The sequence below is a fragment of the Apium graveolens genome, chromosome 1 (genome assembly GCF_009905375.1).
Source record: "Apium graveolens cultivar Ventura chromosome 1, ASM990537v1, whole genome shotgun sequence".
Lineage (NCBI taxonomy): Eukaryota > Viridiplantae > Streptophyta > Magnoliopsida > Apiales > Apiaceae > Apium > Apium graveolens.
This window is the reverse complement of record NC_133647.1, coordinates 180,338,458-180,410,546: the sequence shown is the minus strand read 5'-3', so window position 1 is coordinate 180,410,546 and position 72,089 is coordinate 180,338,458. Positions and strand designations below refer to the sequence as shown.

Here is a 72,089-nt window from a genome sequence, read left to right as displayed (position 1 = left end):
AGCCGGTAGTAGAAATAAATAATAATAAAACTATTTTATCATTATTTATATAAATTCTCTAATTTATTAAATATGATTAATTAATTAATCACATTTATTCTACATCGTGAGGGATACTTCTCAGCATATCGCGACTATCCGGATAATATGAATTCACTGCTTAGAATACCAAGAACCTATTCAGTGTATAGTTACCGTACAATAAACTCCTTCTACCCTACAATGTCCCGATTAAATACAAGGCATGGATCTCGTGTCAAGCCTATCTAATTCAATCACTTGCTTACCATTTACTATGCGTAGTTCTATGCAAATTAGAAACTCCTTTCTAATTTCATTCACTCTGGCCAGAGATTCCTGAACTAGCATAAGTGGATCAGCCTTGAACATTCGCTTCCTTCACTGGAAGGGGTAGATCCTTTATTGATCATACACTATCTTCGTGTACAAATTCCTATACCCAGTAGAGCCCTAATAATTGTCCCTGGAGACTAAGAACTAAACCAAAGCATAGTTCAGTGTACACGTGAGTGAACTCCATCAGTTGTTCAGCTGTGCGAGTCATGTTCAGTGAACTTATTCCATAATAAGCACCTACATACTAGCTATAGTGTCACCACACAAATGTCTATGAGAACAAACATCCTTCATAATGAAGCAAGCATAGTATGTACCGATCTTTGCGGATTATTAATTACCAGTTAGTAATCCTATGACCAGGAACTATTTAAGTTTAGAGTTATCATCTTTTTAGGTCTCACTATTATGATCTCATCATAATCCATAAAAAGCTTTACTCTAAACTATGGTATATCTTATTTAAACACTTAAATAGATAGAGACCGTAATAAAAACAAAACAAGTCTTTTATTAAAATCAATGAAATCAAAACAAATTACATAAAGAGTTATTCCTAAATCCTAATACATGATTGGACTTAGGACATATTCCTTTCATAGACTGGTTGGGAATGTAATCTTCCATCTTATCATCATTGAAGTCCAATCTTCTTTTGGGAAGGATTTTGTATTTTAACTTCCTTTTATGTTGAGGTTCTTTGTACATTTTCTGATCCTGAGTTTCAGCTATCACATGTTGCTTCTCATAAATCTCAGTTGCAATTTTCACAGCTTGGAGCTTGGCTACTATAACAGCTTGTTTTTTCTTATGTTTGAGCTTCTTAGCATTTAAAGCAGCTTGCTTCTTTTCTTGTTTAATCATCTCCTTTTCTTCCTTCTCAGCTTCTGCAAACTGAGGGTGTCCAGCCACCACACAAGTTTCTTTCCCATTCCTGTAGATTTTAGAAATTCTTCTCTTTAGCACTGAGTTAATTGGATCTTTGAAGAATTCAATGGACCTTGCCAACAACTTCTTTTCATCTGGCCTTGGAGTCTCAAACATAAGACCCAATGGATTTTTTCAGATGACTTTGGATAATTTCTTTTGGGCTTCAAAACCAAGTTGGCTTTTGGAGACTTTATACATGATGGTTGGCCCTTTTCAAAATTACCCAGACTCATTTCATTCACATAAATTTGCTTGACTTGAGAGAAGTGATAAAATATATTGTCTGGTTTCTCAATTGGATCAAACTTCTTCTGGATTTCTTCATCAATATTGTAACGACTGGGAAATTTACGTCTGTATTATATTATATTTATAATAAATAAGGTGTATTAATGTGTTAGTTATGTGTGATTATCTGTTAAACCCTAATTGCTACGTGTTACGTGTATTCCGTGTCATTTCTGTATTTTTAAGGTATTTTCCACATGTTTTATTTCACATTCATAAGTTTCATTTCAAATGTTTTACGACCCAAACAATAATTTTAAAGCCAGTATTTCAAATAAAATAATGGGCCTTATTTTTCATCAAACAGCTTTTACCATCGCATTATTCTGAACATCTAGATATTTTATAAATTTTCTCGTTTTGCGAAAAATGACTTTTCCGGGTCCCATTGGGTGTTAAAACCCCCACAAAAATCACTTTTTTATTTTTATAAAATTATAGGACTTTTAATTATACCATTTCTTTGTATTTTTGCAATATTCACAATTTTTGGGAAATTTTGGCATATATATTGTATATATAAAATATTTATAAATTAAATTTTAATACCCAAAAATTATGAAAATTAGGGCTAAATATTTTTATTAAATGTATAATTATCCCCTTAATTTTATTTAGGAGTATTAATTTTGCAGCTATAAATACCCTAATTATTATTAATTTAATTAATTAAAAATCAGAAATTCTGCAATTTCCCCAATTTTCCAGAAATTAGGGTTTGGTGTTCTTGATTTCAACCAGAGATTTGATCGTGATTCCGACCTCCAAATCAGACATGTGAGTAGTCAATCGAAAGCTCTTGATCTCTACTTTCTATTTCTATCATTAATTTTGTGTTTTGTTGCTTTGATTTTCAATTCATATTTTAGGGTTTATAGTCGAATTGGGCGTTTTTAATTCTTGAATTGTTTGATGATTTTGATGGTTCGTATAGTTTCCCCTGAGTCTTAAGAATGATTTTGAGTATTTAATTGATTGGTATAACCCCAGGAGGGTATGGTTCGAGTTCGTAGTTTTACCCAAATTTTTGATTCGATTTTTTCTGTGATTTTGATTGATCTGTGATTGTTGTGATGGTTGGGGATCGATTATAAATGGTTTAAGCTTTGATTTGACACCCGAATCATCGAATTTGGTTTCCGTTTTAGCAAGACCCGTTTTTCCGATTTAACCCGCCGGAAAAGCTTCGTTTTTGGCCGGAGGAGACGACGGGGCTATCGTCGGTGGTTGTAGAGCGGGTGGTTGTGACAACGGAGTCGAGTGGAACGTGTGGGTAGCAAGAACGGTGTCGAACCATTAAGTATTGACTTCGATTGAGCCTCGCCGGAAACAGACCCCGGTGTCGGATTCTGGGCAACCGGGCGGCTGTTCTTGGCGACCCGTGGTCGACCCGGTTTCGACCCGGTGTACGACCCGGGTTTAAAATTAATTAAAAATTTGTTTAAATTCTGAAAAAATATTATTAATAGTTTCTGAATTATTTTCTTAATTTATAAATTCGAATTTAGTGATTTAATTAAGTATGTAATTATTTATTTAATCATTTATCTATTTATTTATTATTTAATAAGTTAAGTAAATGATTAATAAGTAAAGATTAAAATTATTATCGAATATTACGAGAAACGATTCGATAATTAGGGGAATAAAACAATTGACTCGTAATTACACGGATAATTGAACGATAAGTTCGATTATTATTATTATTATTATTATTATTATTATTATTATTAGTATTCGGACGATAGTTAATTATTCGTATAATATCATAATAATTATTCTTAATGGATAATTAAATACAGATAGCTAATTTAAATCGTATAAATTATAATAAAAACCGTAATGTTTAGATAATTATGCGAGAAATGCGAATAACTCGTAGAAATACGAGTAGTGGATCGTTGAATTGAATTCTGATTCGAATAATAGTGTATTTATTCGATAGTTATTGTACCAGCTGATTGTATCGATTATTTATTTATAAATAATCGATCTAATCAAATAAATTATAATAAATTGTAAATAATTGTAATAAAATTGTGAATAATCCTAATAATTAGGGATTAATTATTTTAAATTATTAAATAATTACTTATTAATTATTTATTAGTTATTTATTATTTATTAATCATTAAAAATGATTAATTATTTCGATAATTAATCAAGTAACTTTCAATAAATCATAACTTATTCATTTTAACTCCAAAAAATTATAGAAAAATTATTTTTGACTTTGATTTTTCTTAAATAATTATTTTAGGATTTAAAATTTTGTAATAATTATTTATATTGAATAAAAAATTGAATTATCAGTGTTTAATTGATAATAATTCAACCATTAGTCCGAATTGAGCGAAACGAAAGCCATTTTACTCAGAAAAATGAATTATTTTCATTAAAAATAATATGAAGACCTAATTTCTTCTAGATATTAGTTGACTTTATTAATTGCTTGATTATCAATCGAAATGCGTGCCGAGACGAGTCCGAAAAATTTCGGAAAAATGGGAAATGAGGCAGAAGGTGACCAGAGGAGCAATCAACGAGTCGATTTTGATTCCAAAAATTGCTTTAACTATAAAAATGATTATGTGCTTATGTGATTATGTGTATTATGTGGTTAATCGAGTCTTACTTGCTTATATATAATATATGAGTCAGTCATAAGCGTATGGGTAGGTAACAGGAACAAAATGAAGTCGATTCAAGATGCAATTGAAGTACAAAATGACTTAACCAGTCTATTTTGCTAATAGAAGCTAAGCCAGCAAGGCATGTTGAGTAGGTGATAGACGAACGTGATTTAATTGCAGTGAGTCGCGCAGAAGGCAAGTTTCTCCCCTATTCCACTTTCAGAATAGTAATATTCATTTCAAATTCATTACGCTTGTACTCTTTTAATTATTTTATTCATATTCCATTTCGATTCTTGATCTATTCTTTTCATTTAAATGCATTGTTCATATTCCAATTGTCATTCATAATTATTGTTATATTCTGGTGATTAGAATATATCAAAGCATACCGATTGTTCCGGTTGCTATTCTAGGGACTGGATAATACTACTTTGGGGATTAAGTTTACTTAATCCTAATGACCGAAACATAACCGGATCCTTGAGATGGGCCGTAGTGCCTGGGTGCCCGACGGGATCTATATAGTGATATATAGATCTGTACTGTATCCTGGCTGATCAGCAGGGTATAGCTGCGAACTTGAGTCCAGTTTAGTTCATTTGTATTCGCCAGTAGTGGCCTTCTTTCTATTCTCGTAAGGTTATATCTTTGCAGATATTCCTGGGTTACAGATTCATTTAAATTACTTTAACACTATTTATATTTTGTGGACTTGTTGAGCAATTTTTGGCTCACCCTTTTGTTGTTATTCACCTTATTGTTTTCAGTTAAGAAGGAATATGAAACCCATCAGGACTCGAGTGGTAAAGAAGCGGATCAAGCCTCGGGATCCTCTCATACCCAAGGTGTTTATTCCAATCCAGGAAGAAAGCTTTGAGTTGCCCGAGCAGGTGGAGTGTTGATATATAATGTGTGTGTTTGAATAAAAGATGAACTTAGTTTAAAATGAATTAGACAATGGTTTGTAATAAAAAGAGTTTGTGAGATTTTGAATGTTGGTTTGTAATAAAAGTAGTTAGTGGTTCTTGTTTTCATACTTCAACCTAAAAAGATCCTGGTTAGAATTAAAGGGGTTTAGTTTCATTTCTTTATTATTTGTTAATCAGATTATACAGGTTTGGTAATTAGCTAGTAACCCCCAGACTTATACCCCGGGTCTGGAGGGCGTTACAAATATGCTTCCATTTATCATCTAGTTTTTTTCTCAACTTCTGTTATATTTGATGCTGCTAGATTGATTAGATCAATGCTATCCATGGCTAGTGGCTTAGTGAAAGCAATTGCTGGCACAATCACTTTACTGACTTGAATGTTGAGCACTTTCTCCCCCTCACTTGTGGATTCCCCTTGACTAATTGAGATGATTGAGTCTTTCTTCCCCTTTTTGTTAGCATCAAAATGAGTAGATGTGGAGAGTTGTGCAGCCATCAACTGTTGAAGCAGACTGGTTTGGGCTTCCTAATTTGTAAGTATCTTGGCCACTGACTTTTCTACATTTGTCAGTCTAGAGTCCATGGCCTCAACCTTTCTGTTCAAATTAGCTTCCTTCCTTAGCTTTTGAGCTATTTTAGTCATAGTGGTTCCTGGAAGCCTAGCATCCAACCTTGCTACAAAATCCTGTTTGACTTCAGAATTTTCTTGCTTGATTGCATCCACATTTTGACTTTGTTGGAGAGCCTAAATATTGTGCAACGGTAGAGATTCCAGGTGTGCTTTGAGTAACCTTTTTGTGTTGGCACTTGTGGATGCTTGAATTGCTATTTGGGTGTCATGAATAAGCTTGAATAAATTGGATTGAAGATGTGAATATGAGCAGTCTTTACTTAGAATCCATGAAGGAATGTCTGCATCACCCCCTATGCTCATGCTATCATCCTCATCATCCTCACCATCACCCCCAAATGAATTTCAGCTAATTCAAAGTCACTACAAGTTGTGGAAGGCATAGCAGTGATGGCATCCTTTGCCCTTTGTATTGAAGCAGTAGTATGCACCAGGTTCAACATCCTCTCAGCATCCTCATTGCCCTGTCCAGCTAGAGTTTGATAAGGTGGAACATGATGAGTAAATGTCTCAGCATCCAAGGAGATAAAATCTATGATAGCTTGATATTCTTGCTAAAATAGTCTCTCCTTTTCTGCATCACTAACATCCATTGACTCACAAGCAATGATTTCCATCCTTATATCTACTGTACCTGCATTTCTCTCATTTTCTCTATATTTTTGCATCAAGGGCTCCCCTTGGCTCACCACCTTCACACCCTCACCTTCACCTACTAAGGTGGAACTCCCATCACTCACTTTTGACAGGCTGGAAGAAATAGCCTGCATATTTTCTCTTTTTACCTCTCCTTTTGCCTGAGAGCAACTCAACCTCTCACTATGTTCACTCTCTTCCCTCAATCCTAGGAGTGATTTTACAACTACTAACTCATTGACACTTGTAACAATTGTTGGAAATTCAGCTTGTATAGTGAGTACCGACGGATGAGGAGCATCCATCGGGGTAGTAGTTAGGATAGTCGACGGATGACTGTTGTTAGGCACATCCGTCGGGATACAATCACTAGTCGACGGATGAACAATATCCACCAGAATAGAGGAAATGATAGAATTTAGAGTAGAAACTATTATGGACTCTATGAAGATTGATGATAATTTAGGCACAGACGTCTCAATAGTTTCTGAAAGAATTGGAAAGTGAGCCAACAGATCATCTAGAAGATGATGCTCACTTGTACTGAATTTTGGCTTCTCCGATGTAACACCCCCAAATCCGGGGCCGGGGATCCGGGTTGTCACGAGTTCCATTTCCCTTAATAACACTTAACCTTAATAAACAACCAACTACTGCGTACTGTGACCCCACAATATACACACACACACACCACAAGTTATAGTCTCAGAGATGAATACCGAAAATAACACAAGTCATTTTATTCCACAATTATAAACCGTTACACCTTAAAAGGTTTTCTGAATAAATTTACATTTCTTTGCCATTATTTCAATTCATATAGATACATAAGTCTGGTACATCAGAAGTTGAAAGCCTAGCCTATTGGTAATTTCTACCTCAGCTACATCGGCATCAACGCCTACAGGAAACTGCGGAACGTTTCCTATCCGCTCATAAATTGGGAGCTTGGTCCTGTTCATCTTGTCTATCCGTTGTTGTGTGATGAAAGAAGAAAGCAAGGGTGAGCAACAAGCCCACCGAAATAATATGTATAATAATTAACAATATATGAGCATTCTCATAGTACTCATGAAAGTCTTGGTCAAGAAGAAATGAACCAAGTTTGTTATCTTAACGCGACCAAGTCGCAAAATATTCAGTATATATATATATATACTTTTCACAATCTTTGAAATCCTCTGACATGTATAATATACACAGAGTTCCAGTTTATAACTGTATAAAAATATCGTTGCAAGGTGATCTCATATATCTAACCTTGTCTCAACGTTTTTCTGAAAATCTTTGACATGCATAAGATAATCATTTACTATATATAAGTTTAAAAGATGAAGTTACAAGATACTCCAATATACTTATATCTTTTCCAAATACTACTTGAACTACCACCGTTCAAGTTATAATCAATTTCAAAAGTTCATCACACTGATGAGACTACAAGATAAGACTTGAATAGATTCAATCTTTGAAATATCATTTGAAAGAAATGAAGTTACGAGATACTTCATTAAGTCCCGATATATATATATACACCTATATATATATACATTTCATACACTCCTTGAAAACCTCTGTTATGAAAAATATAAACAGAGTTGCAATATCCAATGAATTTGGAAAAACAGAATTTTGGCAGAAACCTGATATCTTGTTGATCAGGCAAAGATACCAATTAAGTCACCTTTTCTACTAGTAGATGGATGAATCCCCCACTGGTCATCACCCTGGACACATTAGGGCCTTATGCTGGACTACCACTCAGCCACTTTCGCATTGATGGACTCCCACTGAGCCACTTACACTTTCATGGACGCCCACTGAGCCCATGTTGCTTATGCCGACTCAATAGATGGACTTACTTCCCGAACGTTGGGTAAGTAATCAATTCATTTATCAAAGCAGCAACCTCGTTGCGAATATAAAATACACCACAGAGCCGGATCCCTCAGGTTTTGAGCGAGTATTTAAATCCCCTTTTAAAGGAAGATCTTAAATATAAAAATGAGTTTTGGGATCCGCTCTAACCTTTAAAATAATTTTGAAGACTCGAAAATATTTTTAAGAATGTTTGGAGTAATGCTGATTTAATGAAATAAATCAGTCCCGATATATTAGAAAATATCTGAATATTATCATTTAAATAATATTCCCATAAAGGATATTCTCTATAAAAATAATTGAAGTAGAAGTTTTAAGACTCATACTTGAAATGAATAATAAATAACCAAAGATATACTTATATGAAAATACGATCTTTATTTGAATAATCGAAAATAAGTTTGATTAACGAAACATTATTCTTTAATAAAATAAATAATAATATTTAATAAAAGGAGCGGAGTCATAAGCCCTCGAATGAATATTCAAAATAATATTCATTAAATAAAGTAAGCGGAGTCATAAGTCCTCGAATGAATATTCAAAATAATATTCATTAAATAAAGTAAGCGGGGTCATAAGTCCTCGGATGAATATTCAAAATAATATTCATTAAATAAAATAAAGTTATCGAATAAACCTTATTCGATTAATAGTTTTGAAAACTATATAAATATATATATATATATTAATAAATAAATATATATATATATAAATATTATACTCGGGAACATCAACTCCCGGTTTAGAAAATGTTCACCTTTGGGTCCCCTATACTAAGAGTATACGCAAATACTGCTTATCTCTAGCATAGGTATTATGCAACTTATAAGCATTTGAATCAACAATTAGATACCAATATTACGAAACAGACATGCATATAAATATCATATCACATGCTCCAATATATCGCAAGACTTTGCTAATAATAATCATGCACTTATCACAAGATAATGCATATACATATATTTACATCACAACAACAGTATAACGGGTAGAAAACTTGCCTGAGTGTCCCCGGATAGACTTAAGCTTAGAGTGGGTCCGATAACCTATGAACAACAACATAAGTCGGAATTAAACCCCGGTCGCTTAAGAAACTAGACTTTAACCAATTGAACCCTAACGTTCGCTTATGGTCACTTCTACGCTTAACGAATCACATAAGTCGTTCGAGTACCCTCGGCTCCACCATTTTTAATAAATTAACCATTAAGAATTTTAAGGCGATTCTTTGGCGAGTACCCTACCAACTGCCTAATCCACTTTACATAATTGTTTCATATTCCAATTAGTCATTTAAGGGCCTTAACCAAGGTTTCAAAGTAAGGCGAGGGGTAATGGTTCGTTCGCGAAACGCCGTTACTCAAAACGGTCGTTTCTCCTAAACCGTACATCGGATTCAAGCGAACCACATATCAAAATGAAGCTTACGACATAATCTAACTAAACATGGCAAAGTCACAGATTCAATAGTTAGCTCTCTATCCCGAACACTAAGAACAAGAAGTTGTATAAAATTGGGCATTACGACGACTATGTTTACGCGATTACCAAGTTTTAAACCACTCCAAACAACCACCATTCAACTGACAACCAACAAAACCAACCCTCATCCAAACCTTACTACATCAGTCCCCAAACCTCAAGATTTTCCATTTTATACAACCCCACACATGAACTACTAGCTATACTTAAGTTTCATTAACTATAAGCAAGATTTCAACATCTAAATCACTACAAATCCAATCCAAACTCTAAACACACAAGCATCATAATTCTCATTTACTATAACCATCAAAACCATCGTAATACTCAAAGAAAAGTTAGGTTTTGGAGGTGTTATACCTTCCTTGGAGTGATTAGAGTAGCTAGGAAGTCTTAGGGAGCCTCCTACAAGCTTGATCTTTCCAAAGAAATCAAGAACACAAAGTTAGGTTTTGAAGTTTCTAAAAGTCAGATTGAAAGAACTGTCAAAACGAGGGTCTTACCATGCTTATTTGGACGAGACTTTTGAACAAGAGTTGTAGGCCATCTCAATACCTTTCCAAAGAGCTATATAACATACTATTTGAGTGAGTATTGAAGGAGATATGGTAGTTTGAAGTTGCTGCTCTGGTTTTGGCCGAGAGCTTTTGTTCTTCGAAAGCAAAAGTCAACTTCTAATTTGTGTTTTGTGATTTGTTTTGCCTTGGCTTGGTTGCTACCTTTTGTTTGTTAATTAAATTATTACCATGGTAAAAATTGTGTGGCTCACAATCAACCAACCAATCCTTCCCACTTTGTCATGCTCATGTCATCTGCTTATGTCATCTTGTTACACTTGTCTTCCTCTTGTTGGTGTGATGACATCATCGTCCATTAACCTCTTTGATTAACCCCTAATTACTTGGCTAATGACCGTTGATCTGTTATACGATTCGCTTAACTTTCGTTCTCGTTTATCGTTTGAGGGATCATACCCGGGATCTTATTACTTGGGTTCCCCTAAACCTTTCTCAATATTTTATATTTCTTTTATGATCCTCTCTTATAATCCTTGAATTAAATCCTTTTAATCATGTTACCTTATACTCAATTCTTTCGGTATCTGGTGGATTTTCGGGAAAAATCAAAGTGTTCGAATTTGGATTCTGACGATCTTTACATATACTTATTTACTTTATGGAATACTAATACGATCTTAGAATTTCCATAACAGTACTCCTATATAGCGTGGTCTGATAATTTTCCTTAATCAGCATCATCAGCATCATCAGCAAAAGTTACTATTCATCCGTGTTTCAAAAATTCCAAAAATTGGGGTTATTACAGTCTCCCCTCCTTAAAAGGATTCCGTCCCGGAATCAGATATAAAATGAATAGGGATCCTCTCTTAGCATTGCACTTTCTAACTCTCGAGTAAATCTTCCCACATTGTGGTTCTACCATCAAACTCTGACTAGTTTGATAACCCTTCTCCTAAGCACTTGTTCCTTTTCAATCTATAACCCTTCTTGGTTGCTCTATATAGGTAGCGTCTGGTTGCATGTCTATGCGCTCACACGCCCCTAATTGCCTGGCATCTGAATTACACTTCCTTAACATTGATACGTGGAACACGTTATGAGCTTGTTGTAGGTTCGGGGTAAGGGCTAGATCATATGCTAACTTCCCAATACGTCTTAATATATTCAAGGGTCCAACAATTCGTGGGCTTAGCTTTCCTTTCTTTCCGAACCTCATCCATCCTTTCCAAGGGAATACCTATAACAACACTAGGTCCCCTACTTCCTATTCTTTGTCCTTTCATGTCAAATCAACATACTTCTTATGTCCATCTTGGGCTACTACCAGCCGTCCTCTGATTAGATCTATTATACCCTTGGTCCTTTGGACTACTGCGGGTCCGAGCATCTTGCGCTCTACAACTTCGTCCTAACATAAGAGAGATCGACATTGTGTTCTCTCAAGGATCTCATAAGGCGATATCTCGATACTGACATACGATCTATTTTCGTAAGAAAATTCAATCCGTGCTAAGTGACCATTCCAAATTCTTTCAAGTCTATTACACAGACTCTCATCATAGCTTCTAGCATTATAGCTTTTGCTTTTCAATACCCATTCTTTTCCAGTTCGTAGTCTTTACTATCTTCCGTACATAATACTATACTGGTTACACTTTTGCTCGTTAGCGTTCTATAACCTTTTAATAACCACGTCAACCTTAGTATCACGAACGTGTTTCCATTCCGAATACCACCATAACTTTACTACTCCTTTTTCAGATGTTTCTATTTTCCAAAGTTTGATCAATCATAAAGAAGTAAAGGAATTTGTTGAGAGATCACTATGATCAAGAACACTTGTTCCATTGCATAGTTAGTACAGAAGGTGGCCAGCCTTTAGTACTTGACAAGCAATTAAACAACATGTGGTATCCTACTAGGCTTCTATCACACAGATAGATAGTCATTCGGCAATACCTCCCCTTCTGGAAGGGTTGTTCTTCTCAGCTTACATGAAATGAAAAGGAGAGAAAAGAACAAATTGAAGAGAATTGTATATATAAAAATATACTGCCACAAAATATCTGGCTTGGAATCTACCTCTGAACTATAGAGGTTTATCATAGGAGAACAAAACATATACGTATCTATATCAATATCCAGTATTATCGCATCGCAGTTCACATGCTTAAATATTTTTGCTATTCCGTCCATCATTCTATGGACCCATGCTCTTCCTCGAGCTTATACACAATCACCATTGAAACTCCCTCGACATCGAAAATCGAATTTGGGATCTCATTCTAGGCATCATCGTTACTAGAATTCTATGCTTGCACCGCAACCTTCCTCGTGTAGTAATACGACTTTCTATTGATAAGAAGGAATAAGTATTCAATAGGTAGATAATCTACTTAATTAGTCTATCAATGATAACTTATACACCACCACGACCCGATTAGTGGTACTCAATCTCAACATCCATTCCAATATAATTCTCACGGTTGTAAGTAATCGGTTCATTACTCGTAGAATCATTCCTGCATTACTATAGTCCACCGTTGACCTACTGTAGTCATTCGTTTTCCTTGGAATCTTAATAGCTAACCATACGGAGTCCATACCTGTCGTATCAAATTCTTCTAAGGAGTTAACATAATCACCATTCATAATTCATAAAGAACACTCCTGCACCTGACGTACTTTCATGACATGAAGCAGATAAAATTGCAGAAGAGTTTCAATCAAAGCAATGATAGCAGCTTAATACCATTCTTAATCATATGCCTTCAATAGAAGACTTAACTCAAAGGTTCGTTTAGTCCTTTTTGAAACATGGTCCTGGATTATTCTCAAGATAGGACCTTCTAAAATAGATAGCCCAATCACAGTGCTAACATGAATTAAATCTTTACCAAACTACTATTACGGTTGAGTATCGTACAATCATCATAAGAAATGTCAATCTTTCAAACCATAATACAACCTTCACGGCTTTAACCATCATCACTGTATTCCTTTGGAACGTCTGCTTATAATTGTCCTCTTACACTTAAAGTGTCGGCCACCTCTTTGACCTTTCCTGATAGTAAAATTTCCTTATAATCAATGTCATTTTTTAACCACCTCCAAATAAATTTTCTACCTCATTTCAATCACTGCTTATGTGAAAATGTTTTTCTTAAGTCCTGGTGAGAAGAAAAAAATCACCATTTTTTCCATAAGTCATTGCCTTAGTCTTTAGATGTGAACATTGCCACGACTGACTCTCGATCATACTTAGGATGTCTCTTATCTTGGGTCCTTCTTGTTTTCACCAATCTCGACCCCTCATTGGGTCGATCTATACTTTCTTATGGTTCAACACGTGCCCCACCTGGCATTATTATAATTACGTCATATTTCCTTTATCAAAATTTCTATTCTTGAGAATTTTGAATATTACCTTTTCTCCTTGTAAGACCTCTAAGGTTATCCTTGAATTGTTCCTCCTGTATTCTCTAGATACAGGGCATATCAAAATACCATTTACTAATACTAGAACCATTGTCTATATACTTTTGAAAAATTTCTCCACTGATCCTTAAAGATTGTTGTTACCTTAATCCTTTCCAATTCATACTGTCAAAACTCATACTATCCCTATTAAGGGTAAAATGTCAACCTTTATGCATTCCCCTAGGATTCATTTTAAGTTACCGAGGTTCTATCCTTAATTCCACCTTTAAAAATGTACATGCATCCATCCATGGATAAATCAAGTCATATATCCTTGATAGATTATCTTATTTAATCATTCCCATCTCGATAGTCTATACCAAATTTCACAATAATATGCTTATTCAAAATGAGGTCAACCAATATAGCCTCCAAAAGATAACAACGGTTGTCCGCTTTTCTTGCCTGATTTAGTAATGATAACAAGGATGTTCTAGAAGATATTGGTCGTGTTCAATGTGAACTTCTTCTTAATAAATCCTTATTTTCTTTTGTTGTTTATCTCAACAGTCATCTCAATATTGGGATATCTTTCATACCTGGCGTCTCCCTTTCTGGGTATCATGCCCCCGGTCTTACACTTCACTTTCTTGAAGGTCACTTCCTTCATCCAATTTTCCTAATTTCTTGCTTTCTTGTCTCCTCAGTCTATCCGCGTCTCCTTGTTTATCCTTCGGACTATCTCAAGGTTTCCTCGAATCCTCCCAACTTAAAGGGGATAAAATATATATATCTTTCATGCCTTCATCCATCAGCTTTAACTCATGGTGAATCACTCTCATCCTGACGATTACATACTTTTCTATTTCTATTGCTACGAGTCTTTAGGGTTTCCTCATATCTAACTCCCTTATCATTCCTCCAACTCTATTGCCTTTATATTCCTTTCCACTTCAGTTTCTTTTTATCTACCTCTCTCTTGCAATCATTTCACGAACCCACTAATCATTGACTTCAAACATCACGTCATTCTGGGATTCTAGTCCTCAGAACAAATCTTGACAACTTTTACAATCTTAGATTCATAATTTATCATACTCGTCTACCTTTGTTTTGGCTCTAAAGCTTCTACACTATTTCCATAACCTTGGGAATTACTTTCCCGAAACAATTGACTGAACTTTAATCAGTTTATTATAACCTCTGGCTCCGTGCCTTTCTTGGTCTTTCACCAGCGGGTGACCTCTCTCTTAGGAGGGTAAGTGACAAAAACAGTCTTTTGTGATTCGTCCATCATTTAGAATCTCAAATGATTCCTATATTTCCTTTAGCCAGGCTCTCGCCTCTACTGGGTTTGCTTGTTCCTTGGAACTCTGAGAGCTTAGCGACTTAAAGGTCCTGAAAGAATTTCCCACCGCACTGTCTCCTCAGGGTGGTGGTTGGGGATAATAGTCTAACTTCTTTTTAGACAGGTCCATGAATTGCCGTATAGGAGTAACGTCTCGGGTCTCCTTTCCTTACTCGACTTTCTGTTTCCTTAGTATGAAATGTTTCATCCTTCTCCCATACTTGGGGTTAACTTATACGTTAACATCCTTGTTTTCCACTTTATTATGTTATGTGCTCCTTCTTTCTTAATGGCAACCTCCCTGACTATCACATTCGGGGTTTGCCCTAAATCTTATTCCTCGAGCTATGGATTTCATCTAAGATCCAGTCCTTACGCTCTTAAACGTTTAGAACTCAAATTTTGTATGAATACCTCGTTATTCTCTTATCATCTTTCTTGGTATTAATCTTTTCTCCAGTCATTGACTCCCTGCCTTCATTCATCACTTTTCTTGGCACAATATGATCTTTTTCGATAATTCGGGCTATATTGCAATCTCAAACAGTGTTTCGGTACCGGCTCCGGTTACCTTCACTTCTATTTATATTTTCTCAAAATCTCTTATCAACTCTCCCAAAGATATTTTCATATTGAGTCTCTCCTTTATACTAAGGGCATTAGCCACCATTTTGGCTTTCCCTGGATGATAAAGAATCTCATAATCGTAATCCTTGATTAGCTCTAACCACCTCCTCTGGCTCATGTTGAGCTCTTTCTGCGTGAAAATGCACTAGAGCACTTATGGCTTGTGTAAATCTCGCACTTCTCTCCATACAAGTAGTGCCTCCAATCTTTAGGGCAAAACTATTGCCACGAGCCCAAGCTCATGGGTAGGGATATCGAATTTTATATTCCCTTAATTGTCTTGACGCGTACGCGATTACCTTGTTGTGCTGTATAAGAAGCACCCTAATTCCTTATGCGGAGCGTCACTACAAATCACAAAATCTCCTTTTCCATCCGGCAACGCCAACATAGGAGCCGTCACCAACCTTTGCTTCAGTTCTTGAAAGCTGTTCTCGCATTTCTCTGTCCATTCAAACTTCTCAGTCTTACGAGTAAGCCGCGTTAAAGGGGCTACTATCTTTACGAACTTGAACGAACCTCCAGTAGTGACCGACCAATCCTACTGCTGGTAGTTTCCCTAACCATGGTTATCAATTCCTCAGTGGTCCTTTATTCATTCTTTTCAGGATCCCCCACGGGATCCTCCTCAGCAACAATCCCTTCTAGGACAACATCCTCAATATGAACATCATCCGGTCCTGCGTTAGGACGCTCTATCGGATCCACAATCTGATCTCCAATAAGTAATAAAACATCATCGCGCTGTTGCTCTTCAACCTCAGGGTTTAGAGTCCCACTACCATAAACGATAACGAACTACGCTTCTATCACGATATTTATAAGGGTTCCCATAAGGGTTTTAACTGTCAGTACTACATTAGGTAGTCCGACTATGAACTTGGCAAGAGTCCTTATTATCATAGTGAACTTATTATTTTAACGTCACATCATCTCTGAGGTTTATAACGCTTAGCTCTGATACCATTTTTATAACACCCCCAAATCCGGGGTCGGGGATCCGGGTTGTCACGAGTTCCATTTCCCTTAATAACACTTAACCTTAATAAACAACCAACTAATGTGTACTGTGACCCACAATACACACACACACACACACCACAAGTTATAGTCTCAGAGATGAATACCAAAAATAACACAAGTCATTTTATTCCACAATTATAAACCGTTACACCTTAAAAGGGTTTCTGAATAAATTTACATTTCTTTTCCAGTATTACAATTCATATAGATACATAAATCTGGTACATCAGAAGTTGAAAGCCTAGCCTATTGGTAATTTCTACCTCAGCTACATCGGTATCAACGCCTACAGGAAACTGCGGAACGTTTCCTATCCGCTCGTAAATTGGGAGCTTGGTCATGTTCATCTTGTCTATCTGTTGTTGTGTGATGAAAGAAGAAAGCAAGGGTGAGCAACAAGCCCACCGAAATAATATGTATAATAATTAACAATATATGAGCATTCTCATAGTACTAATGAAGGTCTTGGTCAAGAAGAAATGAACCAAGTTTGTTATCTTAACGCGACCAAGTCGCAAAATATTCAGTATATATACATATATATATATATATATACTTTTCACAATCTTTGAAATCCTCTGACATGTATAATATACACAGAGTTCCAGTTTATAATTGTATAAAAATATCATTGCAAGGTGATCTCATATATCTAACCTTATCTCAATGAAACTTATTGAACTTCGATAGCGCTGATGTTATTTGAGAGAGTTGGGAAAGAAAAGAAATAGCCCGCGCGCTTTTTCTGAAAATCTTTGACATGCATAAAATAATCATTTACTATATATAAGTTTAAAAGATGAAGTTACAAGATATTCCAATATACTTATATCTTTTCCAAATACTACTTGAACTACCACCGTTCAAGTTATAATCAGTTTCAAAAGTTCATCACACTGATGAGACTACAAGATAAGACTTGAATAGATTCAATCTTTGAAATATCATTTGAAAGAAATGAAGTTACGAGGTACTTCATTAAGTCCCGATATATATATACACACCTATATATATATACATTTCATACACTCCTTGAAAACCTCTATTATGAAAAATATAAACAGAGTTACAATATCCAATGAATTTGGAAAAACAGAATTTTGGCATAAACCTGATATCTTGCTGATCAGGCAAAGATATCAATTAAGTCACCTTTTCTACTAGTAGATGGATGAATCCCCCACTGGTCATCACCCTGGCCACATTAGGGCCTTATGTTGGACTGCCACTCAGCCACTTTCGCATTGATGGACTCCCACTGAGCCACTTACACTTTCATGGACACCCACTGAGCCTATGTTGCTTATGCCGACTCAATAGATGGACTTACTTCCCGAACGTTGGGTAAGTAATCAATTCATTTATAAAGCAGCAACCTCGTTGCGAATAAAAAATACACCACAGAGCCGGATCCCTCAGGTTTTGAGCGAGTATTTAAATCCCCTTTAAAGGAAGATCTTAAATATAAAAATGAGTTTTGGGATCCGCTCTAAACTTTAAAATCATTTTGAAGACTCGAAAACATTTTTAAGAATGTTTGGAGTAATGCTGATTTAATAAAATAAATCAATCCCGATATATTAGAAAATATCTGAATATTATCATTTAAATAATATTCCCATAAAGGATATTGTCTATAAAAATAATTGAAGTAGAAGTTTTAAGACTCATACTTGAAATGAATAATAAATAACCAAAGATATACTTATATGAAAGTACGATCTTTATTTAAATAATCGAAAATAAGTTTGATTATCGAAACATTATTCTTTAATAAAATAAAGAATAATATTTAATAAAAGGAGCGAAGTCATAAGCCCTCGAATGAATATTCAAAATAATATTCATTAAATAAAGTAAGCGGAGTCATAAGTCCTCGAATGAATATTCAAAATAATATTCATTAAATAAAGTAAGCGGAGTCATAAGTCCTCGAATGAATATTCAAAATAATATTCATTAAATAAAATAAAGTTATCGAATAAACCTTATTCGATTAATAGTTTTGAAAACTATATCAATATATATATATTAATATATATATATATTATACTAGGGAACATCAACTCCCGGTTTAGAAAATGTTCACCTTTGGGTCCCCTATACTAAGGGTATACGCAACTACTACTTATCTCTAGCATATGTATTATGCAACTTATAAGCATTTGAATCAACAATTAGATATCAAGATTAAGAAACAGGCATGCATATGAATATCATATCACATGCTCCAATATATCGCAAGACCTTGCTAATAATAATCATGCACTTATCACAAGATAATGCATATACATATATTTACATCACAACAACAGTATAACGGGTAGAAAACTTGTCTGAGTGTTCCCGGATAGACTTAAGCTTAGAGTGGGTCCGATAACCTATGAACAACAACATAAGTCGGAATTAAACCCCGGTCGCTTAAGAAACTAGACTTTAACCAATTGAACCCTACGTTCGCTTATGGTCACTTCTACGCTTAACGAATCACATAAGTCATTCGAGTACCCTCGGCTCCACCATTTTTAATAAATTAACCATTAAGAATTTTAAGGTGATTCTTTCGCGAGTACCCTACTAACTGACTAATCCACTTTACATAATTATTTCATACTCCAATTAGTCATTTAAGGGCCTTAACCAAGGTTTCAAAGTAAGGCGAGGGGTAATGGTTCGTTCGCGAAACGCCGTTACTTAAAACGGTCGTTTCTCCTAAACCGTACATCGGATTCAAGCGAACCACATATCAAAACGAAGCTTACGACATAATCTACCTAAACATGGCAAAGTCACAGATTCAATAGTTAGATCTCTGTCCTGAACACTAAGAACAAGCAGTTGTATAAAATTGGGCATTACGACAACTATGTTTACGCGATTACCAAGTTTTAAACCACTCCAAACAACCACCATTCAACTCACAACCAACAATACAACCAACCCTCATCCAGACCTTACTACATCAGTCCCCAAACCTCAAGATTTTCCAATTTATATAACCCCACACATGAACTACTAGCTATACTTAAGTTTCATTAACTATAAAAAAGATTTCAACATTCAAATCACTACAAATCCAATCCAAACTCTAAACACACAAGCATCATGATTCTCATTTACTATAACCATCAAAACCATCGTAATACTCAAATTAAAGTTAGGTTTTGAAGGTGTTATACCTTCCTTGGAGTGATTAGAGTAGCTAGGAAGTCTTAGGCAGCCTCCTACAAGCTTGATCTTTCCAAAGAAATCAAGAACACAAAGTTAGGTTTTGAAGTTTCTAAAAGTCGGATTTAAAGAACTGTCAAAACGAGGGTCTTACCATGCTTATTTGGACGAGACTTGTTAACAAGAGTTTTAGGCCATCTCAATACCTTTCCAAAGAGCTATAGAACATACTATTTGAGTGAGTATTGAAGGAGATATGGTAGTTTGAAGTTGCTGCTCTGGTTTTGGCCGAGAGCTTTTGTTCTTGGAAAGCAAAAGTCAACTTCTAATTTGTGTTTTATGATTTGTTTTGCCTTGGATTGGTTGCCACCTTTTGTTTGTTAATTAAATTGTTACCATGGTAAAAATTATGTGGCTCACAATCAACCAACCAATCCTTCCCACTTTGTCATGCTCATGTCATCTGCTTATGTCATCTTGTTACACTTGTCTTCCTCTTGTTGGTGTGATGACATCATCGTCCATTAACCTCTTTGATTAACCCCTAATTACTTGGCTAATGACCGTTGATCTGTTATACGGTTCACTTAACTTTCGTTCTCGTTTATCATTTGAGGGATCATACCCGAGATCTTATTACTTGGGTTCCCCTAAACCTTTCTCAATATTTTATATTTCTTTTATGATCCTCTCTTATAATCCTTGAATTAAATCCTTTTAATCATGTTACCTTATACTCAATTCTTTCGGTATCTGGTGGATTTTCGGGAAAAATCAAAGTGTTCGAATTTGGATTCTGACGATCTTTACATACACTTATTTACTTTATGGAATACTAATACGATCTTAGAATTTCCATAACAGTATTCCTATATAGCGTGGTCTGATAATTTTCCTTAATCAGCATCATCAGCAAAAGTTACTATTCATCCGTGTTTCAAAAATTCCAAAAATTGGGGTTATTACATCCAACAGAGTTAAAGAAGGAGAATCAGGGATTGATGTGTGAATCATATCCACATCCAGAGAATTGGTGGGAGATTTTGTGTATCTAGTGTGTGTGAGATATTTATAGTAAGAAATTTTGGTTATGACTCCATATTTATTGGAGCCACATCAAGCTGAATTTGAGAAGGTGCAGTGACTGAGTCTTTACCTTCAGTTTGCACTGTGTGTGATCCCTGTGCATCCCCAAGTTTTCTAGATTTCTTCTTTCTTGTATAAGTTTGGGGTGAGTCTGTGTTCCTAACCCTTTTGGCATGTGCTCCTGTTGGGAGCTTGTTTCAATAGTAGCATCCTTTTGGGAGGATGAAACTAGAGATGTGATAATTTCCTTATTAAACATCACAGTTTGTTGGGAAACTGTGGTGTGGCTAGGTTTGGGTACACTCACCTCACCATCCTTATTCTTAGGGCTTCTTTAATGTTCATCCTGTCGCTCACCAATCTTATCCACCTTCACACACCCCTCTTTGTTTTTGGTAGAATTTATAAATGGCATATTTTGAGAGACACCAGAATGTGGTTTCTTTGATTTGGATTTTGAAGTTTTGGATTTTGTGGCTTGGGTAGGCATCTGTTGGGTCATTGACACAGATGCCATAGCCACAGTCAATGGCAAAGAAACTTGAGAGGTAGAAGGAGTAGAGACAAAATTATTTACCTCACTTATCCGAGGGCCCTCCATGATAGGCAAATAAACAAGGGGCACCTCCTTGAGGTGATTGGCTCTGTTTAAATATGCAATTACTCTTCTTTCTTGAACCCAACAATCTAGTTTGTTGGTTGGGTTCTCAATCACAAGATCCTCACAAAGATGGTTAGCAATAATCATAAAGAATCAAGCATAATAAATATTTCTAGATCTCTTTTTAATCTCCCCTAACTTGTAGTCTAACTCAAACATGATAGCATCACTAAAATTATAGTAATTATCAGTAAGCAACATGTACATCATGTTAAGCATAGCAGTATTGACAGAATCAAAGTTGCTTATTTTACCAGAAACACCTTGGTAACTACATCACACAGAAAACTCCACTCTTTCCTAAGACCTAGCCTCCTAATTTCATTTAACTTAGTGGTAGGAAGTGCATAGCCAATAGAATTAAGCAAGTTAACTGAATCGACATCCATTTGTGGTTTAGTAGTAGTGTTTTCAGGAATTTTAGAGCATGCTTGAATAATATCACTGTTAATGCAAAATTCCTTACCTTTAATGAAGAGAGTTATTGTTTTGTCAATTGCCTGATACACAGCAGTAGTCCATATTTCCTCCACAACTTTACAGTAGATTGTGGGTGATTCCAGCGTGGCATAGTGAAGCTTGCATCCCTTCACAAAATTCATCATTTTATGATAATCTTCAGAGGCTGGAATTTATTTGTTCACAAGAGCCACAAAGTTGTTCTTTTCATAAATAAATCTTGTCTGGGACATGATCTTGACTACTGGTGCCATTGTTAAGCAAGGAAAGTTGCAGAAAGAAAGGGGGTTTTGCTTTGAGGAAGAAGAGGGCAGTTAATTGCAATAGAGAAAAAAAAGCTAAAATAAACTTGAAGTTAGGCTTTTATGTATTCTCAGATAAAATGGGATAAAAAATAAAGGTAAAAATTAAAGACCCAATGAAAATTGCCCAAAATAGTCGTTTAAAAGTAAAATAAACTGTCAAAATTCTGTCAATTATCCGTCGTGATATACTTACAGACTGTAAGTAAATCTGATGGATAATGTTCAGAACTTTAACGACTAAGATGTAGACAATTCGACGGATGAGAATAAACCAATTATCCGTCGGGTTTAAAATAATCCAGAAAAGTAACTGATTTTTACCAGGCTATTCTATTTCGACGGATGATCAAACTTGATGGATAATGAACATCCATCGAGATGTAGATTTTGACTTAGCCAAATTTTCATCCAAAACAGAAAAATCAATTAAGTTTCTGGCTGTATTTCAACTTGTAAAATAGTCAAAAATGATTTAAGAATAATTAAGCATACCTAACTCATTTACCAACCTAGTGAAGGTGGATTCATCAAGTGGTTTGGTAAAAATATCTGCAAGTTGTTTCTCACTTGGAATAAAATGAAGTTCCACAGTACCATTCATTACATGTTCCCTAATGAAGTGGTACTTGATGTCTACGTGCTTTGTACTTGAATGTTTTACCGGATTTTCAGTAATAGCAATTGCACTTGTGTTCTCACATAAAATAGAAATTTTATCCACTTGCAGACCATAGTCCAACAATTGTTTTTTCATTCATAGAATCTGTGCACAGCAACTACCAGCAGCAATATATTCAGCTTCAGCTGTAGAAGTAGAAACTGCATTTTGCTTTTTATTGAACCAGGATACCAGCTTGTTTTCTAGAAATTGATAGGTGTTATTCCCAGTGGACTAACAATGAGATTTACAGAAGGGGGGTTGAATGTAAATCTCAAAACTTTTTCAAGTTTTGAGCAGTTTCTAAGGCTAAGTATTTTTTTTGTGAGCAAATGTGTGTGAATTGCTTAAAGCTAATGCAGACAGATATATATTCAAACACAAATGTAAAGAACACAGAGAACTTAAAAACTTTTCTGGTGGATTTGTTGTTCCACCAGAGATGTGTTATTTCAGAAAATCTGTGATTCAAAGAATTAAATCACAGCTGCTTCCTAGTACAAACTAGATGATTTTCTCTCTGGATTTTTCTAAACAGCTCTGGAAAATTCACATCTAATTACTAGCTGCTACTTGGTTTATATATCACCAAGTTTACAAGTGAAGACAAAACTGTAAAATACAATTAAAAAGGCTCTTCACATGTTTCTTCTTCATTTCTCTATCCAATGCAATTTAGGCTTAGCTGTTAATCTTTGAATACTTCCTTGTTTGCACCAGAATGGAAATGCTGCATTTTCTTGATTCCTCCTAGAGGCTTCCACATTCCAGTTTGTCTCTGTCAACCCATGTGCCTCTGTTAGCTTATGAATTGTCACTATCAACTGCTAATGAACTAAGCATCCGTTGAAGCTTTCATCCGTTGATGCCTTATCCGTTGAGGCTTTATCCGTTGAAGCTTTATTCGTTGATGCATTAGCAGTTGAAGTCTTTATCCGTTGAAGCACTTATCCGTTGATGGATATTATCCGTTGAAGCTTTAGAGACATCAGTTGAAGCTTTGTTTCTTATCCGTTGAAGGTCTTCAATATCAGTTGATACTTTTTCACTTATACAAAATTACAAGGCATGAAATATTTACAATTAGCCCTCCTATTTGCATATCCACTAGTAGTCAACATGACTGATAATTTCCTACAACATCTAAGAATTACAACTTGAATCCAGAGAATGAAATGTGCTACAATATTAAACTTATTGCTAAGTAAAGCTACTCCTTCAACGGATAGCCAAGATGGTCTTATCCGTTGAGGCTACAAACACTAGATTTCTACTTAAGTGTTTTGTTTAACTTATCATCAAACTAATACACATATTCCTAACAATCTCCCCCTATTTATGTCTACTAGAACAGTAGGCATAAATTTGGGTTTAGCTTGATGATAACAAAATACTTGACAAATATATTAACTGTAATAAAGCAGAAATTCAAAAGTGCTGCAAAAATGTGTATACTGAGATGGAATTGAAGAATTACATTGTTTCCAAGGGTTCTCCTTTAGCCTGAGCAGATTAATTTCTTTTCCTTTGATCCCTTGTTTTCTTTCCTAGCCTCCTGTCATTCTCCTCTATTTGAAGTTGAAGTTGTCTGTAGAACTCAGCTTCATCTTCTTCATTGATGTCCAACTTAGATTGCATATCCTTGAGAGTTTCATTACTGGCAATCTTGAGCTGATCTTCAAGTCTGAAAAATCTTCTGACTCCTTTGTTGTCTCTGAACTCCATCAACCAATGAGGTGATTTGTGAACTGTAATTCCTCTTTCTTGAATGAGTAATGTTCTATGCAAGGCATTGGGCTCCCACCAAGTTTTCCTTATGTTGGCAATCTTGTTGAGAATCTCAGTCTTGGCAGTCCTGGTAAAGCCAGAATCCCTTTGTAGGCCAAGTTCTTTCCCCACTTCCTTTGTATTTGAACACTAGTCTTTCTGGTAGCTGTCTGTAGGCAGCTATTCCCCTTACTTCCTCCAGCTCATCCAGATAGAGTTCAATGTCTGAAAATTCTTTTATGTCACAAATGTGAACATAATCATCCTTAGAGGCTTGTGGCTTAGGATTAGGCTTCTGAGTGAATTTGATTGAGGTTTTATGAGGTGTTGATTTGATTCTTCTTTTCTGCTTCTTTGATGGTGGAGAAGAGGTTAAGAAGGTGGGCAATTTGATGGTGTCCCAATCAATTGGTTCCTCCTTAGGAATGATTGTTTCACCATGAATGTTTATGAAGGGGTCAGGCACAATGGGTTCAGGAATAGAAGGTAGTGGTTTAGATTTTGATTGGGTTTCTTTAGTCTCATCTACCATCTTTCTCTTTGTATTGGCCTTCTTTCTGTTCCCTTTCTGCCATTCCTCTCTTTCCTTACTTCTTTCTTCCATATCATTATCAACCATGTCCCCCATACCTTCATCTTCACTTTTGTCTTCAATTTCTTTCTTTTCTTCAGCTTGACTTGACTTTAGCTGTTTTTCAAGCTTTGCTTGTGCTCTTTTGTCAGCCTTTAGCTTTTTTGGCTTCTTCCTTCAACCTTCTGGTTTCTTCCCTCTTGGCTATTGAGAATTTGGGATGTCCTTGCATCACACATATGCTCTTTCCCTTTCTAAAGATAATAGCCATGTTCATCCTTTCAACCACATCCATGGTCTCTTTGTGCTTTATGATACTCCCACCCAAAACCTTGTCTTCATCAAGCTTTGGAAGAGGAAAGTCCACTTCTTTCAACTGAGCAAGGCTTAGAGGGTTCTTTGTAGAGTCCTTGTTGGATCTGTTATTGGGCTTGAGAACCATAGGTTTCAGATTCTTGGAAGAAGTCTCTCCAACCTTATTCCTCCTTACTGGCTTGAGCTCCATAATAATTGGTTCCACCTTTGTGCTATGCTTCACAGATTGTGATTTAGAAGTTGTAGAACCAAAAATTTGTTGCATCTTTTCATCAATTTTCCTCCTTTGCTCTTTGACTTGCAATTCAGCTGCTGCTATCTGGATTAGATCAATTCCATCAAGCTTTCCTTTGATTTGAATAGTTGGAGAAGTGGTGATGGCAGGAACTAGAACTTGAGATATTTGAACTGTTGTTGATGGCTCTCCTTCCCCTTCCCCTTTATTCTCCCCCTTTTTGTTATCATCAAGGGTAGGGGTCAAACCTTGTGCTTTTGCCAGCTGCATTAGTAGATTTGTCTGAGTTTGTTGATTCTGAAGAATGGTGACCATAGAGTCTTCAATGATCTGAACTCTGTCTTCCAACCTGGCCAGTCTCTTGTCAGCATCAGATGCTTTCCGCAGTCTCCCCAACAAATCTTGCATAGTACCATAAGGCATGACTGAATCCATCTTCTCAGCATTGTGGGATTTCAGATCAGCAATGTCCTGCTTGAGTTCATCCACACTTAGATTCTGTTTGAAATGCTGTAACTGCAAGAGATGCAGAGAGTCCAGACGAGCTTGAAGAATTGCCTTGGTACCAGCATATGTAGTCTCCTAAAGGGCCTTCTGAATCGTCATTACTTGCCTGACCAAAGGTACACCAAACTCTCCTGGTGTAGATGCCTTTGCCCATGCCCAATCAGGTAGATCTGGAACAGAACTTGGGCCTGCTTCTCCCCTTAAGTTCATGCTCTCATCCAAAGAATTAGAGTCATCATCATTAGAATTTACTCCAAATTCTTCAGATGGCTCACCAGCTTGAGAAGGCAGCCTGTTAACAGCAGCTTTGTCTCTGAGAAGAGATTCTGAAGTGTGTACAATGTTTAAAGTCTGTTCTGCCTCCACATTGCCCTGAGCAGCCAACAATTGATAGGCTGAACAGGGTGAGTAAAAGTGTCAGCATCCAAGGAAATGTTATCAATTACAGCTTTGTAATGTTGCTGAAATTGTCTTCCCTTGTCTGCATCATCCACAATCATTGACTCACAAGCAATGGCTGGATCCACCCTTATAGCTTTTGTACCTGCCTTTCTCTCATTTTCTCCATTTTCTTGCATCAGGGGCTCCCCCTGGCTCACACACACCCTCACACCCTCACCCTCACCTTCTAAGGTGGCACTCCCCTCACTCACTTTTGCCATGATGGAAGAAATAGCATGCATATGGTGACTCTCAACCTCTCCTTTTTCCTGGGAGCAACCCAGCCTCTCACTCAAATTATCACTCCCTTCCCTCAAACCTAAAAGTGATTGTACGGTAACCATGTCCTCTACAGTTGGAATTGTTTCTGTTATATGTGTAGAGACCATCAACGGATAGGGAGTATCCGTTGAAGTGGAAACTGATGGTATCAATGGATAACTGCTGTTAAGCTTATCCGTCGAAGAACAACCACTTGTCAACGGATGAGAGATATCCGTTGAAGAAGGAAAAGATGTAGATATTGAAAGTGACATAATTGTTGAATTTGTGTGAATTGATTTTAAGTGAGGTGACACAGATTCTTCAACTATATCTGAAAGAATTGGTTGATGATCCAACAAATCATCTAAAAGATGATGATCATCAGGTGTTGAGTGGGGCTCCTCCCTGAGTTTTAATGAGGGAGAATCAGGAAGTGATGTGAATATCATATCCACATCCAGAGAGGGTGATGGAGAGTTTGATGATGGATGTGTTTCTATTATGAGAGAATGGGGCTGTGACTCTACATTTGCTGGAGTCACATCAAGCTGAATTTGAGAAGGCAAAGATACAGGTGGATGTATCTGTGCTGTGTGTGCCCCTTGTATGGAAACTAGGGTCTTGGCCTTCTTCTTCCTTGAAAAGGCTTTGATTGGTGAATGTGTGGCTTCAGTGTCCCTCCCTCTTTTTTTCTGTGTCCCTGGTTGGGGACTATTTTCAATAGTTGCATCCTTTTGGGAGGATGCAACTAGGGATGTGTTTGACTCCTTTTGAACCACCACAGTCTTTTGAGAGACTGTGGCTTGGCTGGCTGGGGTACCACTCACCTCTCCCACCTTATCCTGGGGGGTTTCTTGATGTTCACCCCTCCCCTCACCACTCATACCCTGTTCACTCCCTTCAGGGTTTATGGTAGTTGTTACAACTGTTGTCTTTTGAGAAACAACAGAGGTGGTTTTCTTTGACTTGTGTTTTGAAATTTTAGTTTTGGTGGCTTTGGTAGGAACCTGTTTGGACAAAGGCACAGATTCTATTGCCACACTGGAAGGCAAAGAAACAATGGGGTTGGAAATAGTAGGAGTTATAGAAGTGTTTACCTCACTTACCTGTGGTGCATTCATGATTGGCAAATATACCAATGGCACCTGGCTGTTGAGGTTGATTCTCAAAAGGTCTGCAAGGACCCTTTTCTCTTGTGCCCAGCATTTGAGTTTATTGTTCTCATTAGATATAACCAATCCTTCAGCAACATGGTTAAACAATAACATAAAGAATCTAGCATAGTAGATGTTATGTGGTCTATTAGCTTTGTTACCTAATCTGGAACCTAATTCTAGCATGACATAGTTGCTAAAATTAAAGTACCTATCAGAAACTAGCATATAGAGCATATTAACAAGAGATGAAGTTATGGCATCAAAATTGCTAATCTTCCCAGAGAAAACCTTGATAAAGGCATCTCCAAGAAAACTCCATTCTTTCCTAAGGCCCTTCCTTCTAATACTACCTAAACTAGCAGAATCAAAAGCATAGCCTATGGAATCTAACATAGCAGATACATCTTTATCAGTGTGTGGTGTCATGGCATTATTCTCAGGCAACTTAAAGCAAGACTGTATATCATCACAGTTAATGCAATAATCCTTACCTTTGAGAGAGAAGGCAATAGTCATATCTGTGGAGTTGAACTCTGCAGTTGTCCAAATCTCCTTAATCACCTCACAGTAGATGGTTGGGGCTTCCAGCATCGCATAGCTTAGTTTGCAGTTTTTGATGAAGTCCATCATCTTGTGATAATCAGAATGGGCTTCATTCTTTTCAACCAAGGCTATGAAATTATTCTTTTCATAAACAAATCTAGATTGAGACATAATTTTGACTACTGGTGCCATTGTTGTGAGTAGAGGTTACAGAGAAAAACTTGAGAATTTTGGGAGAGAAGGAGAATAAAAATTGCAAGAAAGCGTAAAGTGAAAATAAGAATTCAATGGGCTTTTATACTTTCTTGAATTAAAGGGTAAATAAAATGATTAAATGATACTTTTAAACAAATTACAGCCGTTTAAGAATAAAGAAAACTGTAGAAATTCTGAAAACTGCCTTTAATACAAATACATACAACAGTGTATATCTGTATCAACGGTTAAGTAAAAGAATCAACGGTTGTGACTCACTTAAAGTAACTGATGTGACACTTCAACGGATAAGGTAAATAGTTATCCGTTGATGATCAACACTATTTTATCCGTTGAGGGATAAAATTACCAGAAATGTATTTGTCATTCAACGGATAATGAACATCCGTTGATTGAACAATTTTGGCTTTCAACGGATAGGGAATATCCGTTGATAGAATAAGTCTTACTTAAAGCCAACTTTGTTCTTGCAGCAAATTCATTTCAGGCTTCAAGGCAGATTATATAGAGGACAAAAATTTATGAATAATTAAGCATACCTAGCTCACTTACTAATCTTGTGAATGTTGATTCATCAAGTGGCTTGGTAAATATGTCTGCAATCTGCTTTTCACTTGGAACAAAATGAAGTTCCACTGTACCTTTCATCACATATTCCCTAATGAAGTGGTACTTGATGCCAATGTGCTTGGTTCTTGAGTGCTGCACTGGATTTTCAATAATGGCAATGGCACTTGTGTTGTCACAGAATATAGGAATTTTGTCAACAGTTAGTCCATAGTCAAATAGTTGATTCCTCATCCATAGTATCTGTGCACAGCAACTACCAGCAGCAATGTACTCAGCTTCAGCTGTTGATGTAGAAACAGAATTTTGCTTCTTGCTGAACCATGGCACAAGCTTGTTCCCTAGAAATTGACAGGTGCCAGTTGTGCTTTTCCTGTCTATTTTGCAGCATGCATAATCTGCATCTGAGTAGCCAATTAGATCAAAACCAGACTCTCTAGGGTACCAAATTCCTAGATTTGGAGTCCCTTTGAGATATCTGAAGATTCTTTTAATAGCCACTAAGTGAGATTCTTTAGGGTCAGCTTGAAATCTAGCACAGAGACATGTAGAAAACATTATATCAGGTCTACTAGCAGTTAAATATAAAAGTGAGCCCACCATGCCTCTATAATTGAAATGTCCACAGACTTTTCAGCCTTGTTTAATTCAAGCTTGGTGGCAGTGCCCATGGGAGTTTTTGCAGATGAACAGTCCATTAAGTCAAACTTCTTTAAAAGATCATAAATATATTTAGTTTGACTAATGAAAATTCCACCACTAACTTGTTTAACTTGTAAACCAAGAAAATAAGTTAGCTCTCCCATCATGCTCATTTCATATTTACTTTGCATTAACTTAGCAAACGTTTTACAAAGCTTATCATCTGTAGATCCAAATATAATATCATCTACATATATTTGAACAAGTATTGTAGAGCCATTAACATTTCTAAAGAAAAGAGTTTTGTCAACAGTACCTATTGTGAAGTGATTATCTAGAAGAAATTTTGACAAAGTCTCATACCAGGCTCTAGGTGCTTGCTTTAGTCCATAGAGTGCTTTCAACAGATAATACACATAGTCTGGAAAGTTTGGATCTTCAAATCCTGGAGGTTGGCTTACATAAACTTCTTCCTCCAATTCCCCATTTAGAAATGCACTCTTGACAACCATTTGATAGACTTTGAAATTGGCATGGGCTGCATAGGCTAGAAAGATTCTGATGGCTTCAAGTCTGGCAACTGTAGCAAATGTTTCATCAAAATCTATTCCCTCTTGTTGAGAATAGCCTTTAGCAACCAATCTGGATTTATTTCTTATGACAATGCCATTTTCATCCATCTTGTTTCTGAATACCCATTTTGTGTCAATAGAACTCTTGTTCTTTGGCTTGGGTACCAGCTTCCATACTTTGTTCCTCTCAAATTGGTTTAGCTCCTCTTGCATTGCTAAAATCCAATCTGGATCCAATAGAACTTCTTCCACTCTCTTAGGTTCCTCATGTGATAGAAAGCTACTATACAGGCATTCATCTTGAGTAGCCCTTCTAGTTTGCACTTTAGATGTAACATCACCAATGATCAGTTCAAAAGGGTGATTCTTGGTCCATTTCCTTTGAGGTGGTAGATTAGCTCTAGATGAGGTTGCCTCAGTATTGTCATGATGTGAGATAGAATGTTGATTGGTTAAAACTCCCCCTGAGTTGCTGATCTTTTGAAAGGAATTGGGAGCTCTATCAACTGATGAAGTGAATTGATTATCCGTTGACAGACTGTGATCAATAGATACTTCATTATGAACTTCAACGGATGATGCACTTTGTCTTTCAACGGATGCTGCATTGCTTCTTTCAACGGAAGCTGAATTTGACTTTCAACGGATGCAGCATTCTGTGCATTATCCAAAGGCAGATTTTGAATTCTTCTTGAGATGCCTTCTTCATCATTCTCATCTTCACTATCATCACAATATATCTCAATATTGTCAAATTTGAGTCCTTCATGATGTCCCTCATCTGTTAGTCCATCAATCTTTTTATCATCAAACACAACATGCACAGATTCCATGACAATGTTGGTTCTTAGATTGTAGACCCTATATGATTTTCCAGGAGAATAACCAACAAATATTCCTTCATCAGCCTTTGCATCAAACTTCTCTTTATGATCAGATTGATTCCTTAAGATGTAACATTTACAACCAAAGACATGCAGAAAGTTTAAAGTTGGTTTTCTTCTCTTGAATAATTGATAGGGAGTCATGCCTTTTGCCTGATTGATTAGAGAAATATTCTGAGTGTAACATACACAGTTAACAGCCTCAGCCCAAAAATAAGTTGGGAGTTTTGACTCTTCAAGCATTGTCCTTGCAGCTTCAATTAGTGATATGTTCTTCCTTTCCACCACACCATTTTGTTGTGGAGTCCTTGGAGCTGAGAACTCATGCATGATCCCATTTTCTTCACAGAACAACTTCATGGTTGAATTTTTGAACTCAGTCCCATTGTCACTCCTAATATTCCTTACTTTGAAATCAGGATGATTGTTGACTTGCTTGATATGATTGATAATGATTTCACTAGCTTCATCCTTTGATCCAAGAAAATAAACCCATGAACACTTTGAGAAATCATCTACAATCACTAGGCAATATCTTTTCCTTGAAATTGACAATACATTGACTGGTCCAAAAAGATCCATGTGTAGCAGTTGTAATGGTTCATCAATTGCAGATTCAAGCTTCTTACTGAATGATACTTTCTTTTGCTTTCCTTTCTGACAAGCATCACACAGTCCATCCCTTATGAATTCTACTAGAGGCATTCCTCTAACTAAGTCCTTTTTGACTAGATCATTCATTGTCTTGAAATTCAAGTGGGACAGCTTCTTGTGCCATAGCCAACTTTCAACTGAGCTTGCTTTGCTGAGAAGACAAGTAATAGATTCTGAATCTGTAGAGTTGAAGTCAGCTAAGTACACATTCCCTTTTCTAACTCCAGTTAGAACCACTTTATTGTCCTTCTTACTTGTGACAATACAGGCTTCAGAATTGAAGGAAACAGTATTTCCTCTGTCACATAGTTGACTGATGCTCAATAAGTTGTGTTTGAGACCATCAACCAATGCAACTTCATCAATGATGACATTTTCTTTTGAAATCAAGCCATATCCCATAGTGAATCCTTTGCTGTCATCTCCAAAGGTTATGCTAGGGCCAGCTCTCTCCTTAAACTCTGTGAGCAGGGTGAAATCTCCTGTCATGTGTCTTGAACAACCACTGTCCAAGTACCATAGATTCCTTCTTTTTCCCTACACACAACAAAATCAATTAAGTTGATTTTGGTACCCAAGTTTCCTTGGGTCCAGCCTTGTTAGTCTTTTTCCTAGACTTCATTCCTCCTGCATCTTTTGACTTAGGTAACTTTGGGTCAACCTTGATCTCAGATGTGGTTGGTTGAAGTGTAGGGTTAGTCACAGAATCATTTAGCACATTTGATTGAATTTGATAAGGCATAGATTGTGCAAACATGTTATTCCACATAGGCATATTATATGGCATTTGAGGCATACTAAATGCAGTAAAATAAGGATTATTAATATATGGCATGTTTGCAAAATGTGCATGGGGATTCTGATGAGACATAACAGGCATAGCATGCAGAGGTGACATAGACATGTTAGGCATGGAGGGATTTGAAGGCATGGGAGCATTTTTAACATATTTGCAATTATCAAATAGGTGATTAACACTTTTACAATGCACACAGCCTTTTCTAGGAGCATACCTATCAGGTGTGTAATTGTTATGTTTATTAATCCCTACCTTCCCATTTCTTTTAGATTTTCTTTTAGTTTCCTTCTTATCTTCAACCAACTTAAGCCTATTTTTCAGCTGATCTAAAGTCATGTGTCATATATTCACCTTACTGGCATCTTTGGATGTGCTAGCTCCTTCTTTGGCAAAGTTCTTGAGAGTTGAACCATCCTTCTTATTGAGATTTTTATTTTTGAAATTACTTGCCTGTTTTAATTGATGAGCCTTCAACGGATGCTCCTTTTCTTCCTTCAACGTATAACTTTCATCATCCGTTAATTCCACATCCGTTGACAATCCATCAATTAATTCCAACTCCTTTTTGTTTTTCTTCCAGGCATCCTCACAGAATGATTCAATTCCCTGAACCTTGGCAATCTGAACACTAACATCCCTAGATGTTTTCCAGGCCTTGATTACCTCTTGCTCACTTTCTAACTGTTTAGAAAGAATTTCTACTTTCTTAACAGCTTCTTCTAGTTCACTCTCAACAGTCAATCATTTAAGTTTAATCTTTTCAAGCTCAATTACCTGATCCTCTAACACAGCATTCCTATCACTTAAAAACATATTATTCTCTTTGATCCTAGTGTTTTCCTTGGCTAGTGATTTAAGGGAAACTCGCAAATGATATAATTCATTGGACATATCATTTATGGCTTCATTGCATTCATTTTTAGAAAGCTGAGAGAGATCAGTAGTAATTACCTGGTTGCTTGATGAACTAGTTTCATTTTCATCAGAATTAGCCATCAGGGCTAGGTTGACATATTCCATATCATCATCTTCATTGACTCCATCTGCTGCCCAATCATCTTGAGTGAGAAAAGCTCTTTCCTTTTGTTTGAGCAAATCAAAATACTTCTTTTTATAATCAACTTGCTCAAATTTCTTCTTATCAGAGGTTGGCTTCCTACACTCACTTGCAAAGTGTCCACTAATGCCACAGTTATAACATTTGAACTTGGATTTGTCCACCATGTTTTTGTTTGGCTTAGTGAATTTTGTATTTTTCCTGAACTTCATCATTGCAAACCTCCTGGACAGAAAAGCCAGATGTTCATCAACATCATCAGAGTCATCCTGACTGGAATTGTTTTCATCCTCAGCTACTTGCTCTTTACCCTTGCTTGATTCTGATTTGCTTGTGCCAATTTTGAGACTTGGCATTGTCTTCTCCTCATTCCTGGCTCCAACCTTCTCACTATCAGCTACAAGTGCAACTGATCCTCCTTTTCTCTTTCCCTTTTCCAACAGCTCATCTTGCTCCATCTCAAGTTCATATGTCTTCAAAATTCCATATAATCTTTCAAGTGTGAAGTCCATATAATCTTGAGAATTTCTTAGAGAAACAGTCATAGGCTTCTATTCCTTTGGTAGAGACTTTAGAAATTTTAAATTGGAGTCCTTGACTTGGTACATTCTGCCATACAGCTTCAATCCATTCAACAGTTTCTGAAATCTGTTGAAGGTATCATTCAATGATTCTCCTTCTTCAAAATAAAAATATCCATACTATTGAATGAGAAGCTGCATTTTGTTTTCTCTAACTTGCTCAGTGCCTTCACAGATAAGCTGCACAGTATCCCAAATTTCCTTAGCAGTTTGGCTGTTAATGACATTGTCAAACATATCTTGATCTAGGCCATTAAACAGAATGTTCATGGCTTTCTTGTCCTTGTGAACCTCTTCAATATCTTCAACAGTCCATTCTGCTTTAGGCTTGGGAATAGACTGTCCAACAGCAACTGTTGCAGTAGCAGCTGTGGCCACCTTGTGAGGGATGTGAGGACCATTTTCAATGCAGTTGATGTAGCTTTCATCTTGAGAGAGAAGATGTAAATGCATCTTAACTTTCCAGTGATGATAGTTATCTCTTTCCAAGATTGGAATCTTTACACCAATATCCTTCTTACTCATGATGTTAGCAGAATAGATCTTTAAACTCTTTGTATGTTAAGAGCTTGCTCTGATACCAATTGTTATTCCCAGTGGACTAACAATGAGATTTACAGATGGGGGGTTGAATGTAAATCTCAAAACTTTTTCAAGTTTTAAGCAGTTTCTAAGGCTAAGTGTTTTTTTTTGTGAGCAAATGTGTGTGAATTGCTTGAAGCTAATGCAGACAGATATATATTCAAACACAAATGTAAAGAACACAGAGAACTTAAAAACTTTTCTGGTAGATTTGTTGTTCCACCAGAGATGTGTTATTTCAGAAAATCTGTGATTCAAAGAATTAAATCACAGCTGCTTCCTAGTACAAAATAGATGATTTTCTCTCTGGATTTTTCTAAATAGCTCTGGAAAATTCACATCAAATTACTAACTGCTACTTGGTTTATATATCACCAAGTTTACAAGTGAAGACAAAACTGTAAAATACAATTAAAAAGGCTCTTCACATGTTTCTTCTTCATTTCTCTATCCAATGCAATTTAGGATTAGCTGTTAATCTTTGAATACTTCCTTATTTGTACCAGAATGGAAATGCTGCATTTTCTTGATTCCTCCTAGAGGCTTCCACATTCCAGTTTGTCTTTGTCAACCCATGTGCCTCTGTCAGCTTATGAATTGTCATTATCACCTGCTAATGAACTAAGCATCCGTTGAAGCTTTCATCCGTTGATGCCTTATCCGTTGAGGCTTTATCCGTTGAAGCTTTATCCGTTGATGCATTAGCAGTTGAAGTCTTTATCCGTTGAAGCACTTATCCGTTGATGGATATTATCCGTTGAAGCTTTAGAGACATCCGTTGAAGGTTTGTTTCTTATCCGTTGAAGGTCTTTAATATCAGTTGATACTTCTTCACTTATACAAAATTACAAGGCATGAAATATTTACAACTAGCCCTCCTATTTGCATATCCACTAGTAGTCAACATGACTGATAATTTCCTACAACATCTAAGAATTACAACTTGAATCCAGAGAATGAAATGTGCTACAATACTAAACTTATTGCTAAGTAAAGCTACTCCTTCAACGGATAGCCAAGATGGTCTTATCCGTTGAGGCTACAAACACTAGATTTCTACTTAAGTGTTTTGTTTAACTTATCATCAAACTAATACACATATTCCTAACAATAGGTTCCTGTGATACTTTTTCTATCAATTTTACAACCTGCATAATCTGCATCTGAATAACCAGTTAGATCAAAACCAGAATTTCTAGGGTACCAAATGCCAAGTTTTGGTGTACCCATGAGATATCTAAAAATTCTCTTAATAGCCATTAAATGAGATTCTCTAGGATCAGCCTGAAATCTAGCACAAAGACAAGTAGCAAATATAATATATGGACTACTAGCTGTTAAGTATAAGAGTGAGACAACCATGCCTCTATAGCTTGAAATATTCACAGACTTTTCAGTAGTGTTTAATTCAAGTTTAGTTGCAGTGGCCATGTGAGTTTTTGCAGATGTGCAATCCATTAGATCAAACTTCTTCAAAAGATCATAAATATATTTGGTTTGACTAATGAATATTCCATCTCTAAGTTGCTTAACTTGTAAACCAAGAAAGTAAGTTGGTTCTCCCATCATGCTCATTTCATACTTACTTTGTATCAATTTGGCAAACTTTTTACAAAGTTTTTCATCTGTAGAGTCAAATATAATATCATCTACATAAATTTGAACAAGTATGCTAGAGCCATTAACATTTCTAAAGAATAAAGTTTTGTCGACAGTACATCTTGTGAAGTGATTTTCTAAGAGAAACTTTGACAAAGTATCATACCAGACTCTAGGTGTTTGCTTCAATCCATAAAGTACTTTCAAAAGATAGTAGACATATTCTGGAAAGTTTGGATCTTCAAATCCAGGAGGATGACTGACATAGACTTCATCCTCCGAATCTCCATTCAGAAAGGCACTTTTAACATCCATTTGATAGACTTTGAAATTGGCATGGGCAGCATAGGCTAAGAAAATTCTGATGGCTTCAATTCTTGCAATAGGAGGAAAAATTTCATCAAAATCTATTCCTTCTTGTTGACAGTAGCCCTTAGCAACCAATCTAGCTTTGTTCCTTACAACTATGCCATTTTCATCCATCTTATTTCTGAAAACCCACTTAGTGTCAATAGGATTCTTTTCTTTAGGCTTGGGTACCAGCTTCCATACTTTATTTCTCTGAAATTGGTTTAGCTCCTCTTGCATAGCTAAAACCCAATCAGGATCCAACAGAGCTTCTTCTACCTTCTTTGGTTCTTCCTTTGAGAGAAAGCTGCTATATAGACATTCCTCTTGAGTTACTTTCCATGTCTGCACTTTTGAGGACACATCACCAATGATCAGTTCAAATGGGTGATCTCTAGTCCATTTTCTTTGTTGAGGTAGATTAGCTCTAGATGAAGAGGCCTCATTGTTTTCTTGATGTGTGACTGAGTTTTGATTAGAAGAAACTCCCCCCGAGTTTGTGGATCTTTGATTTGAAGAAGGAGTTCTTTCTGTAAGTGATCTATTTTGACTCTCAGCTTCTCTGATTGTTCCGACGGATGATGCACTTTGTATCCCGATGGATGAAGCTGATTGTCTTCCGATGGATGATGCATTTTGTACCTCGATTGATGCTAAATTTTCCTTAGCCAATATTTCTTGATCACTATCATCATCACTGTCATCACAGATTATCTCAACATTGTCAAATTTGAGGCTATCATGGAAACCTTCATCTTTTAGTCCTTTAATCTTTTTATCATCAAACACAACATGTACATATTCCATAACAATGTTTGTTCTAAGATTGTAGACTCTATATGCTTTTCCAACAGCATATCCAACAAAAAATCCTTTATTTGCTTTAACATCAAACTTTCCATGCTGTTCAGTTTGATTCCTTAGAATATAGCATTTGCATCCAAAGACATGAAGAAAATTTAAAGTTGGCTTCCTATTCTTAAATAATTGGTAGGGTGTCATGTATTTTGCTTAATTGACCAAAGAAATATTTTGAGTGTAGCATGCAGTATTCACACATTCAGCCCAAAAATATGTTGGTAACTTTGATTCTTCTAGCATTGTCCTTGTAGCTTCAATAAGAGATCTGTTTTTCCTTTCCATCACTCCATTTTGTTGTGAAGTTCTAGCTGCAGAAAACTCATGCATAATCCCATTCTCTTCACAAAATAATCTCATCACTGAATTATTGAACTCAGTTCCATTGTCACTCCTGATTCTTCTTACTTTAAAATCAGGATGATTGTTGACTTGTCTTATGTGATTGATGATGATTTCACTAGCTTCATCTTTGGATTTTAGAAAATATGTCCAAGAGAACTTTGAGAAATCATCTACAATTACTAGGCAATATCTTTTCCTTGAGATAGACAACATATTGACTGGTCCAAACAAATCTATGTGCAATAGTTGCAAAGGTTCTTCAATTATTGAATCAAGCTTCTTCTTGAATGATGCTTTAATCTGCTTTCCTTTCTGGAAGGCAGCACACAATCCATCTTTTGACAACTCTACTTGAGAAATACCTCTAACCAATTCTTTGTTGACTAGATCATTCATGGTCTTGAAGTTTAGATGGGACAGCTTCTTGTGCCATAGCCAACTTTCATCTTGACTTGCTTTACTGAGAAGACAAGTTATAGATTCTGCATTTGTTGAGTTGAAGTCAGCTAGATACACATTACCTTTTCTCACTCTAGTGAGAACCACTTTGTTGCTTTTCTTGTCAGTCACAACACAGGCTTCGACAATAAAAGAAACTCAGTTGCCCCTATCACAAAGCCGGTTGATACTCAACAGATTGTGCTTGAGACTATCCACTAGGGCAACTTCCTCAATGATAAAATTATCCTTTGAAATCAAGCCATATCCCACAGTATAACCCTTGCTGTCATCTCCAAAAGTAATACTTGGGTCAACTCTTTCTTTAAAACCAGTTAGCAGGGTAGAATCTCCAGTCATGTGCCTTGAGCAACCACTATCTAAATACCAAAGATTCTTTATGTTTCCCTGCACACAGCAAAATCAAATCAAGTTGATTTTGGTACCCAAGTTTCCTTGGGTCCTGTTTTGTTAGCCTTTTTCTTAAGTTTCTTGGGTTTGTCTTCATTTGACTTAGGTACTTGAAGTTCATCCTTAGTCAATTGAGTGGAACCTTTAAAACCATTCATCATTGCAGAATTATCATGCACAACTTGATTAACATGGAAGAACATATTTTGTGCAAACATGTTATTCCAGTAAGGCATGCTAAATGGCATTTGTGGCATACTAAATGCAACATAATATGGATTTTGTGCAAATGGCATGTTAGCATATTATGCATTCAAATTATGTGCATGCATAACATTTACAGGCATTGTAGGCATACTGGGAAATGAAGGAGGTGCAGACATGGAAGTAGGCATAGCAAATTTATAGTTAACAGACAAATGATTAACACTACCACACTTAACACAGATTTTTCTTGGTGTATATTTATCAGGTGTGTAGTTATTATATTTTTTAATACCTACTTTCCATCTATTATTTTTCCTTTTTGACTCTGCTTTCACTTCAATTTTCTCTAACCTGTCATTCAATTGCTTGATAGACAGATGACCTACATTGACTCTTTTGTTCTGTTTCACTTGACTTATTTCTCTTGGAACAAAGTTCTTAGAAACTGATCCATATTTTTCATTCAACTTAGCTAGCTTATCTTTGCTAATTGGTTTGCTTACACTCGACGAATGTGGCTCATTGTCTTTTAACGGATAATCCTTTTGATTATTCGACGGATAATTTTCATCATCCATCAAATCCACATATGTTGAAAGTCCTTCAACCGGATTGGAGTCAAGCTTCTCCTTATTCTTTTTCCAGGCTGTATCAAAAAACAATTCTATACCTTGAACTTTAGTAATTTGAGCATGGACATCTATAGATGATTTCCATGCCTTAATTACTTCATGTTCTCGTTCAAGTTGCTTTCTTAAAATCTCCTCTTTCTTTAAGGATTCAGTTAGTTCATCCTTAGCTATCTTGCATTCTATTTTCAATTTTTCAAACTCGACAAATTGAGTCTCTAGCACATTATTTCTTTCACTTAAAAACACATTGTTCTCTTTAATTTTATTGTTTTCTTTAGTGAGATACTTGAGTGTAACACGCAGGTGATATAAATCAGTAGACATGTCATTTATGGCATCATTACTGATAAGTGGATTTTATATCCACTTGGAATGCTTTATTACAAGCTTAAATTGGTGTTTTGGACTCAAGTTGTTGGTATTTTGATGTGTTTTTGTGTTATTGCATTTCAGGTATTAGTTAAATGAAGAAAAGAGCTTTTAAAGGAAATATGATGAAAAGTGATCAGAATTGGAATCCAAGGCCATTTTCAAGTTGTAGAGAATCTTAATAGCTTCGCGTGGGCAGTTGAATCGCCTAATTCTGACGAGTAGAACTCAAGTTATGGTCAAAACAGGATTCATCAGAATATTTTTCCAGTCAGTAGCTGAGCGCCCGCTCAGCAGAGCTGAGCGCCCGCTCAGAGAGCTGAGAGCGGCCGCTCAGGGCGCGGCTGGTCGCTGATTTCGCTGAAAAAGCCTTTTTCGAGTAGAATTTGACGATTTTAAAGGTCCAGGTCCACTAGGGGCGTATATATACTTAAAAAAAAGGGTTTTTATCATCCGGGAAGATTGGGATACCAAGGAGAAGACCTAGAAGCACAGAACAACTCCGAAAAAGAAGATCTTGTTTTTAACTTGTGATTCTTTGAATTAGTTGTAACTTTGGATGCTCGTTTTCGTTCTTGTTGAACCTAGATCTCGTTTATTCGTACTTTGATTATTTTTTAGTTTATTAAGACCTTGTTTATACCATGCTTTCATTGGAATCCATGGTGACGATGAGTTCGATTATGGGCTAATCGTTGTCATGGGATTCTAGCGGATTTACTTATGGATTTCAATAATTAATTATTTCGATATCTTGGTGTGTGGTGATTGTATGATATCCTAGTATTGGTTGTGCTTATTCGTCTTATGTGCGTATGTTACATATAAGATAGCGTGTTAATCTCTATTGAAGCGACAGTGAATATAGAGGTTTAGAACTTGCCATGCTAGCATAGGTTCATGTATGTGTATGATTCGTAGGTAACTCTAACCGTTTTACTTGCCCTATGTAATCAAGATAGATAACTTGTGTTTAAACCATTATGTTGTCAAATTCTATAGACATATAGGGTCTCAATATAATTGGTGCCTATTCAGCTTCTATCTTTTTTATGGATGTCTGGTAGAATGGTACTCGTGCAACGAAAGTTGGCGTTTATCAGTTTCGTGTTATCTGATTAGTGTCATCACCATCACATGCCAAGGTTAAAAACAATAAGGCTATTGAATGGAGTAGTAATGAAGTTAGAATCCCATGTTTATCATATATATTAATTTAACCTCAATTCTCTTAGTTAATGTTATTTAGTATAATCTCTTAGTTTAATAAAAACCCAATTTGTTATTTGTCTTAGCATTGAGTGATAATCATACATTGTTGCATAGGTGCATAAACTGAACTTAACCTAAACCATTCTCTGTGGGAACGAATCTGATTTATATCTTATACTACTTGCGAATGCGTATACTTGCGTGAATATTAGCGCGTGTTTTCGCCCTAACAAGTTTTTGGCGCCGCTGCCGGGGACTCGGTGTTAATTTTTAGTTTATGTGCTTGTCATCAGTGGTCGTTAAAGTTCACTGACTCGGATTCTTTTACTTTCACGGTTTATTTGTTTGTGTTTCAGGTACTCATTACAATGGGAGATCCAACAGCACGAACGAAAGCCTTGATGGATTTTTCTCAACCCAAGATCAATGACATTCAATCTAGCATTGTCCGGCTAGCTATCACAGCTAATACCTTTGAGATCAAGCCTGGCATAATTCAATGGGTACAAACTTCAGTCCAGTTTGGGGGTTCTCCAACGAAAGATCCCAATACACACATTAGGGATTTCATAGAGATCTGTGACACCTTCAGGTTCAATGGTGTTTCTAAAGATGCTGTGAAGCTGAGACTGTTCCCATTCTCTCTGAAGGACAAGGCTAAGAGCTGGTTACACTCTCTACCAGCTGGTTCGATTACTACTTGGGAAGATCTTACTCAGAAGTTTCTTACTAAATTCTTCCCTATGGCGAAGACAGCTGCACTCAGGAATGCTATTACTCAATTTGCGCAGCAAACGGGAGAATCACTAAGTGAAGCTTGGGAGCGCTACAAGGAGATGCTTAGGAAGTGTCCTCATCATGGAATTCCTGATTGGATGATCATCACTTATTTTTACAATGGGTTGGGAGCACAGTCCAGACCCATGCTCGATGCAGCATCAGGCGGAGCATTATGGGCAAAGAGCTATAAGGAAGCTTATGATCTAATTAAACTGATGGCTGCTAATGAATATCAGTATCCAACCCAGAGATATCCACAGGGCAAGGTAGCAGGAGTTCTGAAGTGGATACAGCTACGGCTATCACTGCTCAACTAAAGGCGTTGTCTATGAAGAACGATTCTCTGGCTAACTATGGTGTTAAGCAGATAATTAGTGTTTATGAGCTGTGTGCAGGTCCGCATGCGACAGAACAATGCGCTATATCTAGCGACTCAGCTCAGTTGGTGAGCAACTTTCAGAGATCGCAGCAACCAGTTCCAGACACTTATCATCCTGACAACTGGAATCATCCTAACTTCAGCTGGAGCAATAATCAGAATGCGATGCAACAACCATTCCAGCAGTTTGCAAATAAGCTATTTAAGCCTCCTGGTTTTCAGCAACAATTTACACCAAGACAACAACTCCAACTTCAACAACAAACTAATGATGCAGGTCTATCTTCGAATGAAAAATATGAATTGGAGGAGTTGAGGCTTATGTACAAAAACCAGGCTCTTATATGCCAAAGCCAGGCTGTTTCTATCCAGAATCTGGAGAACCAAATAGGGTAAATTGCTAATGCCTTATTGAATCGACCACCAGGAACGCTTCCTAGTGATACAGAAACAAATCCAGGCAAGAGGGAAGTTGAAGAACATGTGAACGCCATCATCTTAAGGTCTGGAAAGGTCGCAAGCCCCCAAGTTCAGCAAGACGAAGAGCCAGAAAAATCTCAAGATTCAGAAAATGCAGTTGTGGCTGAAGAAGATGTGCAGAAGGAAGTAGAGGTGGAACCAAGGAAGACTATTGTGGAACACACTCCTCCTGAGGGTAATACAGGGGAGAAACACATTTATCCTCCACCTCCTTTTCCTAAAAGGCTGTAGAAGAAAAAACTGGATAAGTAGTTTGAGAAGTTTCTGGAGGTGTTCTAGAAACTTCATATCAACATACCTTTCGCTGAATCTCTTGAACAGATGCCTAGCTATGCGAGGTTTATGAAAGGTATTCTCTCTCGAAAAGTGAAGCTCGATGACTTAGAGACCGTTGCTCTAACGGAGGAATGCAGTGCTGTGCTATAACAGAAGTTGCCTCCGAAGCTTAAAGATCCTGGAAGCTTCACTATTCCTTGCACCATCAGAAACTTGTCGTTCGACAAGTGTTTATGTGATTTAGGAGCTAGCATCAATCTGATGCCCTTATCTATCTTCAAGAAGCTTGGTCTGCCTGAGCCGAAACCAATATACATGTCATTGTAACTAGCTGACCGTTCCATCGCTTATCCACGAGGTATAGTGGAGGATGTCTTGGTCAAGGTGGATAAACTCTTCTTCCCTGCTGACTTTGTAATTCTTGATTTCGAGGAAGATAAGAAGATTCCTATCATCTTGGGAAGACCATTCTTGGCTACAGGCCGAACTATGATCGATGTGCAAAAAGGAGAGCTTACGATGAAGGTTCACGATCAAAATGTCACTTTTAATGTGTTCAAGGAAATAAAGTTACCCACAGCTAAAGATGAGTGTTTTAAAGTAGAGCAACTGCAGGTTTTGAATGCACCTCCGTGGAAGAGGAAGTTGGATGTGCCATTCGATTCTCTTGGGTTAGCAGAGCTGAAAATTTCTCAGGAGCGTCTCGAGCCGTCTATTGAAGATGCTCCCACACTTGAGCTCAACCCACTACCAGATCACTTGAGTTATTCATTCTTAGGTGCACCCCCTGACAAGGGGTTGGGATATATCTTTGATGATGTAGAGGGTAGCCGAACGGATCCTCCAGTGCCTATAGAGGGTTCTTCTCATGTGCAGCAGGTAGTTGATAGGACTGGTGTTGGTGACGAGCAGTACAGGCGAGTAATTAGGCGTATGGAGGCCATGCACGACATTCACCGTCATTTTGCTGAAGATTTGACACATGCTTTCGGTACTATTTTCCGAGACACTAGTGGCGAGGTTGATTGGCCACCTGATCCTCCACCCGACGAGGGTGAATCTCCCGCTAATTAGGTATGCCTGAAATCCTTATTATTGCCTTCAATGAGGACATTGAAAATTTTAAGTTTGGGGGTGATAATGTAAGGATTAGTAGTGTGTGTCCATATAGATTCATATAGATTCATGTTGCATGTTTAGTTGTAGTTCATTCATATTTTTGTATGATTGTTCATTTAGGACATATTTGTTTGTTTTTCTGTAATTTCATATAGTTGTATTTGCATGCATATTTAGCATGATCCCTTAAGATGAACTATGATATTTGATAAGTTGATGTTGATTTCAGTGTGGTGATGACGAATAGAGGGATATTTAAGTCCTAATGAATTGATTTGCATGCCAGAAACAAATATTTTCACAAAGTCTTATAGGGTTGCTTTTGATCTAGATCATGATCATACTTGTTTGTTGTTGAGATTTAATCACTTGGTTATATTTAGAATTTGTGATATTCTCGTAGTGACGTAAAAACACTGATTCTTTTTATCTGGAGAAAAACTTAGATTTCATTGCTAGTTGTTGTAAGGCTAGGTGTCAAATGGCTAGTAGCCAGCTCATATTTTTATGAGTAGTCTAGGGTTAAATGAGATGGAGCGAAGCGCACTCATTCAGAAATTGTTGAAAAAAAAGAAAAAAGAGAAAAAAAGAAAGAAAAAAAGTATGTGTTTATGCATAATTGATCAAGAGTGAGCTCTTTAATACTCGAGTTATTAAGTTCTAGGGGACTTTGTGCCTAGTGACCTAAGGCTTTTATAGTCTGGGATCCGCTAACCTAACGCTCGCTACATGGGTATTATTGCATAAGTCTTTTGGGACCTCATTCATTGCACGGTCAAATAAGCATCTTTGCAATGTGTTCAATAATAGTATGAATCCTTGTATAACTCTAGTAGAAAGGAGGTGTTGTGAGTCATAATGTGTTTATTGTCTATTCTGTTTATAAACTTTTGATTGTTTCGATGATAGATAAGTTATGATTATTGATCTAGTATCGAGAGTATATCTATTAAGCATCCACACACGCACGTTTCTGGTTTGTGAGTTGGTTTGTGGGATTTATTCGAACTCTGTTTCAAGTTATTGCATTCTTAGAGGCATTGGCTTATTCATTTGGTTATGGTTATTCTGAGGGGATCGATTGCATTATCATTTAGTTGCATTCACATAGTTGTATTCATGCATTAGGTTTGTTTTATAGTTTTGAGTCTGTTTATGCTTGAGGACAAGCATCGATTCAAGTTTGGGGGTGTGATAAGTGGATTTTATATCCACTTGGAATGCTTTATTACAAGCTTAAATTGGTGTTTTGGACTCAAGTTGTTGGTATTTTGATGTGTTTTTGTGTTATTGTATTTCAGGTATTAGTTAAATGAAGAAAAGAGCTTTTAAAAGAAATATAATGAAAAGTGATCAGAATTGGAATCCAAGGCCATTGTCAAGTTGTAGAGAATCTCAATAGTTTCGCGTGGGCAGTTGAATCGCCCAATTCTGACGAGTAGAACTCAAGTTATGGTCAAAACAAGATTCATCAGAATATTTTTCCAGTCAGTAGCTGAGCGCCCGCTCAGCAGAGCTGAGCGCCCGCTCAGAGAGCTGAGCGCCCGCTCAGGAGAGCTGAGCGGCCGCTCAGGGCGCGGCTGGTCGCCGATTTCGCTGAAAAAGTCTTTTTTGAGTAGAATTTGACGATTTTAAGGGTCCAGGTCCACTAGGGGCGTATATATACTTAAAAAAAGGGTTTTCATCATCCGGGAAGATTGGGATACCAAGGAGAAGACCTAGAAGCACATAACAACTCCGAAAAAGAAGATCTTATTTTTAACTTGTGATTCTTTGAATTAGTTGTAACTTTGGATGCTCGTTTTCGTTCTTGTTGAACCTAGATCTCGTTTATTCGTACTTTGATTATTATTTAGTTTATTAAGACCTTGTTTATACCATGCTTTCATTGGAATCCATGGTGACGATGAGTTTGATTATGGGCTAATCGTTGTCATGGGATTCTAGCGGATTTACTTATGGATTTCAATAATTAATTATTTCAATATCTTGGTGTGTGGTGATTGTATGATATCCTAGTATTGGTTGTGCTTATTCGTCTTATGTGCGTATGTTACATATAAGATAGCGTGTTAATCTCTATTGAAGCGACAGTGAATATAGAGGTTTAGAACTTGCCATGCTAGCATAGGTTCATGTATGTGTATGCATGATTCGTAGGTAACTCTAACCGTTTTACTTGCCCTATGTAATCAAGATAGATAACTTGTGTTTAAACCATTATGTTGTCAAATTCTATAGACATATAGGGTCTCAATATAATTGGTGCCTATTCAGCTTCTATCTCTTTTATGGATGTCTGGTAGAATGGTACTCGTGCAACGAAAGTTGGCGTTTATCAGTTTCGTGTTATCTGATTAGTGTCATCACCATCACATGCCAAGGTTAAGAACAATAAGGCTATTGAATGGAGTAGTAATGAAGTTAGAATCTCATGTTTATCATATATATTAATTTAACCTCAATTCTCTTAGTTAATGTTATTTAGTATAATCTCTTAGTTTAATAAAAACCCAATTTGTTATTTGTCTTAGCATTGAGTGATAACCATACATTATTGCATAGGTGCATAAATTGAACTTAACCTAAACCATTCTCTGTGGGAACGAATATGATTTATATCTTATACTACTTGCGAACACGTATACTTGCGTGAATATTAGCGCGTATTTTCGCCCTAACAATTACACTCAAATTTAGATAGATGTGCTAGGTTTGTTGTGATTACCTGATTGCTTGATGAATTGGTCTCTATTTTATCTGACTTGGCCATAAGTGCTAGATTGACATAGCTTGTGTTTTCATCATCTTCTAATCCATCTGCAGCCCATTAATTCTCTTGTATGATAAAAGCCCTTTCCTTTTGTTTGAGCAACTCAAAATATTTATGCTTATAATCAACAGGCTCAAACTTCTTTTTACCCAAATCAGGCTTTCTACACTTACTAGCAAGATGACCTGCCAAGCCACATTTGAAACACTTGAATTTAGACTTATCAACCATGTTTCTGTTTGGCTTAGCTGCTCCAAAAATTTTCTTGAATTTGAGGTTGGCAAATCTCCTGGATAGAAAAGCAAGATACTCATCTATGTCATCCATGCCATCTTGACTAAGCTAGTCTTCATGCTCAGTTACTAGTCCTTTTCCTTTGCCTTCACAAACTTTTAAGTTTAGTGCAGATTCAACAGCTTAAACCTTTATCTCCTTCTCCTTTTCTTGCTCAGCAACTAGTGCAATGGACCCTCCCTTCTTTCTTCCTTTCTCCATCTTCTCATCTTGCTCTATTTCAAGCTCATAGGTTTTTAGGATACCATACAGTCTATCCAAGATGAACTCCTTGTAATCTTGAGAATTTCTCAATGAGACTGTCATAGGCTTCCATTCCTTTGGTAGAGATCTAAGGAATTTGAGGTTTGAGTCTTTTGTTTGATAGACCCTTCCATGCAGTTTTAGAGCATTCAGTAGTTTTTGGAATCTACTGAAAATGTCAGTGAGTGATTCACCTTCATCACTATGAAAATGCTCATATTGCTGAATCAAGAGTTGCATCTTGTTCTCCCTTACTTGCTCAGTTCCATCACATATAACTTGAATTGTATCCTAGACATCCTTAACAGTCTTGTATTTCATGATGTTGTCAAACATGTCACTGTCAACACCATTAAACAGAATGTTCATGGCCTTTTTATCCTTTTAAACTTGTTCATTATTTGGATCTGACCATTCTGCTTTTAGTTTTGGGACTGATGCTTCATTTCCTGTAGCAGCTCTCATAGGGACATGTGGACCTTTCTCAATACAGTCCACATATGCTTCATCTTGAGATAGGAGATGTAGGTGCATCTTCACCTTCCAATGGTGATAGTTATCTTTGTCCATAAATGGAATTTTTACTCCAACATCTTTTATGTTCATCTTGTTGATTGTGGTGATCTTTACACTCTTTGTACTTCAAGAGCTTACTCTGATACCAATTGTTAATCCCAAACAATGCAACAAGAATTACTGAATGGGGGGTTGAATGTAATTCTGGTTTCTTTTCTTGATTTTAAGAATGGTCTTACTTAATAATATATGACTGTGTTTTATTTACAGTAATGCGGAATAAAAGAATAATATAAATCAAATAACAAAGAAATAAAACTCAAGGCTTTAAAACTTTCTGGTGGATTTGAACTTATCCACCAGATATATATATATATATATATTAAGATGAGAATTTTGTGATACTTGAATAACACACAACTGCTTACAAATGAACTTGCAGAATTACAAAGAGATGCTTAACAAATACAACTGTTTCTATCTCTATGAAAATAATGCTTGCTTGGTTATTTGGTTCTACTTGCTACACTTAGTTTATATACTACCAAGTTACATGATAAAAAGACAAATAAGTAAAACAAAAAAATTTTTTACTCTAATTTTATGCTACTTCATTACTCTATCCAACATCTTTGAATATCTTCATAATGGCATGGAAATGGTAATGCTTCTTTATTCTCTAAATCCTGCAATTAGGCTGCCACATTCCATTTGCAAACACCCGACGCATGTGACTATGTTGTCACTGTCAACTGCTCTTTTGAATTATGATCATCCGTCGGGACTATGTTGGTCATCTGTCGGGAGCCTAGTTGATTATATGTCGGGAGCCCTTGTAGATATCTGTCGGGAGCCTTTCTATCACTTGACTCTATCTCACTTATACAGAATTACAAGACCTCTTATATTTACAATTAGCCAACCTATTTTGCATATCAATCTAGTAGTCAACATGACTTAAAGAATCCTACAACATCTAATAATACATTGTTGTTTGCAACATGTGCTACAAGACTTATTTTTACATAAGCTACACTCTCGATGGATGTTCAATGGTTATCTGTCGGGACTATAAAGTTCATCCGTCGGGACTAATGTAGAACATCCGTCGAAAACTACAAAAACATTAAATTAAATCTACTAAGGTGTTTTATTCAACTTATCGTCAAGTTCATAACATATTCCTAACAGGGGTTAATTATTAAGCATAAGTTATTAATTAACCTTAATATGGACTAATTATTAACTATATTACGCTAATTAGATTTAATCACGGATAATTGACTCTAATATGGGCTAATTATTGACCGTAAGTTGTTAATTAACCTAATATAGGCTAAATATGAACTATATTACGTTAATTGGCATTAATCACGGTTAAATGTCCCTAATCGGGGCTAATTATTGAGCGTAAGTTGTTATTTAACCTTAATATAGGCTAATTATAAACTATATTACGCTAATTGGCCTTAATCGCGGCTAATTGGCCCTAATCGGGGCTAATTTTTGAGCATAAGTTGTTAATTAACCTCAAGATAGGCTAAATATGAACTATATTACGCTAATTGGCCTTAATCGCGGCTAATTGACCCTAATCGGGGTTAATTATTGAGTGTAAGTTGTTAATTAACCTTAATATAGGCTAAATATGAACTATATTATGCTAATTGGCCTTAATCACGGCTAATTATCCCTAATTGAGGCTAATTATTGAGTGTAGGTCATTAATTACCTTAATATAGGCTAATTACGAACTATATTACGCTAAGTATCCTAAATCGCGGCTAATTGACTCTAATCGGGTCTAATTATTGAGCTCAAGTTGTTAATTAACTTTAATGTAGGCTAAATATAAACTATATTACGTTAATTGGCCTTAATTGCGGCTAATTGGCCCTAATTGAGGCTAATTGTTGAGCGTAAGTTGTTAATTAACCTTAATATAGTCTAAATATGAACTATATTACGTTAATTGGCCTTAATCGCAGTTAATTGACCCTAATCGAGGTTAATTATTGAGCGTAAGTTGTTAATTAACCTTAATATAGGCTAAATATGAGCTATATTACGCTAATTAGCCTTAATCACGGCTAATCGGCCCTAATTGGGGCTAATTTTTGTCTAATTTCCACGCATTAGCCCTAATTAGGGCTAATTAGTAAATTTGAAAATTTCAATTTTTCGGCAAAAATCATCAAAAAATTTCTTCCGTGTTTGCCTTGGTGGACCAAAAATTTCGTTCGTGGTCGCGAAGTGGGAGCTGATTTTCCATCGTCTCAGCAACAGAGGGATAAGGGCTCCTCTGGAGCCTACTCTTCTGAGTCTACTATTCTGAGAGATTTGTCCGTGGTTGCCTTGGTAGACCAAAATATTCATTCGTGGTCACGACAGGGGAGCTGATTTTCCATCGTCTCAGCAACGAAGGGATAAGGGCTCCTCTGGAGCCTCCTCTCCCGAGTCTACTCTTCTAAGAGATTTGTCCGGTGTCACGATGACCTACTTTTTTTTATTATTTTTATTAATTTTAGTATTTTTATTTTTTTCATCACTGTCTAGGCGGCGGGGGACGAGGGACTCCCCTGAAGGCCACTCGGCTAAGGGGTGGCCACCATGCCCCCTTGGCCGAAAATCTCCCCCCCTTTTTTTCCTCGTCGTCTAAGTGACGGTGGCCAAGGGGCTCCCTTGGAGGCCACTCAGCCAGAGCCACTCGGTCAGGGGTGGCCACCATGCCCCCTTGGCTGAAAATTTTCACCCTTTTTTTCATTACCGTGTAGGCGACGGTGGCCGAGGGGCTCCCCTGGAGGACACTCGGCCTAGGGGGTGTTTCATGCCCCCAGCTCGGCTGGGGGGTGTGATCGTGGCCTCCCTGGCTATTTTTTCAAAAAACCCTTATAATTTTTGTTGGACGGTCATCTCCTACTCGGTTGGGGCTCCTATGGAGTCTCCTTGACCAAGGATACCTGACCTCAAAGCTTCAGCTTGGTTGTGATGCTCGTACATGGATGAAACACCTTCAAATATAATTTTACTCTTCTTAGTCCACTCTTCCAAGAGTGTTCAGGGTGACTATCATGGCTGAAAAGCCTTCAAATGTAATCTTACTCTTTCGAGTCCACTCTTCCAAGAGGGTTCGAGGTGACTATCACAGCTGAAAAGCCTTCAAATATAATCTTACTCTTCTGAGTCCACTCTTCCAAGAGTGTTTGGGGTGACTACCATGGCCGTAAAGCCTTCAAATGTAATCTTACTCTTCCGAGTCAACTCTTCCAAGAGAATTCAGGTAGACTATCACGGCTGAAAAGCCTTCAAATATAATCTTACTCTTCCGAGTCCACTCTTCCAAGAGGGTTCGGGGTGACTACCACGGCTGAAAAGCCATCATATGTAATCTTACTCTTCCAGGAGTAAGCGGAGTAGGCATCCTAGTCAGCGGAAGAGCCTTCCAATGAACCTACACGGCTGAGTCCACTCTTTCAGGTGTAAGCGGAGTAATCATCCTAGTTGAATGAAGAGCCTTCCAATGAGCCTACACAGTTGAGTCCACTCTTTCGAGAGTTTTTATTCATGGTCCCCATGACCCACTTTGATCGTGGTCGTTTTCATGGACACTTGGTCGTGACCGTGAACATCTCAGTAGGTCGAGAACTTTCGACCGTAAATATGGATACTTGGTTGGTTGAAGGCCTTCCCGGGAGGCTACTTGGCCTCTTTTTCAATGACCTTTGGTCGTGACCGACGAGGTTCCAACATGGCTATGGTTGGCCAATAACTCAGATCTTGAGTTTTGAACTTCATCTTTTTACTAATCTTGACGATTAACGCAATTAATCTTTTATCAAGGTTAAACCTTGAGTTTTTGGATACCATATCTCGGTCATATTCGTGATGGGCCTTGATCATGAATTAGCACATTCGTGTTTGTAACGGGCATTGAACTTCATATAGAATTTCTTTATATCAAACTCTCTATGATTTTTCAATCTAGAAGCCATTTTCGGTTCTAGTTTGCTAAGATGTCTGAAAAAGTTAAACCACCTCTAACCTTTGTGGCTGAGATGATGGCCAAGCGAGGCAAGGCTAGGTCAACTAAAGGTAGAGTTCTTGTCTCGCCTTTGTTCCGTAATTCTTTCTTTGATGTTCTGAAGAATTCGTTGAACGAGGGGGCGGATGCCTTCCTAAACAATACTGATCTCGTCTCCTTCTATAATTCATGTAAAATGAGTGAGTCGGATGTATGGGAACTCATAGAAAAGTATAGTTTTCCAAGTTTGTATATAAATTTTGTGATCCGAGTTATATTTACAGAACTTGTAACTATGATCGAGTGAAGCTATGTGTTTTTAAACGAGTGTTCGTGGCTAGTTTGAGGTTTCCGGTCCATCCTTTTATTTTTTATCTGAGCTCAAGGTTCACCCTTGTCAACTGTATACAAATGCTTGAAGGATGATCACCGGTTTTATGTTGGGCTGTCATTAGTTTGGACATCCCTTTTTGCTCTTCTATGTTTAGGAGTATCTTCATCATCAAGAATTCTCCTTTTTCAAGAGCCGGATATTTAGGGGATTGGGTTCGAGCTTTAACTCTTTACAAGACAGTTCACACTTTATACATGTCCTTAATTCTCAAGAGTGATGGAGCGATTTCACTATCAGGTCTTCATGACTTAAAGAAATCTTGTTAAAGCTGGCCTTACAGGCCTTTCTTCTTTAGTGTGAGTTTGATACTCAAGTTTGTTATTCAAGAGGAGCCTAATCATCTTAAGGACTCTCTTAGAGGTTGGTCGGCTGGAGTCCCTTCTGAGGGATGTTTGGTTAACCCAAGGCCTTCCTTAAAGGTTCATTAGCCTTCTTTGGTCGTTCGGAATCTGTAACATAGACTTTAGTCGATCGGATATCATTTTTTAATGCTAGATATAATAAACCTTCTGATTTGAAGTGTGCCAATTTCAAGGCATATCATCCCCGCTCAAGGTTTCTAGCTTGTAAGATCCCCGACCTAGTGTCTTCTTTACCTTCTAAGGTCCTTCCCAATTTGGGGCCATCTTCACTTTCTCGCCAACTCCAGATGCCTTAATCCTCCTCAAGACCAAGTCTTCTTGCTGGAAGAACCTTTCTTTAACCCTCCTATTGTAAAAGAGGGAGGCTCTACGCTGATGATTTGCATTACGGGCATTGGATTCATCTTGAACCTCGTCAATGAGGTCGAGGGCGAGCCTCATGCCTTCTTCATTAGTTTCCAGTTCATATGCTTCAATCCGTAGGTGATTTCAAGGGGCACTATTGCCTCGACTTTATAAGCCATATGAATGGGGTAGCTTAAGTTATAGCTTTGCAAATAGTACGATATGCCCAAAGTATAGGTAGAAATTTGTTCACCCAAGTGTTTCTTCAGCGTTCAAACCTCTTCTTTAGTCCATCAAGGATGATTCGATTAGCAACTTCTGCTTTCCCATTTGCTTGGGGATGAGCAACTGAGGTGAATCGGGGTTCTATGTTGTTGTCATTACAATACTCCTTGAACTCTTCATTGTCAAACTGTCGCCCATTATCCGTAACGAGGATGCGTGGGATTTCAAACTGAAATATCACATTCTCTCTGAAAAATTAAGAAATTTGTTTGGTGGTTATCTTGGCCAGTGCCTTGGCCTCAATCCACTTAGTAAAGTAGTCAATGGCGACCACGATGAACTTCCTTTGTCCCGATGCTACAGGAAAGGACCTAGTATGTCCATTCCCCATATTGTGAAGGGGATGGGGGAGCTAATGGATGTAAGCCTCTTTGGGGGCTCTCAAACTACATGTGCGTGCATTTGGCATCTATCAAACTTCTTCACATAAGAATTTGCATCGGCTAGCATTGTTGGCCAGTAGAACCCCAACCGGGTTATTTTATGAGCGAGGGCCCTGCCCCTTAGTGTTGTCCACTTATCCCTTTGTGAGCTTCCTTTAGTACCTCCTCTGCCTCGTGAGGTCTTAAGCACTTCAAATATGGGATCACAAAAATTAGAGAGTACCTCAGCGCTCTCACTGATAAATTACATGCCTCTTTGGCAGCGTTCGGGTGCCAACCTGTCTCAAGGTGGTTTTTGATGGGGTCAATCCAGCAGCTAGCTAAGCCAATTGGTGCTATCAAGTTTATGACATGAATTTTTGGGGTCCTCGGGGGCTTAGAAGTAGATACTTCTTGGATAGTTCTCGATTTAAGATGAGGCGAATTTGGAAAGGGCATCGACCGTAGTTCTCCTCTCTCGGAACATGTTATGCATACCATTCATCAAATTGATTCAGTATTCCTTTCACGACCCTTAGGTATTTGGCCATGGCATCATCTCTGGCTTCAAACTCCCCATTGACTTGGGCAACAACGAGCCTTGAGTCTCCACAAATTTTAAGACTCTTGGCTTTCATAACTCTAGCTAAGCCTAACCCGGCTATCAAAGCCTCATACTCTGCTTCATTGTTCATAGTTGGGAAGTCCAACTTTAAAGCATATTTGATCATGAACCCTTTAGGGCTTTGCAAGACTAGACATGCACCGCTAGATTTTGTTTTGGACGCTCCATCAAAATGGAGCACCCAATACTCCTTTAGAGTCAAGTCTTCTTTTTTATCCTTCTCTCCTTCTTCTGGGGTTACTATCTCTTTCCCCCTGACTTCTTGGTCATTAATGGTGCATTCGACCATGAAGTCTGCTGATGCCTGAGCCTTGATGGTTGTTCGAGGCTTGTACTTGATATCAAATTCATCTAACTCAATCGCCCACTCAATGAGCCTTCCACTGGCTTTCAGGATATAAATGATGTGCCTCAAAGGTTGGTCCGTCAGGACTTCGATTTTGTGGGCTAGGAAGTATTGTGCAAGATATGCCTATACAATAATAAGACTGTCACATTGACAACCATGAGATTTAGTTATCTGATAATCAATTTTGTATTCTGTATTATATTTCTTGAGTCTGCAAAAAAGGTTAGAAGATTAGACTGAAGTATTTTTCTATGAACAAATTCGAGCTAAAAAATAAACTCTGGAAGAAGATCAAGCCATGCTCATGCCTTAGAGAAAAGTGCAGAAGCTTGGAGTTGAATAAAATTGTTCTATGAAAAATGTTCTAAGTCAAGATTCAAGTCACATATCAAGTCATATCGAAAAGTATTCGAGAAGTCCAGAAAAGCTTATCGAGAAGTCCAAAATGGCTTACAGAGAAGTCTCAAAGATATCGACAAGTCAAATGAAGATGTAGACAAGTCATTTCTGCATGTAGAGAACTCAGAGATATCGACACGTCAAAATGAAAATGTGAAGAATTAAAGATATCGACAAGTCAATTTCTCATTAGAGATCCAGAGATATCGACAAGTCAAAATGTATATAGAGATATCAGAGGTATTAACAAGTCATTTCTACATGTACATATCTCAAACATATCGACAAGTCATTTCACAAGTAAAGATCAAGAGACCTCGACAAGTCAAATATACCTATAAAGAACTCAGAGATTTCGATAAGTCATTTTACTTATCGAGATGTCACTTCTCTATAGAACAAACTGGATATCTCGATATGTCTCTCAAATACAGAACGCACACAAGTTCAAGATTCAAGATTATCAGTCAACAAACGATCTATTTACTAGATTTAAAAGTCTAAAAAGTAGCTGGGAGAATACAAGATCAAGAGCCAAGATTAACTGGACAAAGGATGGTCACAGACGTGCAAGATTCTGCACATATTTGCTAAGCTAGAAATGGAAATAGAAAAAGGTTTATTTAGAAAGTAGTTTAGTACATTCTAGTGCAAGCCTTGTAAACCCGTGCTGCTAGTGTATAAAGCATGCACTGGTCCTTAGGTCAGAAGTAACAAATAGATTCATATTTTCTTGTATTCTCTCAAGGAAGAAGCCGAGTTCTTATATTTTTAAGAACACATAATTTGTAGCAAGACAAACTTAATTAATAAAAATTAAGTGAGTTTTGAAATATTGTGCTTGTTGTTTTATTTCTGTTAACACAATATCTCTGCAAATATTAAACTGCTTTGTTCACAATATCCAAACAAGATTAAAAAGGCTGAAAATCCAAAGAAACACATTCACTCCCCCTGTGTTGTACTCAATATCTAAAAAGTGGTATCAGAGCAAAATCTGAAAGTAAACAGATAAAGATCTTGGAAGTATGAGTGCATAAAATATAAGCAATATCAAGATTCTAGCCTTTGATAAAATCAACTATACAATTTGGAAGAAAAAGATGATGTTATCCATAAGGATGGCCAACCCAATGTACATCCAGATTCTCAATAATGGCCCTTTTATTCCCATGGAAAGGGTTAATGAATCTACTGATGGAGACATGGTCATTCCATCTCACTTTGCCCCTAAAGACCCCTCAAAATACACTGAACCTAAAAAAGAGAAAGTCTCTCTGGATAGTGGCCTACAACTAATTCTGATAGAGTCATTTGACAATGTCATGTACAATAATATTGTCAACTTTGACACAGCCAAACAGATCTGGAAGAAGATTGAGATTTTATGTGAGGGTACAGAGGAAGTAAGGTCTAATCAAAGGAGAATACTGGTGTCTCAGTATGAGGGTTTCATGGCCAAGCCCAAAGAAGGAATTACTGAAGTTTTTGAGAGGTTCAACAAAATGATTAATGACTTGCAATTTCATGATAAATATTATGAAGCTGAGGAGGTTAACCTAAAGTTTTGCTAGCTCTTCCTGACCACCTTGAACATAAGATATCAGCTATTAGAGAAGGAAGAGACTTGAGCAGAATGACCCTGGAAGTCTTATATGGGATCTTGAAGACATATGATCTTGAAATGTTGTAAATAAAGTCATTAAAGGCAAACCAAGGACATGTGGTTGATGGTTTCAGTGCCTTAGTTGTTAATGATAGTGAAGCAAGTGAAGATGAACAAGATGCTCAAGCTCCAATCATTTATGTTGTGGAGCAAAAGAACAAGGGACCTCATAAACAAGTTGTTTTGGAGCTAGAGGAAGATGAATTCTACACCCTTGATGAGCTAGATGAGATGGATCAATCTATGGCTTACCTAGCTAGAAAATTTTCCAATATAAGGGTAAAAAAAGCCAAGGTTTTTCAAGAACAAGGGACAGTCCTCAAATAGCAATTTGAAACCAAAAAATCAGTATAACTCAGCTAGCAAAGGTGGCTACAAGACTGGATCTGTTGACATATCAAAGATAAGGTGCTTTAACTGTGATGAGTTGGGTCACTTTGCTACTGAGTGTAGCAAGCCAAAGAAAGTGAAGACGGATAAAGCCTATCTGGAATTGGAAGCAAAGTATGAAGCTCTCTTGAAGAAACAATAGGCAAAGGCTTACATAGCTGAAGGCAAGAGTTAGGATAATACTATGAAGAAGATGAGAATGAAGAATTTGGATAATTATGCACTTATGGATCTTGAGCAAGGAGAATCATCCTCATCAAAATCAGAGGTGCCAACTCTAACTACCATTGATTTAAATTCAAGCCAATATAAAGAAACTATTAAAAATATGAGTGTAGAGATATTTCATATCCACACAAGCATGGTGGAAACTACTGAGGAGGGCGAGGGGTAATGATTCGTTCGCGAAACACCGTTACTTAAAACAGTCGTTTCTCCTAAACTGTACATCGGATTCAAGCGAACCACATATCAAAACGAAGCTCGTAACATGAACTATCTAATCGTGGCAATGGTCAAAATCTAACAGTGAGTTCACGGGTCCTGATGTTAAGAACAAAAGCAGTCTAAGGTAAATCGGGCATTACGACGACTATATTTACGCGATTACCAAAGTTTAACTACTCCAATCATCCACAAATCAACCACAAATCAACCCATAACCACCAATACAACCAAACTTCATCCAAACCTTAATACATCAGTCCATATCCTCAAGATTTTCCAATTTATTCAACCACAAACATGAACTACTAACTATACTTAAGTTTCATTAACTATAAACAAGATTCAATCATCCAAATCACTACAAACCCAACCAAACTTTAAACACACAAGCATCATGCTTCTCATGAACTATATTAATCAAAACCACTCCTAAATATTCAAAGTAAAACTAGGGTTTGAAGTTTTATACCTTCCTTGAAGCTTTTAATCAATGAAAGATCCTTGGAATGCCCATGGAAGCCTTAATCTATGTTTAAGCTACCTTGACCTTACAAATAAAATCAAGAATCAAAAATTTGTTCTTAAAATTTACTATTCACCCTAAACTAGAATGATTTGTTTGAGATAAAAAACCTTTGATTTAAGCACTCAAACTACTTGCTCTTCTTAGTTATGAAATATAGGATCCAAAGAAACAAACCTCTTGAATTATGATTGAGTGGAGCTTGGGTTTGGAAATTTTTCTTCTTGTTTTTCTTCAAAAAACCGTGAGCTAGGAGATGGGGGGAAGAGAAATGAATGTGTTTGCTTGGTTGCTTCCTTTTTGTTTGTTAATTAACCTTTTACCATGGTAAAAATTATGTGGCTCACAATCAACCAACCAACCAACCCTTCCCATTTGGTCATGCTTATGTCATCTACTTATGTCATCTTGTTACACTTGTCCTCCTCTTATTGGTGTGATGACATCATCCTCCACTAACCCCTTTGATTAACTCCTAATTACTTGGCTAATGATCGCTGATCTGTTATACGGTTCGCTTAACTTTCGTTCTCGTTTATCGTTTGAGAGATCATACCCGGGATCTTATTACTTGGGTTCCCCTAAACCCTTCTTAATAATTTATATTCTTTTTATGATCCTCTCTTATAATCCTTGAATTTAAATCCTTTTAATCATGTTACCTTATACCCAATTCTTTTGGTATCTGGTGGATTTTTGGGAAAAATCAAAGTGTTCGAATTTGGATTCTGACGATCTTTACATACACTTATTTACTTTATGGAGTACTAATACGATCTTAGAATTTCCACTGGCAGGTATTCTTGTTTTTCTTGTTTTCCTCTGGCAGGTATTCTCTCTTTCAGGTGGGTTGTTTAAGGGGAAGAGTGCGAGTTCCAAGACTTTGAGGAGTTTTCTATTTTCTTAGATTTTCTTTAGAGTTTTTTGGTTTGGTTGTAATTTAGTTGTATTTTATTTCAAGAATTGAAAGTTTTTTAGGATTTTAATGGAGTTTGGATTTAAATAAGTATTATCTTGAGAAATTTTATTGGTTGGGTTGTTAAACATATGGAACTGTTTCAATCAAGATGACTTTCTGCCTCTAAATATGAGCATAACATATGATAACTATTTTCAACAATTACCTGAATAAATTGTCAAAGTATGTGTTGTCACTTTAGCAGAAGTCAGAATCTACTATTTGGATGGCTCCTTCATTTTGCTTAGCAGGGAAGTAATGGAAACATTTTCAACCACAGAATTGAAGAGGGTAATCAGCTTGATAAATGACAAGGATACAAGTACAATGATGTGGAAGGTTGTGATGTCTGAGAGGTTGAGAGAAAGAAATGAAATACATGCAAGAATTAAGGCTGAAAAGGAAGAAGGAGATATGAAATATGCAAGGGAGATAGAAATATTTGAGCAGAGATCAAATGAACTCAAGACAAGGGGGTTGAGTAGAATTTCAAAAGATGGACATTTCATGAACATTCAAGTTGGCAGATTTTTAAGATTTAGAGTTGGTTATCTCAATGGTTACACATTGGATGAATGGCTCAAGATGGTAGAAGCCTTAAGAGGGACATAAATAATTGAAGAACTACAAGTACTAGTAAATCTCAAGGACCTCATTAGGAAAGAACCAGGCTATGAAAAATTCACTTGATGAATGTAATTGTTGAACTTATGTAATAATCAAATGTATAAGAGTTTGTATTTGTTAATCTGTCAAGTTTTATGTAATTGATTTTAGCTTAGGGTTAGTCTTGTTATCGGGCATGAATTTGTGATAAGCAATCTTCTCACAAATTGGGGGAGAATGTTGTGGAAGACATGACTATACAATAACAAGACTAAGTCACATTGAAAACCCTGAGATTTAGTTGTTTGATAATCAATTTTGTATTTTGTAATTATTCCTTGAGTCTGTAAAAAGGTTAGAAGATTAGACTGAAGTATTTTTCCATGAACAGATTTAAGTTAAGGAATAAACCATGGAAGAAGATTAAGCCATGATCATGCCTTAAAGAAAAGTGTAGAAGCTTGGAGTTGAATAAAACTGTTCTATGAAAAATGTTCTAAGTTAAGATATCGACAAGTCACAGATCAAGTCATATCGAGAAGTCATTCGAGAAGTCCATAATAGCTTATCGAGAAGTCCAAAATGGCTTATAGAGAAGTCTCATAGATATCGACAAATCAAATAAAGATGTAGAGAACTGAAGATATCGATAAGTCATTTCTACATGTAGAGAACTCAGAGATATCGACAAATCAAAATGAAGATGTGAAGAATTGGAGATATCGATAAGTCAATTTCTCATTAGAGATCTCAGAGATATCGACAAGTCAAAATGTATATAGAGATCTCAGACATATCGACAAGTCATTTCTACATGTAGATATCTCAAACATATCGACAAGTCATTTCACAAGTAAAGATCAAGAGACCTCGACAAGTCAAATATACCTATAGAGAACTCAGATATCTCGATAAGTCATTTTACTTATCGAGATGTCACTTCTCTATAGAATAAACTGGAGATCTCGATATGCCTCTCAAATACAGAATGCAGACAAGTTCAAGATTTCAAGATTATCAGTCAATAAATGATTTATTCACTAGATTAAAAAGTCTACAAAGTAGCTGGGGAATATAAGATCAAGGGCCATGATTAATTGGACAAAGGATGGTCACATACCTAGAAGATTCTGCACAGATTTTCTAAGCTAGAAGTAGAAATAGAAAAAGGTTGTTTTAGAAAGTAGTTTAGTGCATTCTAGTGCAAGTCTTGTAAACTCGTGTTACTAGTGTATAAAGCATGCACTGGTCCTTAGTTTAGAAGTAACAAACAAATTCATATTTTCTTGTATTCCATCAAAGAAGAAGTTGAGTTCTTATATTTTTAAGAACACAGAATTTGTAGCAAGACAAACTTAATTAATACGAATTAAGTAATTTTTGAAATATTGTGCTTGTTATTTTATTTCTGTTAACACAATATCTCTGCAAATATTAAACTGCTTTGTTCACAATATCCAAACAAGATTAAAAAGGCTAAAAATCCAAAGAAACATATTCACCCCCTGTGTTGTACTCAATATCTAAACATAAGTATGGTCGCAACTTCCTCGAGGCTATTATTAGGAATAACTTGATCCCGCTACCGAGGAAAACTTCTCAGTAGTGGAGTAGTTCAACCCCGCTCCTTGGAGCACCTTGCTCACATAGTAGATAGGTTTTTGAACCTTATATTCTTCTTTTACCAAATGGCACTTACGAATTGCTCAGAGACCGCGATGTATATGTAAAGAATGTCCTCTGGACTCGGTTTGGCCAACAACGGGGCTTTAGTCATGTACTTCTTCAGCTGTTCAAAGACCTCTTGGCTTTCAGATGTCCACTCAAAATTCTTCATCTTCTTCAAGGTCTGAAATCAGGGTAGGCATTTGTCTCCTGACTTTAATCCGCAATCCTCCCAATCAGCTTTTGAACGTACATTATGGAATGTGGCGGTTCCATATCTAGGATGACTTTAATTTTATCGGGGTTTTCCTCAGTTTCTCTCTTCGAGGCCATGTGACCCAAAAATTTTCCAGACCCAACGCCGTAGGCGCACTTAACAGGATTTAACATCATCTTATGGTGCCTCAGCACTTCGAATGCCTTTATGAGGTATTTAATATGGCCGACCTTGTCTAGGATTTTGACCAACATGTCGTCGATATAGTCCTCCATGGTTTTTCGATCAGATGAGTGAATATCTTATTCACCAATCTTTGATAAGTGGCTCCTGCATTCTTTATTCCAAAATCCATAATAAGATAGCAAAACATTACAAAGTCAGCTATGAAGAATACCTTGCAGGTGTCGTCTTTATGCATTTTATTCTGATGGTAACCGCGAAAGCCAACCATGAAGCTTAGCATCTCGTGCTTAGTAGTAGCATTGATCAGGGTATCAATCCTTGGTAGAGTGTAGCAGTCCTTAGGGCATGCATCGTTGAGCTCGGTGAAATCAATGCACATATCCACTTCCCATCGGCTTTCTTGACCATCACAGGGTTAGCCCACCATTTGAGAAATTGTACTTCCTCGATAAATCCAGCTTTAAGAAGCTTCTCAACTTCCTGCATAATGGCTTCCAGTCTATCAGGGGCATAAGTTCTCTTCTACTGTTATACGGCCTTCCGAGTCGGATCGACATACAACCTGTGAGTTATTAGGTTAGGGTCGATCCCATGCATGTCAGCTGTTGTCCAAGAAAATATATTATTTTTTTTCTTGTAGGAACCTTTTCAATTGATTCCTCAGGGGTTTCCTCAAGTTTTCTCCAATGTAGATCACCTTATCAAGGTCTAACAGGTCTAAGGAAATTGGGACCAAGTCCTCAACTGGATTTGCTTAACGCTCATCGTTCTCTTGGACGCCAATGTCTTCTATTGGAAGGACCTGCCCCCGGTTCCATCGGACCAAAGCGCTGCTACATAGCAACTTCGGGCTATTTTTTGATATCTTTTCTCTTCTCCGACACCGTTTCTGGTTGGGAACTTGAGTACCATATGGTAAACTGATGGCACGACCTTAAACGCGTGGATCCCTGTTCTCCCTATGACTGTGTTGTAGGTAGAGGTTTCCTTGACAATTTGGAAGTTTAGTATCCGTATGGCCTTTCTGGGCTCTTCTCTAATAGTCACGGGGAGTCAGATTGCTCCTTCTACTTGACATTCCACTTGGTTAAACCCGTCAATGGGTGCATCGAAGGGGTCAGTTGGGAGCCAGTGTACCCCATCCTCAGGACGTGTCATAGAACATGATGTCTACGGAAGCTCCGTTGTCAACCAGGACCCTCTTGACAGGACAATTCTCAATTATCGGGGTGATAACTAGAGGATCATCCTGAGGGAATTTCAATCCGTCAAGGTCAGGGTTGCCGAATTCAAGTGTCATCTCAGCCTTGGCACCCTTGGGTGCGTCTCCGACTATACGCATCACTTCTCTAGAATAAGCTTTTCGAGTGTTTTTTGTTGTCCCAGCGGCCGTTGGCCCCTTCGAAGATCATGTTGGTCACTAGTCCTCTGGGCTGTGAGTTTAGTCCTATGTTGTTCCCCCTTGGTCATCATCTCTTTTGTAGCTTCTTCCATCATCGCCCTTGACGAATCTTCATATTTTCCTCGTCGGATGATATACTCGATCTCGTCCTTGAGCTGTCTGCAATCATTGGTATCATGACCAACGTCTTTATGGAACCTACAAAATTGGTTCTTATCTTTATTCTCGGGGTCTCCCCTTAGTGGCTTCGGCCATCTGAAATCCTTATCTTTCTCAATTTCCATCAATATTTGGCTCATTGGCGCATTTAGCCTTGTATATTTAGTGAACTATGATACTTGATCCTTCTTAGAAGGGGGGTCAGAGTTCTTTCCAGTTCAAGAATATTTGTCCTTGGCATCGTACTCTTGGTCCGATTTCTTCTTCTTGCTTCCGGTGGGTTCATTGTTTACCACCATCTTCCTCATACTCTCATCCACCTTGATGTATTTTCTGGCCCTATCTTAGAGCTGTAACATGCTTTCAGGGGGGCGCTTAGCTACGGACATCTTGAAGAACTCATCTTTAGTTCCTTGTTGCAGTGCTATCATAGCTATCTTGTCATCAAGATCTGGGTCCGTCAAGGATTCCTTTGTGAACCGATTCATGTAGTCTCATAGGGACTCCTTCGCTCCTTGCACAATGCCCATGAAAGAGGCTGAACTTTTCTCATGCACTATACCACTAATGAACTGCTTGATAAATGTTTGGCTTAATTCTATGAAATACCCAATTGAGTTAGGAGTAGACGGTTGTACCACCTTTGGGCCATACCAGATAGAGTATGAGGAAAGACCCGACACTTGACTGCGTCGTTCACGGGATGTAATAACAGGGCACTAGAGAATGTCCTAACATGATTAGCTGGAACACTAGTGCCATCATATACATTGATGGTGGACATCTTAAACTTCCTTGATATGTGGGCATTCATTATCTTCTCTAGTAAACGGTGGGTTTGGATCATCAATTACTTCTAGGGGCATCAAGTCACTTGGATCAGCACTTGGGGTCGCAACCCTTTGTCTTAATATTGGACCCAAGTCTATAATAGGAGGAAAATCCTTTTTTCTTGCCACAAGTTGGGGTCTCGGTGCCTGGTGCATCTTTAGATCACGCTTCAATCTTTAGATCTCAGCTTTATGAGCCCTGGTCCTCTCTTGTACATCTTGGATAATCGTCCCTTGAGTGCTCCTAGGATGTTTATAGCCTCTAGGTATTGGGTCATTACCAGCACGTCTCCTCCTTGGAGCCACTTCATCATCTGACGAGTCGGAGTCTCTAGCGGAGTAGGGTCCAGAGAACTCTCGATTATCAGGGATGGTAACCAAGTCACGGATGTATAGGGGCATCCACCTTTGTCCTTCACTTCGATTAGAGGGTCCACTTCCTCCAACCTCGCGGTATTGAGACATCCCAAAAGGTGGGTCAGTGGCCCCTGGGGTCACGGCCGTTGAGTAGTTATACCCAACAGGATGAGGGTTTATGGATGCATGCAGTTGTTGAAATTGAGGATTCGTCCCTTAAGGAGCTAGGGGATTCGTGCCTTGGGGAGGATCTTGGATTGGGGGATTCATCCCTTGAGGCTGGGCTTCAAATGCCCCTACATGGATTCCTCCTTGGGTGGTGGCATAGATTGAGTGCGGCGGTATCTCCACCACTGATGAGATTGTTTATGATGGGATAGGATCATTAGTTCCATTGTTGTTTCTGCTCCGTATGTTCACCATGGTTGTTGTTATCTTGTTTTCCACAGACGGCGCCAAATGTTGTGGAATAAAAACTAGGGTTCTGATTACAATTAGTGCTAGGATTGTTGATCTTCGAGTTTTAATGGTTGTTCTCGCGGTGGGGGCTAGTTGTCCTCCCAAGATGCTTACGTATATCTGTGTTGTAGATAATCAAGTCAAAATTGTAGTTCTAGATTAAAGGGTAGAGCCCTTCTAGGGTTAGACTGGGGTAGGGAGACTTGGTGGACAAGTATTCTACATAGATGGTAAGTATGACTCTTCTAGACGGTGAATTCTGGATCCTTCCTAGAAGGCGTTCGTTTCCATATTAGATACGACGTTGGTATCATTGTACACTTTATTCTCAGGTCCGCTTAGTGAGCCTATCACCTAGCTAATATTAAACCGTAGCTGATAGTGTTGGACAAACTTAGTATTTTAGACTAAGTTGTGAATCATTTTGAGACTCTATATGAGTGAGACACATTATGTGTTAGTGGTGTGTATTTATTGGAACGTATTCTTCTCTTCGAGGGGATTCCAACGCATATTAACACGCTCAAAATGAGTAAAAGGTGAATGAGAACTGATGTTCCAAAGTTTTACCTTTTAATATGAAAAGTGGCTTTGTACCACATCGAGAGTAGCACAAACCTATTCCTTAGTTTTTCTTATAAATACCATGTACCACATCGAAAAGAAAAACAAGTCCTTTCAAGCCTCTCTTTATAAATAGAGTCTTAGGGCACCAGTTTTATTAAGTCAAGAAAATAAGAGTCATCTCTTTCATTCTTGGTCTCTTTAGTCTTAAATTTTTCCAATATTCCGGTGATAGTTCTCGGGCTCAGTTCAAGTTCGCTGAAAGTATATTCGATCTATCGATTATACTAGTATCTCGTTTTATCCTGGGAAGCAGGTCGCTAAACACGGATGGTGCGGGGCGAAACTGCTTTAAGGAGACAGTTTTCTGGACTCGAGATTAAATCCAATCTCTGTTTGTTTTCTCAAACCCTTCTCCTAATTTAATTGTTAATTCTCATATGCTTATGTGATTTAAGAATTAACAATGTTTTTGTGAAGTAGTTATATATTCAATATATATATATAACAATGTCTTTATCGTACAAGATTGCTAACAATCTTAAAGCAGTTTCCTTCAATTTTCATACTTTCTTGTGAGTAGACGTAAAAGTCAATTTGATTGTTTAAATTGGATTTATTTATGGGTATATGAGTGGTCATTATTTGCCTCATTAATTAAATTAAATTTAGTGCATTAATTTCTTTGATCACTTGTTGCCATGTGCTTGAAATTAATATAAATTTGATTTTAAGTGGTGCTTTGTTTAAGCATAACAGGTACGAGGCAAAAGTAAGCACAAAGTTGTTGGATAATTGGTTTCTTATAAGGCTATTGATGCTTTAATGGTTATTGATTTATGATCAACTTATATTCAAGTGGACATATTTGGTGACATCTCTTTCGGGTTGATCATTATAAATTGGTAGATTAAACCCAAATTTATAATTCGTCCATGTTTTTGCTATTAATGGATAGCTTATTATGTTTTGTTAACATGGTGATTGATTTCTTAATTCTGAATTGATTTTGGAATTATTAGTACACTGATACAAGAATCATATATGCTATAGTTTACATGCATGTTTGCAAGTTCATAACATGATATTGCTATGCAATTAAATGATATGGCTACATAAATGTGACCCTTCATGATGGAACTTGATTATTTGGTGATTAATTTTTTAATCATTGTTGAGTGATGATAATGCATCAATTATTATTGTTTAATCTTTAATAATGGAGTTATATCACAAACTTGTAATACTGGATAGAATGCAGTAACATGTTTGTTGTTAAATAATGTGACGAGGTGGGCAGCTGAAGTGAACCAGATTTACAATTGCTCAGGATTCTCCACATTAAAAAACCTAATGGGCCTGGAGTACAGGTTATGGGTCGGCACATAAATTATATTTTTCTGGTTGGATTTTTCCTCCAATTAAATAATAATTTCACGTGTTGGTGTCGGTCTGCTGCGGCAGTGACACACGAGCCTATTATAGTGATCCATGTGATACTTAATACGGCGAATATTGATATCAGTATTTATGCTGAACTTCGGAGAGAATCCGGAAAGTTGTTAACCCTAACGCATCAGTTGATCAAGGATCACTGAATGTGGGTTTATTGAAGATTTATGTTCTTCCTTGGGCCTTTTCTGGTTGTACCAGTAGGTGAGCCATAAATGTAGGTTCGTGTGAACCATGTAAATATTTTCGAGAAATTCGGTAATTGAATTTTTAATGATAAGAACTACGGGAAGTTCTTTTAACATGATATTAAAATCTTATAGGTTTTAATGAATAACGTAAAACCTGCTCAGATGAGAGGTAGTGACACGATACGTGTTTACTGTCTGGTTTGATAGTAAAACATTTATCACTCGTACTCGTAGTCGAGTCAATATTGAAGCTAAATAGAGAGATGTGTGCTCTATAAACTCAAGGGCAAATCCAACTTAATACAGATAATTAAGATGGTAGTGAATAAATTTGATGATGAATAATCACCGGGCAAATTCTGTTTGCAACGTGAATATTCATGAGGTCGTTGCACCTTACTCGCATTAAATAAATGGAGTAGATGCAGGCTTGAGTTGCGCTCTGAGAGAGATGCAAAACGATTGTGATCAGCTCAGACTATCACTGAATTTGAGGATATTAGTTACGAAGGGCTAATCGTTCCTTAAACATGATACCACAGAAGGAAATAATTAAATTTCCTATTAGTTTTGGAATATTTTCTGACATTCTGTAAAATATTAAAATTGTGGGGGTATCTAAAATAGAAAATTATTGAATTTTCTATGAATATTGGAATGTAATGAAACATTCTTGAAAATAATTGAAATGTGGGGGTATCTCGAAACTTGATACCAATACCTCTGTTGGTAGCATGAGATCCAAAATCAATTGAGATATTTTGGATGGATACATAGACAATGGTTGAGTCTAATAATATCCGATATATGAATCTAATTTTTGAGATTTGTAAGAATACTATTACAGAGTTTAGGAATGCTTATGCGATAAGCTAGTAGATCCTAGTAGATCTGTAATTAAAAGTCATCTAAATGAACTTACGAGTTATTGGATGAATGTGAGGATGAACCTGCAGAGAGCAAAAGACTTGGATAATTGCTAGTCCCGAATGTCTTGATAATTTGCTTGAAGGTGAACTCGTAAATTTAATAGAAGCAATGTGCTTCTCGTATAATTTCTTGATAAGTGAATATATCAAGAGAAAATTTGACTATTACTAAGAGTCAATAAATCAAGATTTTCTAGCACGTGTACTAGAAAATGGATTGTGCATGTTCTCTCTATGTCCTTTGTGGGGGAAAGGATGTTAAGAAATAGAGAGAGTGGTTCTGTTTGACAGAATCTTGTTTAAAAAAAAAAATATATAGATCTTCTTACGAGATAGAAGCATTAGGACCCAAATGAATTTTTAAATTGGAAAAATATATCTGGGTCTGAAGGAAGTATAAGGTCAGACTGATACAAAAAATATTACAGTCGAAAGTGATGACCTTATATAATTTATGAAATATTCTCGAGTTTGAGAATAAGGTTCATTAAGATGATACTAAAATTATCGTATTGTGAAATTTAAAAGTGCATCAATGAACATTGAGATGGTCTTTCTAAATAGTTATTTGGAGAAATATCTATTTACGTGAACCCGAGGGTTGCTCTAGATAAAGCAAGAGTAGAAAATCTGTATTTTCGGTGATCATGTTGAGTGAAACAACATTGACACGAAATAATGGCATATTAAATTTGATATTGCTATGATAAGCAATGGCTTCAAATAAATGACATGGTTGCCATTTTGAGGACGCTCAATATTGGTTGCTATGTGAATAAGGATTGCCAGTTTAAGGACGCTTAAACTCGGTAATGATGCAAACTGAAATTGCTGGTTTTTGGGACGCTAAAAGCTGGTAATATCAATAACAAGTGAAGCCTTAAGTAATAACTAGTAAAGTTATTTCATAAATATGAAATATGTCAATATGAGATGTCAAACTGATTCAAAATCAGAGAATTGACAAGTGTGCATGTGTTATTTACACATGATATGCAAGTCATAATTGATTGCATGTGAGTGATCTGATCATTACGAGAAGTAATGACAAGAGGATCATCTCTGAAAATCTTGATGAGATTGAAAAGTTTTGATTTGAAGATTACAATCTTCGTGACTTTAAAACTTTTAGATGATACATGTCACATGTTAGTGATGTGACTTTTGAAGAGGTCAACGAAGCTAAAGTTGTCATAGCTGGAATGGATTTATATATATCCAAGTGTAGATGAACAAGGATCTCTCAAGAAGGATTGCAAGTCTGTTGTACTTTTTAAAATTGTACAAAATTAGACATAGGCTACACAGTTGGTAAACTGGGTAGATGCACGAGTACAATGGAAATTGGTCACTTGGAAGTGATTGCAATGAGATTTAAGGTGTATGATATGTGCTCGTGAGCTTGGACTTCAATACGAAAGATATCTAATTGTACTATGTGAATATAGTATGTAAATTAGATATTTGACTTTAAGAACTTTAAAGTCATTCGAGAATACATTTCACACTTAGCAGTCGTGTCATGGAAATCCTAAACTTAGCTCGATTCATGATGGAATACGAGTCTGGTGCATAAAATAAATGCAGTTAAAAGGCCGAGTAGCCACTTTGTAAGGATATTCCTAAATGACAAGGAAAATGTGTCTTCAATATGCATATATCGTGTAATCAATATGCAAATTGGGAGATCACATTATTGTGTATGAAATGGTATGTCTCACATTTATGATGAGGACATAATACCATTAAACAACTATTCTCAACGAGAATTATCATTATTGACTATGTAAAGTCAAATGATAATGTTTGGATCCACTAACCAGATGGTTAAACTGAGCGAATCTGTTTAAGACAAGAGAATCTAGTTAGACCGAGAGATAGTTGTCAAATCATCGAGAGGAATGAGCCTTGCCTATTGCTTAACGGCGTCATGGTGGACACCCAACCTTGCTGACTGGAGATCCCAAGAACTTGGTTCAATGGGACAACTAAATCATGATGACTAAATCACTGTGGGGGTAACCCCCGGCCTATTTCTATGATGATGAAACAGTGAGACCCGTAAGGTACGAGGTTAAGCTTTATGCTTTTAATGATCTTTGACGAATACAAGGATTTCAAGTTTGAATACATAATATTCGGTTGAGTAAACGCGGGTTACTCTATAAGATAAAGATCACCTATGTAAGAGAGAAGTATGGCCGCTTCAAAGGAGAATTGTGAGGCACAATTCTTTAGAAACTCTTGCAGAACCAGGACGATGTTCCAGGGCCAAAATGGACATAATCATGAGAACTGAATGAGTCAGGAAAGATATAGTGATGAGTATGTCATCGTTTACACAAACGGTCGAACAGTTCAAGGACATCGCGTCATACTGTCTACCAGTAAAGTCGATATACTTATTCGAGCGAAGGTTCAAGGAGCATTCTCTACCTATCGTATGCTATATCTGACCGCCGGAACTATCACCAAGTCAAGCTCCGCGTCTGTCTGTCTATGTGGTGTCTATGTGGTGCGTGCTACTGGACCATCAATCTCATTTGTGGGGGATTGTTGGACAAACTTAGTATTTTAGACTAAGTTGTGAATCATTTTGAGACTCTATATGAGTGAGACACATTATGTGTTAGTGGTGTGTATTTATTGGAACGTATTCTTCTCTTCGAGGGGATTCCAACGCATATTAACACGCTCAAAATGAGTAAAAGGTGAATGAGAACTGATGTTCCAAAGTTTTACCTTTTAATATGAAAAGTGGCTTTGTACCACATCGAGAGTAGCACAAACCTATTCCTTAGTTTTTCTTATAAATACCATGTACCACATCGAAAAGAAAAACAAGTCCTTTCAAGCCTCTCTTTATAAATAGAGTCTTAGGGCACCAGTTTTATTAAGTCAAGAAAATAAGAGTCATCTCTTTCATTCTTGGTCTCTTTAGTCTTAAATTTTTCCAATATTCCGGTGATAGTTCTCGGGCTCAGTTCAAGTTCGCTGAGAGTATATTCGATCTATCGATTATACTAGTATCTCGTTTTATCCTGGGAAGCAGGTCGCTAAACACGGATGGTGCGGGGCGAAACTGCTTTAAGGAGACAGTTTTCTGGACTCGAGATTAAATCCAATCTCTGTTTGTTTTCTCAAACCCTTCTCCTAATTTAATTGTTAATTCTCATATGCTTATGTGATTTAAGAATTAACAATGTTTTTGTGAAGTAGTTATATATTCAATATATATATATAACAATGTCTTTATCG

General features: G+C 37.0%; 1 protein-coding gene and 1 non-coding gene across 2 annotated transcripts; both read right to left on the bottom strand.

Annotated features, from left to right (window-relative positions):
* Positions 1-42,586: 42,586 nt before the first annotated feature.
* On the bottom strand, positions 42,587-42,693 carry LOC141682192 (small nucleolar RNA R71). The gene has a single exon (XR_012559599.1). It is a non-coding gene; the product is annotated as a small nucleolar RNA R71 (small nucleolar RNA).
* A 12,252-nt stretch (positions 42,694-54,945) lies between these two features.
* Positions 54,946-63,830, bottom strand: LOC141712462 (uncharacterized). The gene is made up of 2 exons (XM_074515425.1): positions 63,663-63,830; positions 54,946-55,554 (listed from the first exon to the last, which is right to left on the bottom strand). Exons 1-2 carry the CDS (start codon positions 63,828-63,830, stop codon positions 54,946-54,948), a joined length of 777 nt encoding a protein of 258 aa, XP_074371526.1.
* Between the last annotated feature and the right edge of the window lie 8,259 nt (positions 63,831-72,089).

What these genes read in the sequence shown, in the direction of transcription:
- LOC141712462 (XM_074515425.1), bottom strand. Translation starts at nt 63,830, where the DNA reads ATGCGTATAGTCGGAGACGCACCCAAGGGTGCCAAGGCTGAGATGACA. An exon ending in TGGTTGACAACGGAGCTTCC is followed by an intron (nt 55,555 to 63,662) that starts GTAGACATCATG and finishes ATTATTGTATAG; the next exon opens with GCATATCTTGCACAATACTT.